The 72,089-nt window shown below is 37.3% G+C and overlaps 1 protein-coding gene across 1 annotated transcript; it reads right to left on the reverse strand.

The window, feature by feature from the left end:
- Positions 1 to 22,229: 22,229 nt before the first annotated feature.
- YTHDF3 (YTH N6-methyladenosine RNA binding protein F3) lies at positions 22,230 to 47,806 on the reverse strand. Its single transcript, XM_085313541.1, has 5 exons — positions 47,480 to 47,806; positions 45,386 to 45,410; positions 40,112 to 40,197; positions 37,122 to 38,714; positions 22,230 to 26,550 (listed from the first exon to the last, which is right to left on the reverse strand). The coding sequence occupies exons 1-5, from the start codon at positions 47,501 to 47,503 to the stop codon at positions 26,527 to 26,529; spliced, it is 1,752 nt and encodes a 583-aa protein (XP_085169667.1). The 5' UTR covers positions 47,504 to 47,806; the 3' UTR covers positions 22,230 to 26,526.
- Positions 47,807 to 72,089: the final 24,283 nt, after the last annotated feature.

The following is a 72,089-nucleotide window of genomic DNA, read 5'->3' on the forward strand; positions in this document are numbered from 1 at the left end:
GTTACCAGCACTCACTCCCTGTGCCCCAACAGTCAACATCCTTCATGTCTCTAGAAATGGTTAATTTTTTTCACAGAAGAAAAAAGTGAGGTTTTGGATAAAATAGAAAAAAAAAGTTATCAATATTATCAACAAAGATAGATTTGGGGGCTTTCTTTTGGGGTAGAAAAATATAATGTAATTTACTAAGTTTTCAGGATTTTAAATAGAAGAAATATACTCAGTCTGAATCTATAAACTGACACAGCTACATTATTGGCGTTATGACAGCGCATAGGAGATTTGGTCATGGACCAGGACTCCTTTATGCAATAAGGCACTGTACAGACCAAAAGAAGGAAAGAAAAAAAGGAAAAAAAAAAAAGAAAACAAAAGACTATCCTTGCCTTACTATGACAATTTTGTAATGTAACAGAAGAAATACCACAAAATCACACAGGAGTTCATCAGTCAAAGTGCCAGAAAATCATCCTTTATAGCTATGGCAAGAAACTTATCTCAGCTGTCTCAGGTTCACATCACAGACAGGAACGAGTCAGTACCATACCTTCCTGGTCACAGCATCTACCAAGCTTTTATCAAGGCATAATGAAGATGGAGAGTTTGAAGGAGGTTGTGGAGACAGGCTGGTAGCAAGAAAATGTATAGTGATATTTTCTGAAAAATTAAATGAATTATACGAACTGGCTTTTTAGATTACTTCAGAGGAAGCAGCTGACATATTCACAGTGAAAAAGATAAGTTGGGTAGGCTGGCAGGAACTGTAAAATGCAGATTGCATTTAGTGTGCTAAAGAAGTGATAGTGTCTAAGCGATAGCCTGAGAAAAATCTTTTTCCTGCACCTTGGAGTGAAAAAAGACTACAACTCCCATTGCTATGATGACTCCYCTGATGACATAGAAATATCAGAAGAACCTTAGCTGTATGAATGGATTGAAAAGACCATTTCTCTTAGAAATAACAGAAAAATTTGCAACAGTTAGCATGCTTCTCTTCAACGTGGGAGACAATGATAATATCCAGAGATAAATGGTTATAAGTCTGAATTAAATAAGAAAGCAAAGTTGCATTCAGAGATGAAAAATAAGATGCAAATGTGTAAGCATATAAAGGAAAGGAAGGACTGTCATCTTTTTTAGAGTTTATGATTTATAAATTTGTATATATATTACATATATATATATAATTTATGAATATAAAGACTATATTTATAGCCCATTTTGGAACCTAAATTAATGGTTGGACATTTATGAAGAGGTAGCACTAAAATGGAACAGATTTTTGAGTGTGAGCAGGGAGAGAAAAGAGTGCTTGACAATGGAGAACAGACTTTCAGGTGCAGAAATAACAGTAATCCCTGACAATTCAACTAAGAGACCATTCATAAAGAAAGAGAAGGGAAGAAAAAATTACAAAAATAATGAGATGAAATCAAAGCATACAATGAGGAAGAGAACCAGCAGCAGACATATRTACAAGAGGTAAAAACAGACTGAATTTCTGAAAGAAATGTTGTCAAAGTTGGTCTTACCACCTCTGAAAAGAGAACTAGGAAGAAGTCATTAGGAAGTCATAGCAAGAGTCGCTTTCAAGAAGCATGAGGGAGAGGAGCAGGATAGGAAATGGCCTAGCACAGAATTGGAAAAGAAAAGCAAGAATGATTGTGGARAGGATATGCAATGATTTTTGGAGAAGCCAATGTGGGAATGGCAGGAAAGAATGCAAGAGAGCAGGAGAGAAAATCAAAACTGATAAATAGACAATCAAAGAGTGAGCAGGGGAGGTATATTCAATAAGCAGTGCTGAAGATTTGGTCTTGGCTGAAAGGAAGGAATGAAGCAGAGGAAAGAGAGGGTACAGCTTGCTGAAGGCTTAAATGATCTTTTGAGGAAATAAGAAGTTCAAAACAAGATTGTTGAGCAACCAAAATGTAAGAGAAAGGAAGTAGGCAGCTATAATAAATACTTGATATTGAAGTTAAATATGAAGAACTAATTCCCAATTAAGTCAAAAGAAAACATATCTGTCTCAGTTTTTCAACCTATGATCCATGCTGTCTTGAGAGATCAAGCCTTGTCTTTGCCCAGGAGCCCAGCTTCCATGATCAAATATTAAAGCATGTATGTTATGGAACATAACTAGATAAATGGAGCATCACAGAGAAGTAAACAAGCAATATGGCACTGAACAAAGATCTTGCAAATGAGGGAGGAAAAACATCAACATTCCCTTTCAGTTTGAGCCTTGAATCTGTCCTGCATTTGAATTAAGTGTCAAGATCAAACGTGAATATGGTTAATTATTTAAGCATATGATGCTTTGGGGGAAGGCTTGTTTTTGATAATTTGTGACTAACTTATAATCTATATTTTTTATTACAGTTTCTTTTGAATAATATTTTTAATGTTGCATCCTCAGAAGTTCCCATGAGTTCCAATTTGAGTGTGGTAAATAACATGTTTTAGAATTCAGAAGTCATTTTTCACATTCCAAATATTATAAACTTGAAAAGACTTTAACGCATAGCTTTCGTCCATTGTGCAGACTTTTTCTTCTTATAACCTTCAGGGACTCTTTTGGATGCARTGGAAAATACTGCATCTGACTTGTCCATTCATGCCCCTCAGTTCTATACCCAATAGTACAAGTATAAAACTACACCCTGTAATTTTACGAGTTTTTGAAAGTTTAATAAATGCTTATTTAGACTTAAYACTCTTTTTTTCCCTTAATTCTCTTATCATTGTCAAAGCAAATTTGGATTTTTGATCATTTCTAATACTGTTCATTCARAGGCATTAGCTCACTCCCCAAACTGTGAAGCATTGCCATTTCCACTGAAAGAGTGGCTAAGCTAAGACCTAAAAAGGTTAAGTAATAACACAACGGCACATTTAATGTAGGAAACCGCATCTCCTAAGTCTTCAATTTCCACCCTGTTCATTAGACCTTACAACCTACTCTCCAGTGCAATTCAACTGACTGCAGCTCTTTCATCCCACCTTCCAAAGGCAGTGCTTTATTATTCTACTAAAAGACCCCAGGACTAAACATTTAGAAAGCAGATATCCCGACTATATATCATGTATMATTTTTTAAGTGACATCAAGTTTCTATTACAAGAAGTATGATAGCAACAAGTAATATCAGATGCATGATAAACTCTGAGATAAMAACTGGCTTTGATCCATTATTTGAAGTAAACCAGAGAAAGCAAAGTAATTTCTGGAGGCAAAAAATCTAATACTGTGCTTGGCTGATTGTAAAATCCTCTTCCTAACCTAAATGAAAACATTATTCCTAGATGTTGTTTCCACATCTAGAGATATTATTACTAATCATAAAATTATCCAGTTTCTAAAAACCCAGAATCCTCTGAAGACACCAACCTTTGCCAAATGCTGATCAAACAACACTACTGGACAAATTTGACTATAACCAAACATTTCAATAATACCCAAACTAGTAACAGCCTCGTGGAGAGGTTCACACACACAAACTTCATACAACATCACATCTRGAACTGACGCAGCATTCAGCCATGTAAGACATGAAGATCTAACTGAAACAACTAACAGTAAACACCAGCCAAGTATCTGCAGTAGGGAACCTTCGTATACRGACTGCAGTTGACTTCCATTAGGGGCTAGACTAAGAGTGTCAGAGTGGACTGACACTTTTTTGGTGCTTAACRCCAGTCAACACTATTTTGAATAGTACCAATATACAGCAAGAAGTTGGGGTAGGGGATTTTTTGTTTCTGTTTTGTTTTAATGCTTTGCTAATAAGCAGCAAAACTGTTAAAGCTCATAGAGAACCTTCCAATCTGATGATCTCATGAGTGTGTGTCTGTCTGCTGGAATAAAAATGCCATCACGATGAGTTGTTTATCAYGGGGACCCAATGGCACGATACGGCTATGAAGGTCAGACATTACATTTGCAAGAAGTGACAGAGTTTCAGCAACAACTTTGTAGTTTTGAGAACAGTAACTGAAAAATATCCAGGAAGGACGATAATACATGGGAAGATCAAGGTCATTGCAGTGTATATAGTACTACGTTATAGTGTATATTACTACATGACAGCTGGAACTTGACAAGGTGAATCTGTTACCAAAAAAAAAAAAAAAAAAAAAAAAAAAAAAAAAAAAACTATCTCAAGAAAGTAATTATAACGGACAGACATGCCAGAGTGTCAGAGCTGTCATTTGATATTCAGGCAAGGAATTAAGAATGACATGATTACTTTACAGAAACAAAAGAATAATAGTAACAAAACAAAACTGAAGTCAAATTCAAAGTTAATTCTAACGTTATATACTGTAAATCTGTGATAAATTAGTGCAATTATTAACCCATGTGTGTCTTTAAAAAACCATCAAAATTCCTTATGGTTCAACCTCCATTTCTCCTCATTTATGATTACCTGGAAACTTTTTTAAGCTATGTAGTTTAAAATTAATTGTAAGCTCTTAAAAGGTCATTGGATTTCTGCATTTTCAACTACGGAGTGAATGATGACAACACAGCCAACCGATCACCAGCAAATAGGTAACCTGAATGAATGTCTGACTGGGAGCAAGACTGAAAATAAATCACAAAGGTGGTATGAAAAACAATTTGAYTTTCTTGAGAGCATTTGTTCATGCTGTAAACACATACATGAGCATTAGATGAAAAAATAAGATGTCTTCTTCTACAGACCTCACTTTATTAATGCTAGTAAAATTCAAGATAAACACTTTAAGGAGGTTATGAGTATCTGCAACTTGACTTGTAAAAGGTCTAGGCTACCCTCTGAAATACAAAACACACTTCCTAAATGATACTCTGACATCAGGCATCATACTTTTAAGTAAGTAAAACATCAATAACCTCAATGAAAGCATTAGCTGATATAACAGGCTTTGAAATGTAATTACTATACAGAAGGTACATTTTAATTTTGTTTCAAACAAGGAGCTTAGTTTAGAGTTAAAAAATATGGTATTTTTGGCCTGAAAACTAAAATCTCAAGACATCTGTACATCTTTTTAAGTGGACAGCAGTGGAAAAATCTGTTAAGACAGATAAGTTGTTGTCATTAGAGTCCAGGAGGAGCAGTCTTTTAAAGGAGAGAAGCAGCTCTCTTCTTGCTGCTGTACACAAAGTTCCATCATACCGCAGCTATGGCAGAGCTTTTGAATTACAGAATGAAGACACTCATTTTCCTCATCTCTAGATTTTGATAAGCCTAAATCTTAGGAGGTTAGATGTTAATTCAATCTTTCAAAAAATTCAAAAGCAAAAATAAGTCTGATTTTGGTGCTTGGAATATGAAAAAATCTCCAAATACTCAAATCAGGCAAAAAATAATATTTAGCTTTTATTTTGAAGTCTGTGTGGATATTTATACTGACCTAAGACTATGAATGCCTAGAATCTTGATTTTATTGGCCTGCCTTTATCTCTCTCTCTCTCTTTTTTTTTTTTTTTTTTTTACAGTGCTCTGTGTGTGTGGATTTCTTCCTAGAAACACATACACACAAACACACACACAAAAATATACATGCACACACACAAGCCTACCTCAGGGTATAGACACTGATCGGGAGTGTGTTTGGTATCTTATGTATTCAGTTATGCCTTTCATTATTAAAGAAATATTTAATAATTTTCATAGTATCACAGAATGGCTGAGGTTGGAAGGGACTTCTGGAGATCATCTAGCCCAACCCTCCCTACTCAAACAGGATCACCTACACATGTTGCACAGGATCTCGTCCAGGCATGTTTTGAGTATCTCCAGAGAAGGAGACTCCACAACCACTCTGGGCAACCTGTTCCAGTGCTCTGTCACCCTCACAGTGAAGAAGTTTTTTCCTTATATTCAGGTGGAACTTCCCATATTTCAGTTTGTGCCTGTTCTCTCTTGCCCTGTTGCTTGGCACCACTGAAAAGAATCCAGTCCCATCCTCTTGGCATCATCCTTGAAGATATTTATAGACACTGATAAGATCCACTCTCACTCTTCTGTTCTCCAGGCTAGACAAACCCAGCTCTTTCACCCTTTCCTCATAAAGGAGATGCTCCAGTCCACCCGTCTTCATAGCCCTTCACCGACTCTCTCCAATAGCTCCATGTCTCTCTTGTAGTGGGGAGCCCACAACTGGACAAAATACTCCAGATGTGGCCCCACCAGGGCTGAGTAGAGGGGCAGGATCGCCTCCCTCAACCTGCTGGCAACACTCTTCCTAATGCACCCCAGGATATCATCGCTRCAAGGGCACATCGCTGGCTCATAGTCAACTTGTCGTCCACCAGCACTCCCAGGTCCTTCTCTGCAGAGCTGCTCTCCAGCAGGTCAGCTCCCAGCCTATACTGGTGCTCGGGGTTATTTCTCCCTAGGTGCAGGAYCTTTATTGAACTTCATGACGTCTCTTCATCCAGGTCATTGATGAAGAAGTTGAACAGGATGGGACCCAGTACTGACCCCTGTAGGACACCACTAGCCACGGGCCTACAACTAGCCTCTGCACCACTGATCACAACCCTCTGAACTCTGCTCTTCAGCTAGTTCTCAATCCATCTCACTGTCCACTCCTCTAACCCACACTTCATGAGCTTGTCTGTGAGGCTGTTATAGGAGACAGTGTCAAAAACTTTGCTGAAGTCAAGCTAGACAACACCTACTGCTCTTCCCTCACCTACCCARCCAGTCACGCCATCAGAGAAGGCAGTCAGATTGGTTAAGCAGGATTTCCCTTTGATGAATCCACACTGACTACTCCCAATCACCTTCTTTTCCTCCCTAAGCTTAGAGATGAGATCCAGCTGTTCCATCCAGCTGTTCCAGGGATGGAGGTGAGGCTGAYYRGCCTRKAGTTGCCTGGGTCCTCCTTCTTGCCCTTTCTGAAGACTGGAGTGACACTGGCTTTCTTCCAGTCCTCAGGCACCTCTCCAGTTCTCCATGACTTTCCAAGAGGATGGAGAATGGCCTTGCATTCGCCAGCTTCCTCAGAACTCGTGGGTGYATCCAGTCAGATTCCTGGATCTGTGGATGTCAAGTTTGCCTAGAAGATCTCTAACCTGATCCTCCTCTGCCAAGGGAAAGTCTTCCTTTCTCTCTTGTCTCTGAGGTCAGGGATTCCTGAGGGCTGCCCTGAACAGTCAGGACTGAAGCAAAGAAGGCATTCAGTAACTCTGCCTTCCTGGCATCCTTCATCACCAGGGCACCCATTCCATTCTGCAGCAGACCCACGTTTTCCCTAGTCTTCCTTTTTCTACTGATATATTTGAAGAATCCCTTCTTGCTGTCCTTGATATCTCTTGCCAGATTTAATTCCAAATGAGCCTTAGCCTTCTTCATCCCAGCATACTCTGACAACATTCTTATATTTCTCCCAAGTGGCCTGTCCCTTTTTCCACATTCTCTATATTTCCTTCTTCTGTTTAAGTTTTGCCGGGAACTCCTTGCACATCCATGCAGGTCTCCTGCCCCCTTTGCTGGACTTCTTACTCATAGAGGTGCATCACTTTTGCTCTTGGAGTAAGTGATGCTTGAATATTAACCTGCTCTCTTGGAACCCCCCCCCTCCTTCTAAGGCCCTAACCTATGGGATTCCTCCAAGCAGCTCCCTGAAGAGGCCAAAGTTTGCTCTCCTGAAGTCCAGGATTGGCCTGCTTCCTCCATGCTAGGTCCTGAACTCCATCATCTCATGGTTACTGCAGCCAAGGCTGCCCCCCAATCTTCATATCTCCAACCAGTCCTTTGTCGGTACAAGGTCCAGCAGCACACACCTCATCACTGGCTCTTTCTCCACCTGCGTGCAGAGAATTAGAATATGAGTATAAACCACCCTTTAAGGGTGTTACCAATCTTCACATCCAAACACTGAAAATCTTCAGTGTCCTTTGATAATAAAGATCTGGGCACAGTCTGCCCACAAATGAAAATGTTAAAAAACAAAAAAAAAAAAAATTGTCAGGGTTCCTCCCCAAATCCAGTGAGAATTGCAGTCAATCATTTGGTAGCTCCAGAAACCAGCCAAGAAAAATTGTAATGATGTAAGGCATGGATGGCAAGAAAAACATGAAATGAGAGTCCCGCTCTCACAAAAACATGTTTAGTGTTGAAACATCAAATCAGCATTATATCCTAAGTGTTTTAACCCCCCCMAAAAAAATCACCTGGGAAATGAGAAAGAATACCTGCTTTTTGATACTGATGTGCATTCAGGGTATAAGTAAACAGGAATCATCATGAAAAATGTACATGATACACTTATTACTTATATTCAAAGCTAGAGGTTATGTATTCTGTGATAAAGGAGTTCGGCAAAAGAAATGCAATAAATATGTAATATTCTACATTATAATCTATTTCTAGTTTATAGGAATTTGTATTTCTGGAATAAAATCTCAACTCTGGACTGCTAACTTTATCTTCCCATAGCCATTTTCTCCTGATTCACAGAGTATCTGCCTCAGTAGGCTTGTGAATACAATGTGTAGCATTATGAGCTGACACTTTTAGTTGTGGTTTCTAGTAGGTAATAAGAATTATTAAATGCCTTTTCCTTCTTACCCATTTACTGTAGCCTATCTGTTAAAAAGTTTTTGAAAGCATAGAAAAGTGTGTTGCTTTCCCAAACATGCAGCTTGTTTTGGACACTTCTGTTATCGTTCTTGCAAAGCCCACGCAGCTCTGGGCATTGTGCAGACCTCAGGGAAAGTATGGACTGCAGTAGTTAGACAACACTGGTAAATATAAAAACAAAGCCTCTAATTAATGGAGGTTAAAAATAACACAACTTTATAGATTTTTTTAAAAAAAGAAAAAATTATACATTCCAATAGAGAGTGCATGCATGCAATGAATTAATATCAGTTGTTCCACAAAATTCTTAGTATTTATTTAGAAAGGTGACCAGAGCACTCATATGATTATAAATACCTGAAACATCTTAATATCACAAGTAATACTAGTATAAAATGCATTACAATTACCATGGTTTTTTTTTTTTTTTTTTTTTTTTTTTTTTTTTTTTTTTGTTTCTTTTTCCTCCCCATACTCCTACCTGTTTGCTCAACCCTCAGTTAAATGTGAAGGGGAAAAAAAAAGAAGTCTCAAAAACTTAAAATCTTTTTTTTCCTTTTCCTCCTCCCTCTCACTGCAGAACCAAAAGCAAACAAATCAAATCTCAATGGCTCCCTCTGCTGTCATGTCTTAGTAGTTTCATTGTTTATAAAACTTTCCAGACAGTGAATATCTAACATTTTCACATATCATTCGGAGCTCCAGCTCTGAAGAGTCAAAGACACCTTATCTAACCTTTATTTACCCAAAATGCAGGTAAATGCCTGCTCCTCAAGGCTGGAACAGTATCTTCCTTTATGTTTGCACAGCAATTATAGGTAGCATCGGTACTCCAGGAAACAACGTTTATGAAGAGTTTATCATCGGCTTTGGGGCTGGCTTGGACTTAGCTGCTGACACAGATACGATTTTGCCACTAATTAAGCCAGACTGCTTTGCATAAGCAAAAAAGCAGCTCCAAAGAGTAACTAAAATATTTCCAAGCTAAGGGAAGAGTCCTAAAGATATATATTTATATATATATACACATAATATATTTATCTTCAAACAGAAGTCCACAGTCAGTTAAATAAGCTGGAGAGCTACAGTAAATCTGGCAAGTGTTTTATCTCACTCTTTGCCAAACCCAGGAGATAAATGACGAAAGTGATTTAAAAATATCACACAGGTGAGTAAAGTAAATATATCAAAATGTCTTGCAAAACAGCTTACAATGACTTCTCTGCCTTTCAGCATCATTATAAGAAGCTTAGCTGCAAATGCAACATTGGGTACCTAACTCCAACCCACAAATGTCAATAGGTCTCTCCAAAAAACCAGAACACCACCTAAAATCTGCCCTTCATCTTAAAAGGAATAGAGAATTCTTAAAAAGAGCTAAAAGACACCATTTATTTCCAGGAACTTACAAAATGTGATAAAACCAGTTTTCTGCAATGCTTAGTCAAAATGTGGAAGTGTAAGGTTAAGAGGAAATCAAAATGCTTGAATACTTCACCTACAAGAATGCCTCAGAGGACTTTCCCAGGCATGTTACGTACATCTGGAGACAGCAGAGAAAGGACTCATTTAGAGAACACAGCATTTCTTCCACAAGCTGCTCTCCCATGGTCTTGACATCGCTACAGGAAAATATATTACTTAATGACACATGCTGTTAATGCTTCTCCAAAGTATGTTTGGTTCATGAGGTGAACAGAATGACTATACTGAATATTTCCACACTAGTCATAGAATTTGCCTCAATTACTTTTGTCTTCCTTTCACTCAGAATCTAGTATGTCCAAGCATGGAAACAGCACTTACCCAGGCACACTGTAATGTTTCATGGTCTCATGGTTCCAAATTAAGCAGCTTCTGTCATGCCAAAATCAATCTCCTAGTGAAATTAAGATCACTGCATGTTCCTCATTGTGGTTATTACACTTTTTATTTAGTAAGCATTTAAACCAGTGGTTCTCCCCCTCACCCCCACCCCCATTGCCAGGGTAGCACTAGCACAGCTACAATCTAATTTTGCCTAAAGATTGTGCTCAGCTGTATCTTTCCAAATCACCTTCTTCAAGAAGCATGCTAAAAATAATCATGATTCCACTCTTCCCACATCCTTGGCAAAGCAAAAAGTTTCCTCTAAGTTTCTTCCTTTTTTTCTTTTCTTTTTTTTTTCTTCTTCTCTCTAGTAGATCTTGCCATCATGATTCAATTTCTATCACATGGAGCCCTGAGTTACTCTCTAAAAGAGCAAGTCATTTTTCCTTATTCCATCACTGACAAATAGAGATAAAATTTATCAATATACAAAGGCTATTTAACATATAGGAAGTAAATCTAGTTTATTTTTTGTAAAGAAGCACTAAAAACTGCTTCATATGAAATGGTTCTATTCTAGTTTTAAAAGGCCAGGCTTAGGCATTAAATTCTACACACTCAAATTCAGGTATTTCTAATATCCCAACTTTATCTGAGGATGGATCTTCCTAATCTGACAAGAACAATCTGAAAGAACTTTTGGAATAGTTTTAAGTGAAGGCTGTCCAAATAATATTAAGATAGCCCCATATTTAAAATTAAAAAAAGGGTGAGGGAAGGCTTTTCAGGGATTTCCTGGTCTCCTAAATGCCCTCAGTTTACAATCGTGGTTCTTCATCATAGAAACCCATATTGAGCAAATTTGAGTCCTGTTTACTGAAATAACAAGTACAAATGTTTTTGTCAGCTCATAGACAAACATACCTATTTACAGAAGTAAATACTGCAAAAAGGCAGCAGGCAAAAAGGCTAACCTGGAACGTTCAAAGAAGTTTAAAAAACCTCTTCATAAGGCATCTTGTAGTGGCTACCATGCAACACAGCACATATACAAAGTAGTCTACACATTTACTTACCCTCACAATTACATTATTTGATATTCAGGTTTGTAAGAAGTTTTATCTTCATTTCTTCCAGTTGGGTTTGACTGCTGCATGTTTCTGGCTTACTGTTATACTTTCCTGACTTACAGGGTTTGAAGAAGCAATTTCACTGTTGCCTAAAAGAACAGTTGATACTACAAAGCCAAAAAATGTTTGGCACATTTATACCTGCTCCTTCAACATACTTAACAGCTCCCATGATGGAAAGAAAAGGGGTAGAAGAGGAATATGTTTAGCTGGTGCAAAGAGTTAGCAAGCTCATCTTCCAGGGTTTTTGGACAGAAGGGAGAAGATAGCTTTCAAAAAGCTATTCTTTATTCTATTCCAAACGGTGCCTTCAGAGTTTAATTAATTTTTATGATTAGGGATCAGCTGAGTGTGGGAAAGACTCAAACAGCGGAATTTTGTGAAACTAACCTATACAGGTTTTGCATGCTTGATTAATTTATTCTCAAACTCTTGCTAGGTCAAGAAGTTTCCACATTACTGACACGACACTAAGGCATGAAAACTAAAGCATATGCTTCAACAGAAGGTCTGAGGCACAGAAAAGACAACCCACTCCTCTCTTTTTCTGTAATGCTGCTGYTGTTAGCCATTTCTCTCCTTCAGCCAGAAGGGTGAGAATACAAAGTCTTTTCACTTCACCACACTGCTGATGCACCTGCTGACCTGCGCAGAGGAGGTGGTTATTTTGTTTCCTTACGTGGTGAAGGTAGGCCTACACGTTTGAACTGTCCGTGCTCTAACTTGCCAGATGTGATCCAGTTGTGATGTAGAAGAAGTATAAGTGTGTAGTAGGGTGGGAGTGTTGCTCAGTTAATCAATCTTGCTGAGCYGCAAAGCGTGTTATTTTGGCCCCAAACTGTGCTAATACTGCTCCACAGCATCTGTAWAACAGGTAACTTCCCTCAGGCCAGCTTCTGGCTGAGAAAAGCAGGTGAGCATGCAGCAGAGGTGTGTAAGGAAGTTTACAACYGGCTGCGCATTTGCATACACAATAACCTATGACCACAATGTATAAAAATGACTTAAATTCTAGCTCTCATTTTTCCTTAAATAACATTCTTGGATGAAGATATCTTTCTACCAGTATTGAAATAATCTAAGTTTTGGATAAAAACTGGTATAGATATCTCTTTAAATTCACAATGTCTTACGAAAAAACCTATACCTCTGTAAAGAAGGCTGAATATTGAGATAAAGATCTATGGAAGAYATAGACATAACATTCAATACTACCTGGCTCTACTACTCACCCCTGTTCTGGAAATAGAAAAGTTTCTGTAAGGAAATATGTATTTCTAAGCACTATTTCTTTATTCCAGGAAACAGTTCCTCCAACAGCTACAATTCAGCTACATCCAGCTTCACCTGGGAACAGTCTTCTGCTGCTAATTTCCATGTGCGTTGACATGAGCACAGTAGAAGAAATCAATAGGAAGAAAAAGAAAAAAAACAATAACTAATCCAACTTAAAGCACATTTTGTCTTTGTACAGGGACAGAAGCACTTGATTCAGTGGGAGTACAGCACCTGCCTCCATGTAACTACTATATTTAGTTCTCCTGTAGGTTGCTTTAGTGTGCTGCTTCTGGTATACCAAACACATTTAAATATGAAAAGTTTGACTAAATTCTCTCCAGAAGTATTTAGTTTCTGAATCTCTAAGGTATATTTCAAAGGGAAAAGACAGTGCAGAAAGTCTTGGATYGTCTTTTCAGACACACCTATTAATGGAAGCTTTCCCACTGAACCTCTGTCGTGTACCGTACTGGCTTGCAAAGTTGCATTTGTTTTGTACATGGAATAACATGTCATTTATCATCTTGATACTTTTCACATTTGCTTAAAATTTCTTTTAATGGAAAAAAAATCCATGCTTAACTTACTTCTTTGGAGAAAGTTCTCAATTGACTCTTTTGTTCTTAGCTGTCAAATGAGTCATGYTTCTACCTGCAGATGTAATAATAATAAAAAAAGTTTTGCTATAGAATTTTCCTCCTTTTAAAGACTTTCTGAACCTATCCAAGTTGCAAATCATAAAGGAACTGAACAAATTCTTTGAGGTAAAAATCCAGAAAGGGTCCTGATTTTAAAAGCCTTAGAATGCTGGAAGCATGCAAGAAGTAGGCAATTCTTGTTTTCTTCATTCTTCTCTTATTAACTTTAAGTATTCAAAACTGGTTTCAGTTAGAGGCAGGATATTGCATTTGCTGGACCTAACTGGTATATCCATTCTTATTTGAGGCAATTTGTGGGAAGAGTTTCATTGTAAAGTATCTGCAAAAAGGGTTGGGTTGATGTTTGAAAAAAATTTTGCATTGAACTTGAACTTATTAAAAGTTAGGACTAAGAAGCGTCTTTTCCTACTTTCTCAATCTCAGTTCAGGCAATAGAATAATGAATTTCAGTTTTATTTACATACTTTATCTATTTACTTTTAGGATCTTTTCAGAGCACGATGTTATGGATACTAGGAAAAGTTAAAGCATTTCAGGAACCTTAAATTTCTTTCAGTGAACTTTTTAAATGATTTTTATATTTTTATAAAATCAATGTTTTCTGCACACTACATTTTGGTTCATATTAGTTAGTGGAATAGATGAAGCATGATTTATTAGGATTACATCGTGATAACATTTTATTTGATGTGTCCTGAATATTAGCGTTAGTGACACAACTGACCAAGGACTTTAAGCTAGAATTAAGTGTATGAAGATTTTTGCTTAAAAAGAATGTATGCCTGAGACTGCTGCTATCAGAGCTTCCAATACAGACCATGAAGAGAATTACAAAATTGGATCCAACTCAGCCCCAACAGCAAGCCTTTTATTAAGGATGAGGGTGAGATGACAGAGCTGAAAAGGGGGTCTTAAATCTCTTCTGCAAGTTTTCATACCAAGAGCTGTAGTCCCTCTTAAGAGCCAGCACTTATGTTTTTGTGTTTATAAAGATGCACAGAATTCATCCCTATTTAAAAGGAGGTTGCTAGCAGATTAGTGGGCAAAGACTTACCACGAGGTAAGGATTCTGTGTGGAGGAAGGAAGGCAATAAGCAAGATTGCAACCCTGGACTTCAGGAGAGCGGATTTTGGCCTCTTCAGGGAGCTACTTGGAGGAATCCCATGGGTTAAGGCCCTAGAAAGAAGGGGAGTCCAGGAGAGCTGGCTAGCATTCAAGCATCTCTTCCTTCAAGCTCAAGAGCAGTGCATCCCTATGAGTAAGAAGTCCAGCAAAGGGGGCAGGAGACCTGCATGGGTGAGCAAGGAGCTCCTGGCAAAACTCCAACAGAAGAAGAAAATACACAGAATATGGAAGAGGGGACAGGCTACTTGGGAGGATTATGAGAATGTTGTTGGAGTATGTAGAGATGCTGCGAGGAAGGCTAAGGCCCAGTTGGAATTGAGTCTGGCAAGGGATGTTAAGGACAATAGGAAGGGCTTCTTCAAATATGTCAGTGGAGGACTAGGGAAAATGTGGGCCCGATGCTGAATGGGGCAGGGGGGCTGGTGACAAGGGATACAGAGAAGGCAGAATTACTGAATGCCTTCTTTGCTTCAGTCTTCACTGCTAAGGGCAGCCCTCCAGAATCCCAGAGCCTGGAGACAAGAGAGAAAGTCTGGAGAAAGGAAGATTTTCCCTTGGTAGAAGAAGATGGGATTAGAGACCTTCTGGGCAAGCTCGACATCCACAAATCCATGGGCCTGGATGGGATGCACCCACGGGTAGTGAGGGAGCTGGCGRATGTTGTTGCCAGGTCGCTCTCCATCATCTTTGAAAAGTCATGGAGAACTGGAGAGGTGCCTGAGGACTGGAAGAAAGCCAGTGTCACTCCAGTCTTCRGAARGGGCRAGAAGGAGGACCCAGGCAACTACAGGCCAATCAGCCTCACCTCCATCCCTGGAACAGCTGGATGGAACAGCTGGATCTCATCTCTAAGCTTAGGGAGGAAAAGAAGGTGATTGGGAGTAGTCAGTGTGGATTCATCAAAGGGAAATCCTGCTTAACCAATCTGACTGCCTTCTCTGATGGCGTGACTGGYTGGGTAGGTGAGGGAAGAGCAGTAGGTGTTGTCTAGCTTGACTTCAGCAAAGTTTTTGACACTGTCTCCTATAACAGCCTCACAGACAAGCTCATGAAGTGTGGGTTAGAGGAGTGGACAGTGAGATGGATTGAGAACTAGCTGAAGAGCAGAGTTCAGAGGGTTGTGATCAGTGGTGCAGAGGCTAGTTGTAGGCCTGTGGCTAGTGGTGTCCTACAGGGGTCAGTACTGGGTCCCAGCCTGTTCAACTTCTTCATCAATGACCTGGACCTTAGCAAGTTTGCTGATGAAAGCAAGCTGAGAGGAGTAGCTGATACACCTGAGGGCTGTGCTGCCATTCAGAGAGACCTGGGCAGGATGGAGAGCTGGGCCGAGAGGAACCTCGTGAGGTTCAACAAGGGCAAGTGCAGGGTCCTGCATCTGGGGAGAAATAACCCCAGGCACCAGTACAGGCTGGGGGCTGACCTGCTGGAGAGCAGCTCTGCAGAGAAGGACCTGGGAGTGCCGGTGGATGACAAGTTGACTACGAGCCAGCGATGTGCCCTTGTGACCAGGAAGGCCAATGGTCTCCTGGGGTGCATTGGGAAGAGTGTTGCCAGCAGATCAAGGGAGATGATCCTGCCCCTCTACTCAGCCCTGGAGAGGCTTCATCTCGGATACTGTGTACTAGTAAGATTCTGTTTAGAAGAACCTAACTCTTTCCAGCACTAATTTGTTAAGTTAAGAGACTGGATATTACTTCTGTTCTGGGATGCATATTTATTACCCTGTGTATCATGCTCCATACAAGACTGGTGAGGCCTCATCTCAAGTACTGTGCCCAGTTCTGGGCTCCCCAGGACAAGAGAGACATGGAGCTACTGGAGAGAGTCCAGTGCAGAGCTACAAAGATGATCAGAGGGCTGGAGCACCTGCCCTATGAGGAACGGCTGCGAGAGCTGGGCCTCTTCAGCCTGGGGAAGAGAAGACTGAGGGGGGATCTGATCAATGTGTACAAGTACCTGAAGGGACGGTGTCAGGGGGAYGGGCCTGAACTCTTTCCAGTAGTGCCATGCAACAGGACAAGAGGCAATTGGCAGAAACTAAAACACAGGAAGTCTCACCTGAATATGAGGAGGAATTTCTTTCCTGTGAGAGATACAGGGCACTGGAACAGGTTGCCCAGAGAGGATGTGGAGTCTCCTTCTCTGGAGATATTCAAAATCCACTTGGATGTGATCCTGAGCAACATGCTCTAGGTGACCGTGCTTGAGCAGGGAGGTTGGACTAGATGATCTCCAGAGGTCCCTTCCAACCTTACCCATTCCATGATTTTGTGAAGAGCGAAACATCTAGGTTTGCTTTCCTCCTCAGACAAAAAAGTTTCCAGTCCAAGCTCTTACCTTTGTGCAGAGTGCCTCAGGGTGCCTGTAATCCTAGGAGTGGAGATTCATACCTTCAAATCTTCCCTCCTGGCTGCATGATGAAATACCTCAGCCATAGTTCTTTTCTCCTAGCTGAATCAATCTTAGGACTGCAAAATCCTCATTACCAAGTTGAATTCAAGAATCCTTTGCATCAATTTCTGCAGCCTCCTTATCCCTTGTTTGCCTCAATAACTCTTCTCACATCCCTATTACTCTTGTACTGTGTCCCYACTCCTTTCCATGTTCCATGGACTTTTCCAATGTATTCCTCTACTGATTCCTATTTACCCCTTTTGCCACCCCACAGAAAAGTAGAGCAATATATTTGCTGCTAGCATGTCCTTCCCTCAGTTATATCAGTTTCCTCAGTCTGTCTTAATTGCAAACTTTGAAGTGTAGATATCCACTTCTGAAGGTCGAGTGTCTATCCTTTGCTTGTCCTTCCACTCTACTCTAATAAATGTGATTTATTATAAATGGATCATTACATTATCATTTAAATAATTTGGTTAATGCATGCTGATGTTTGACTAAGCATAAATGCAAAAAATCCTGCATTACATTTGCATCTTCTAGTTAGAGATCCATTTTCTGTAAAAACGCAAACAGAAGAAATTTGTCTACACTAATGTTTCCAGAAAGAAATGATTCAAACATCAGCTTCAAGATTGGCTTTTGAATGCCAAATGAATAACAATTTATCTTTCTCCAAGGTATTTAAAATGATGGTTTAAAAAAAATAATAATTCAGCTAGCTTATTTAAATAACTGCACCTTGAATGACTTAAAACTAAAGCACAATGAGCATTTAATCTGCTCTGTCCATCTCATTATGCTGTATGTCAGTGCTTTCCCAGGACATTTTCAAATCAAACACAGGCTAAAATTTTGGTTTAGATTATATAGCATTTGTCTATAGTTCACTGTGTTAGGAGACCAGTTTAACATTCCTAAGCAGCTGCAAACAGACTCAGTTCTCTCAAAAGAAGTCTCCTGCTTTTGTTTGGTAACAAGTATTAGCAGACTATCTTCACTGATACAAGAGTAACAGAACACTGAAGAGAATGTTCTGCAATCAGTATAAAAAGAAACCTGGTGCCTAGCTGAGAGAAACTGCGGAAAGGGTAAGGTAATAAAGCAAAACTCAGAAGCCAATTTTGATTTTTGCCTCTTACACCTATGCAAAGGCTCCAATTAGGTCAGGTACATTAATTCCCAATCCAAAGGTAGGATATTGTTTTGTCTGCTGCTCATGTATCATTTGAAAGGCAAATACTCTACAGCAGGGATTATCTCATTTTAGGTCTCTGATATGTCTCCAAGAAGCACAGAATTATACATATATATGTATACACACAGACACACACACACACACGTATAAAAAACAAACTACCTCATTTGATCTGAGGTTGAATATAGCTGCAAGTTCTGTCTGAGGTCTCACTTTAAATACAATTTGAAGAGTCTGCTGCATAATTTCTTTCAAGTAGCAACATCTCAGACTGACGCTCTTCTCTGAATGTTCTTCCATGGACTGGTAGATGGGCCCTAACTTCTTAAGCTACAAAGTTTTGTTTAAATGTGTGTTATACAAACTTTTTACTGCATGCCTTGCAGTTTTTTTCTGGAGTGGGATAGATACTAAGAAGGAATATCTTTTATTTTTAAAAAACACTTTCAATTTTGCCCAGCTTAACAGATTTCTCTTCTGTGTAATAATCAGAGCTGTAGATTTCTGAACAAAAGCTCCTACAATAATAAACAACTTGGCTCCGTACTGAACCATCCTATAACTGCAGAGTGAAACATACCTGGACAGTTTTTCCTCAGTTTCCTTCTACCTTAAGACTTTGTTGGTGTATTTGCTCCCTGCAGGTGCAAGTATCACACAGTTCCATCCGTTTCTGGGTTTTTTGAAAGATTTCTCATTATCCCTCCCACTAGTTTCAACTGAATAAACCAGCAGCTCATTGTTCTTTTACATAGTGTAGGTACAATTAATGTAATTGCACGGAACGGGAGGAAAACATCAAAAGAAAGACAGTACAAAGCCGAAGTGTCCTTTCAAGTGAATAAAAGGTGTTGCAGAGAAAGCTGGTAAGCTCAGAAACATGACTTAAGTTACTCAAAAACAGTTACAATCTGATCTAAAGACAGTAAGTGACAAATTGCATCATGTTGCAGTGCAGAAAAGCTGTGTTTAAACACCGACTTTTTCAGTCTGCTAGAGAAAGTTCTGAACATAATTAAGACATATTTGGGACAAAGCTAATCAAAACCTGCAGGAGAGTTAAGCAGTGAGTGTTCAAAACACAGCCTGTTTGGGAGCCTTTGTTTTTTTTCTTAGTAATACTAACRTAAAAGTTAAATGTATTTCCTTATCTTGTCATTTGATCAGTATGAGGCTAAGATGTGGTTTATCAATATAACCTGTTCTAAAGACTAGTTATTGATAGAAATAATCTAGTAACCAAACAGCTTCTTCAGATAAGCAACTTAATACAAGCAAGAGATTTTAGACCAGAAAAATCATTGACCCTGAAGTCTAGAAAATTGCAAGCACTACATTTTGTGAACATGGTCTATGCTGAACACCATGAATCTTCAAAATCTCGGTTAAAAAAGAAGTAAGGCTTATTTCAAGAAAATGTTAAGTAGGGAACCCTACTGTATCAGACAGCAAGTTAATGCTGATGTTGTAAACTCATCTAAACCCAAGGACAAAGTCACATTAACAGAAAAGTTGGAGAGATGTAAAAGGTAAGTGAAACATGAAGCAGGYCAAATTAGGAGTTCAGCTGAAATAAGTCACTCTAACCACACATCCTTATTTTAATTTTTTGCTCGAAAGATTTTTCCGGCATCTGAAAAGTGATAGCGAGCAAGGGACCAACCTCAAAATAATAGTTTGGTTCTAACCTCTCATATACTTTTAGTTCTCTTTGATATTCTGGTATTTCATCCACTTCTCCTGTSTCTTATCTTTGACTAAGTTTTCCAAGAAATCATCAATACTCACTAGCAACCCAAAAGGCAGATATAGTAGTTATTTATTAACATTTAAAATAAGCATAAATTTCAAGAACTAAAAACTTCTTGGAATTATTCTGCATGTGGTATTCTCAAAATTAAAGATCAATACAACTGAAAGACCAAGCATTACTATAAAATATGAAGTTGAAGGAAATACAGCTCAAGTTAATAGCAATTAAGTTACATTAACTTGAAGAAATTAAATACAGTTTTACACATTTTCTAATGAAGCACCACACTCACAAGACCCAACGAAGCATCTCATGAGAAACAAGCTGCAAACCAGTTAAGCAGTTATAAAACAAACTGGCAGCCAACTTAAGTAAAAAAATGGTAAGAATTTAGTAGCAACATTTTCCAGAGGACTAGCAGAAGAGGGATAAATTTAACATTCAATGTATTCCAGTCACAGCACAAACATCTGAAATTTAATTGATTTAACAATTCCATATCCTTGGAAGAAGAGACCTCAATTCTTTCACCTCTATTTTACATAGCTGCTATTATGAATTGATGCAAGCACATGTAAAATTCTTGGATAATATTGAACAGCAGCTGCATACATTAATGTCTACAAAATAATGTTTTGATTTTTTTTTACAGTAGATATACAATTACAGTAGATAATTACAACCTTTTATCCTTTTGCTGAAATGTAATAGCTTAACTCAAACTAATGCTAAACCTCCTTTAAGCTTGTCCATACACTTAGTTTGGAAATTTTTATTCCTGTACTAAGCATAAAGCAAGGATGATGGGATGGTTTTCTTTATTTTTAACACCTGAGGTTCTTCTAGATGTTTAAAGAACATGAAAGAAAAGATGCATACATTCATAGGTCAGTTTTAAAATGTAATGCTTCACATACAAGGGCACAAATAGAGACAATTTGTTCATCTGAAAGCCTACAAGCTCAACTTAAAATACAGTCGTCAATCTGGAATACCTTATTTCATATTACATGAACATCCTTTTTTTTCCTCAAGATGTACATAAATTTCTGCAGGCAGATACAATGGTAAAGTATCTCTGACTGAATGAAATTCAAAACTAAAAATTTAAGTTTTCCCAGTCTTACAAGCTAAACTTATAGAAAAGAAAGTTAAGAATTCAATATTAAAATGACAAGTGTGAATGCACAGAAGTGCAAACAGCTTATATACCCTTACTCTTCATGCATCATTTATAACCACAACTAAAATTCAGAGGAACAGCTAGACTGGATCTTTGTATTTAAATAACTGTATGCTCTTTAAAATTTCAAGGAGATGATGTCCCTTTCTACCTTCAGAAACAAAGCACTGCATAGTTTGGTTAAAAAGATTGGTGTGCACCTTGCAGAAGACTGAAACCAAGTCAAAGCAATTCTTCTGTATTTGTATTGCCAACCAGTGTGGCAAACTGACTGATACAGACTGAGACAAAGTAAACTCTGCCAGGAAACTTTCTATAATCACAGAAGGAAATAAATGAAGTCAGGAACTTTTCTGTGGACTGTGAAAACAGCATCCAATGTCAGGCTTCCCTCAGTGGCATCCAGAGGAAGAAGCAGACAGACACAGCACTGGAGTCCTTTCAAGGGCAAAGGGGGAAGAAATGCTTACTTAGATGGGAGAAAGAAAGAAGAAATCCCCACTCTTGAATATCTGATTAAGAGCAGACACCCATCTTTTAGGCAACTTCTGGAGGAAGATGCTTAAAGACTTGTCCATTTGCACTTGCTTTCAATGTGGCACAAGAGCTTCTTGTGAAGTACCTAAGGAAGTTTGTTAGAGGGGGCATCCAATTGGTGTTTGATTTCTATTTGTAGGGAAGGAAGGCCAAACTCAATAGAGCAAGTATTGGAAACTTTAAGCATTCATTATATTACCATTAGAATTAATATTGGATTTAAATATCCCTGGGCACTAAGTAAATCATTAATGAAGAATGCTTCAGGATTATTATGAGAACAGAAATACTCTCAAAAGCATGAACTGGGTAGAAATTTAACTTGGTGAACTGAAAGGTCCATATTTATCATATTAAAATACACTTTCTTGAAATATATAAAGGAAAATAGTATAGAACAGCTGTTTTTATAAAGGCATACAGGCTTCCCACTAATATTGTAATGTTAAGTGAAGACAAATTTATATATTTAAAATTCTTCTGACTCACAAAAAGTTCTTGTCTCTCATGCTAACCATTGATAGATATGTCATGCTGAAAACAGAGTACATAATGAACACATCACACTAAGTCTAAAAAAGTTCAAGTAGGTAAGAATGTGAAGAAGTTATTTTTATTGAAACTCTCCAAAGGATTAARAAGGACCAAAGGATGAACTTTCATGCCAAAATAATTTGCACTGAATTAATCAATTCACATAAAACAGCAAACAATTTAAACCAGGTTATGCCGCAAATGAATGGATTTTCTCTTTTAATCTCTCCCTTAATTTATCAGTAAATATGGATCTTTACATGGCAAAAGAATAAACAAAAGACTTCAAAAACAGGTGCGCATTTCCTCAACATAAGCGTCAGCAAAAGAGTTCAAATGGCTTGCATATTTTGAAAAGAAACAATGTAAAATCCATTCCTTCATAAACAGTGGTTTGTATATGAATGCCTCAAAGTATCCATTTAAAAATCTGTGCTGCAGAAAATCCATTAAAGACAATCCACACTAAATTTTCACACAGTGCTAGAAACATAATTGAAATACCAAATAATTTACCAACAATTTTGAAAGTTTAGCTGTGGGAGGGCCAAAAATAAGGTTACTATTTATACAATTCAAAATACTTACTGCAAATCAGTTTCATCTAGGAAAGACTTGCTAGCATCTGCTTTTTTTTTTTTTTAATATATTTCAAGTATGAAAACTATGAAAACTCCCCTACTAAAAAGAAAGCGGCTTCAAAAGGGAACTTTGACTGAAAGGTGAAAATATTTAAGACATCTCTTTAATGTTTAGCTATTTGCACTTGATCATGAGATCAACATGATCTGCTCTTCGTTGCCACAGATTTGTCTKGGATGAGGATTACTTTGGCAGTGAGCTTTTGCATCTAAATATTGCAGACACTGATGTTATAAAAGTGATTGAGTATCCATAAAGAAGAAAAACACTGGTGTAAAAAGAGTAGGTTTGTACAGAAATATTTGATAAATCAAATCTAAAAACAGAAGACAAAGCTCTGAAATTTCTCTAGTTGTGAACATCRAGTTTTTTCCCAATCCAAGTCCCTCGAAGAAAAAGTAGCACCCATGTTTTGCTTAAGCCAGGAATTTGAGCATTCAACTAACAAGACTCGCTTCTCATCGCATACCAAAAAGCCTCCACTCTGTTAAAGATGTTGATGTTACAAAAATCACGATACACTCAAAGGTTAGGAAATGCTCATAACTTTAATTTGTCCCACTGTGTAGGTTAGACTAAGCCTTTCAGCAACCAGTTTGCTATACAACTTCAAGTCTGTTTAAAGTGGAGAAAGTATTTAAAATGGAAAATACTCAGCATTTCCTCTCCTGCTGCCATCACTGAACGTGTGCAATAGCATCTTATTTACTGCACACTACCCTTAACTTAAACTGAAAACAGAATTAAACTTTTGTCCTTGTGGAGTTTCCCAGTTTATAAGAGTATAGCTTTACAGTGCAGCTAAGTCTATTCAATTGTGGTTACCTGCTGCTGGAAAGAAAAACCTCCTCCCTATCCATCTGCCATYTTAACCTCAGAGTTGCCCTGACAGATAAACCAGCAGAAAACTTCTTGAACTGGTTCAGTATAGATCAGAGGAGAACAAATGCTGACACAAAGAAGGAGGCAACAGGGACAGCAGCAGGAATACCAACTGCCAACCCCTTCATTAGCAGCCATTACAACCACCTCACTCTACTGGGGAAGGGGGGAGAAAAATCAAACAATCAACAAGTATTTCTACGGTTATCTGAAATATTAAGTATCACTTCATTTCCTTCTGGAAGAAAGAACTCATGTATAAGGAAGCTGAAGGCTAGAACTATCACATGTCCATTAAGTTATAAAGCACTTCATAACTGATTTTACAAATGTATATACTATTTTTACAGCACTTTATATGCACATAAAACTCCTCTTAATTTCAGCTGCACCTGCTAAACTCTGCAAATCAGTCAAAACATGGCTAACACCATCAGCAATAAAACTCTTCCATTTGTAGATTTGCTAACAATCCTGGAACAGCATAAAAACTGTCAACAGCTCTCTAAATGTGATCACTTCCTCTTACAATCTTGTCTTGTTTTCCAGGCTTCCAAGATCTGCAACAAATGAGGCATCCATTTTATACTAAATCTGATTCAGAGGGCAATGCTCATGCTGTACAGTAGAAGAGGCAACAGGGTCAGACAGGAAACATGTTAACAAACTCTCCAAAAATATGTATACTGCGACGGAACCAAACTAAGGTTGCATATGCAGTGAATTCCTGAATGCTTGACTCTAACATTAGCTTTCTTTCAGTTGGAAACATCTGCATATTTGCTTATATCTTGTAGAAGCAATAAAGGTAGACGTATTCTGATCCCTTGAAGAATCGTCAGTAAGACTGCAGTCTTTGGACTCACAGCATTGATCTTTGCCCCTTCAGCTGATCAGCGACAGTCGCAACTAACAAGCAGTAATCCATGGCCAGCCAGAGGGAAGCAAACAGCTACAAAATCAGAGAAGTGTGTGGAAGCAGGCATCTTTGGGCTCAAGCCAAGTTTCAGAGGAAAGTACACCTGGAGTTTGAAAACTCTCTCTCTTTGTGTCTCCTCATACTACACATACATATTTTCTCTCTCTGTTGCCCCACCTAGTCCCTGCTCCCCTGCACTATGTTGCCCATCAGCRTTTAAGAAAGATTGTTTCTTTTCTCCAAAATATGGAAGTCACTTCCCTTTTGAACTTCTAGAAAATCAGCAGCAAAATTAAGATTCATATCTGCTACTACTTTTTTTACAAGCAATATTTTAAATAACGGGTAAAAATAGTGTGTATAGAACATTTTGTGTATGCAAAGGGCTTAAGGGAGAAAAAGTAAAATATAGCAATAGTTTATATTCAAAACAAAGCTATGCCAATACCTAAGCTTCAGAACTCTGATTGGCAGACTCTGTAAATGAAAGACTCCAAACACAATGTAAACATCTGTGTTGGACAGTAAGACACGAAACGCATTCAAATAATACGCAGTATTGCTATTTTCAGCTATAAGATATCTGCCTTCTACACTGCCATTCTAAAAAGAGAAAGCTATCCCTGGAGTTTGGTACAGGCTGTTCAGTATTTTGTGCAGTCAATATACCTGCTTGACATATTTAATAGTCTCTTCCAGTAGATAGAATGTGTGTTGCTACAAAAAAAATGAAACAAAAGATATAGTTTTCACAAGTTAAAACTAGCATATAATTATCTAGTTTAATATGCATCCTAAAATCCTTGTTGCATGGTTCTAATCAAAAAATTGCAAACATGGCTACAAACATCATGTCCATGGATCAAAGTACTTTCCTGGAAATATTTTAGATAGGGAAAAAAACATCTGAATATGGGACAGTGAAACAAAAAATTTGAGAACCAGAGTATATGCTTGCTAAACAAGAATTATATTTATTTAGCTAGTGAATCACCTAGAGGAGTAAATTTTCACTTCCATGATAGCAATCTTGTCAGGCTTGCAAACACCCAGAAATAGGAATTAAAGATTATTTTAAATGTAGTTATAAAGGTCATAAAAAGTCTGATTTAGACTGAGGTACATTTACTCAAAACTGAGATTCATTGAGTGGTAGCAAACAAACAGTTCCTCAGACAAATGCACTTTTTCAGTATACATGTTACAGAAAAAAAAATAAAGAAATGTGCATTAACTGGTGGTATCCACCAAGCTGCATATTAATATTCTCTTACACCAAACAGTTTGAAACAAGGGAAATGTCACTCTAATATAATTTTATGTTATGTTTCATTTGGCTAAACTGCATCTTAAAGTTGCTTTGCCATATTAAAAGATTACTACAATAATTTTCACATGAACATTTAGACTTGAGTTTTACTCCAGGACTAAATATGGCATGATTTGCTTTTAATCTGTTGAATAGCTAAAAACTGACAATTAAAAAAAAACTACAACAAGGAAAAAAATAAGTTGAAGCAATGTGAATCTCACATCATTGAACCACTTCTAATGGTTAATTGTTAGTATTTAACAAATTCAAGAGTTAATGAATCCTTGCATTCGTTCGGTCTCCCGTGCCTTAGCTAGGATGCATAAATACAAAAGACAGCAGATACTGGTAAAAGCTTCAGGACAGAAAGTGCTTGACGAAGGTACAGTTCTCAAGTGTGTTTGGTGAGAGAGTATAAGGGCAGATGCACTGATGAGAACCATTACAAGAAGAGTCAATTTTGTGTTAAAGTGTTCAAAGATGTCACCTTAAGCAGAAAAAAGCTTTAATAACGTCTTCTTAGACATATTAGGCATTTCCAGAGTCTACATCATTAGTGTTGTAATTCTAGCAGGACATCTCCATATAGTTATTGTTTGTTTCTATTTCTCTCCTGGAAAAAAAAAACAAAAACAAAAAGGGAAATCATGTTAATACACACATTGCAATATTATCTTCTTTCCCGTAGAGTAGTAACATTGCTTATCATTAGACAGTAACATTGCTTATTATAAGGTATGCCTTTCTCTAAAGCAAGCAGCAAGCTTTCAAGGAAATAGCTTCAGAATTCTTTTTCAAGGATGTTCAAGCCAACTTTTAAAAAATAATATAACCAAGAAACACAGAAGTATAGGTATTAATGGTAGGCATTAAAATAGCATACAGAGGTAAAAGTATAAAAGGCAAATATGTTCAAATGACATCCAGCTATCAAAACAAAGTTTTCTGCCATTGATTTAAATCACTTCCAATAAAATACATTGCACAAAGTGAACTGAGTAAGGAGACCAGGAAAACTACAAAGAGCAAGGAATCTAAAACCTAACTTGTCAATAAAAGATGTCCTATACAAATTTAAACACTTTACCCTCTACTCATTAGATACCTGAACAACTGAAGTACATATTCCCAGGTATCTTGTTCAAAGCCCACCAAATGTATTAGTGCTTTTAGCATGATTAAAAGGTGAAGGAGCAAGTTGGGTCAGTATCTCCTCCATATAAACACATCTCTCAAATGGTAGGCAAAGCTTACAGAATAAAACCCATCCATACATTTTAGAAGTTATTTTTTATAATGAAAATGTAAAAACAATGAGGTAGGAATGGCAGGGAGGAAAAAAAAAAAAAAAGAAAAAAAAAGAAAAAAGACCTGCCTGAGTGCAAGCCTGAATTGCAGTCAAGCTCATATTCATTACAAAGCTTTTATAGCATTGTGAGACTTAACATGTAAAGAAAAAAAAAATGCACAAACTTCATCTGTGTAATACAAACACTGATAAACGTATTTGCTTGTRACCTAAAGAACAGAACAAAAAAATTAAACCGAAAATATATTCCCAAAAGGTTAGGGGCTAAATTACTAAATGCACTGCATCTCTGCTACAGACCAACAAACTCTCCCTCTATATTACGAGACTAACAGACAAGTAACTTTTCTAATGCTTTAACAGTGCTTCTTCTAGAGCTGTTTTCTCTACTTTGTTACAGATAAACATTCAGTTACACATTAAGACTACCTCTTGGGGAGGTGGGAAAAAAAAAAAAAAAAAAAAAAAAAAAAAAAAAAAAACAACTCCCCCCCCAACCCCCTCCCCAGATTAATAAACTCTCTCTTCTCATCTTCATTACATATCTTCTAATTAGATTGTAAGGAGACACTGAGGTCAACTTTAAGAAATGAAGAAATTGACAATTTCCTTTCTTAATATGTACACCTRTTGTATAAATGTATTAAAATACCTTCTTGGAAAAGACAGGTTCCCTTCCATACTTAATATAACACCCATTTCCAATACTTTTTATTATTACATTACATAGTATGCTATAAATAGAACATAAGCATAGCAAAGGAAACCAAAATAAACAAGGAGACATTTGAAGAATGATTCCAAAGCCCCTATCATATTTTTCTGAAACTTTGTCTAGAAATTACTTAGAAAAGTTACAAATTAGCACATGATTCCAAATAAATTCTGCCAAAAAGCCAGTATAATGAAAGAAGAGGGTACATAACACTTCTACTTGTTATGAGAGTTAAGCTGATTTCCAGATACACCTTTGAGTTGCTTCAAGATTAACACCAAAAACGTAAGGCTTGCACAGAGTTTTTGTTCATTATAATCATCTCCACTGTCCTGGAAACTGTACAACTAAGACTGTACATTCTCTAGGGCAGAACTTCATATGTTCAAAGTGGGAACATTCCTTGCATTATTCCACTAGAAATCAATTTTTCCTATTACAAAAATAGATAACCATTATTTGCATAGTAAGATACTGGTTCAGTAATGTGAAACTGATACTATTRGTCATTAATACAAACCGATACATTAATAGCACACCCCTAAGCTGAAAACACATGATCATTGGCCTCATGCCTCACTATGCATGTAAGGCATGCAAAAATAGCCTGCTTAGAGAGCAATAAGCTAAGATGTGTCTATTTCTTCAACTGAAAGAACTGCATAAAATACTGAAGCACATTATTACAGTATTAAGTGGAAGCCTATGAAACTTCTATCTTACCGAAATACCATATTTTAACTGTTTTTAAATACTCTCTCTATATTAGTAATATCATTAGGTCCTGTCTATCTGCAAGTATGACACGCACAACCACAGAGAGAAGCTATCTGCAAAGCTTTTCTCTGCATCCCACACCGCAGCACAGTAAACAGTAACCAACTCTGTGTTTTGTGTGATCCCCAAACTCAAAATACATTTAATTTCATAGAAACTCAAAGTAGAAAGGGAATGATATCCTGTTTACCTGTTCCCCATGGATGAAATAAAGAAGGACTTCAAGTCCACTTTGAATTCTTGAGGAAAAAAGGCAAAAAAAGAGGTGGGCATGGGGGCAAAAAGACCCCTTTTGTGTCTTTTCAGAGTTCTGCATTACTACATGCATATTTAAACAGTCAATCAGGCATAAATCTGATATCTTTCATCAGGGGCAAACAATATGTTCTTCAGCTATATTGGTATCAATGGTATTTACCATTCTGTACAACAAGATGGAAGAGATAAAACTCAATTTCCTCAAAATGCCGGAAGCAATATTATGCTCAAAAACAAACAAAACCACCCACAGACCTCATTCACTACCACTGTCTTTTCCCATCTCAAAAAGGATGGGGCAACCAAAAGCAGAACACACACACACAGAGCATTTTGGTTCTGAGAGTGGACAGAACACATTTGTCCTAGGCCTATCTGGGTTCTACCACATTTTCCTTTCACCCAACATCTCTTATTTACTTCTTGCATTCAGATGAGCAAAATCTTTGCCAAATATCTTCCAACACTCTAGGATAAAAAGCATCTTCAGTCAATTCAAGTTCTCTGCCAAAGGCCATTGCGACCTGTGTCGCTTCAGAATTTGCCATGAACAGTGAGCTTTCCCAGCTTTAAGGGGAGTTTATGACCAGAACATAGAGAGTAATTAGCATTTGACTTACAGCTATGTGGGAATGCAACAGCTGGTTAACAGTAACTGCTAACTATACACCATGTGGTGAGCAGATTTCACAGATGCCAACAACTTTCTACACAAACAAAATCAAATGAAGAAGCAGCTAAAAACACTTGGGCTTTGGAAGCATGCATCAATCTAGAATAAACAAAGATATGGAACTAACAATGTAACAACTGGGTCTGAATTCCCAGGCTGACTTACTTTAAAGTTTGTGATTCTGTGATTCTGCTCTCTAAATTCGAAGCATTAACTGAATGATCTCGTGCTGAAAAGTAGCTAAGATATAATTTATCTTATAAATTAAGAAAATCTCTACAAGGTTTCAAAACAGATGTTTTCGTTATAAGGCACTAAGATAACATAACACAATGTTTTACATAATTCTTTTGACAAAAAGGAAAATGAAAAGAGGATGATTTTTAGTAGCGAAAATATATTTACATTAGATTGGTGGCCTACTAAAAAAGCTACTGCAGTCCTCAGCTGTATTTTTTCCCCTCAACACCCCACAAACCAGATCATGGCTGGGGCGTGGCAGGGGTAGATCAGTTTTTTGTTTTTTTTTTAAAAAAAAAAAAGTAAGAAGGATTTTAGGACTTTCACTTTTCTCTCTTTTTTTAAATAACAGTTGGAAATGCAAGCATTTCAGGACGTCTACTTTAAAGGTTATCCAGCATTGCTAGCTTACACAACCAAATTGCAGAGTTTCCCCACAACCATTCCAGCAAAATGAGCTATATGTACAAACCCCAGAATTTTGCCAACTTTTGGCATCTTGCTGCAAAGTTTAAAATATTCGTGCCTGTCTGCTCCCCTCTACCAAGGGGTTACAGTCTTAAAGCAGCATCAGAAGGAAATATATAGCATTATCTTAGTTGTTTCAGCGCAGACCTGGATTTAATCTTCACCTTAAAAGCCATGTTCATCTGCAGTGTAAGCTAACATGTCAGACTGCATTCAGTGACGAGAGGTACAGGCACACATTCCCTCCACCAACTCTGCTACATGGAGAGAAACAGCTGGCAGAAGCAGAATAGACAGCAGTAGAGGTGGGGAGAAGAAACAACAGTAAAGTTCATGAAGTCTCATTAACTAATGACATCAGCCATAATCTGCAGTTTGTTGCATCCCAGTGCATCGTTACAAACGACACAAACTTTAGAACTAGAAAACCACAATGAAGAATAGATTGAGAAAACTGACAAAATACTAGAGATAATTTACTCCATGGCAAGAATCTCATTGGCTCTTAATCTAGAGTATACATGATTTTAAAATTTCAGTAATAAAGTGAGGGTCCTTTTTAACTTCACACTCAAATTCCATAAGATAGAGGGTAAATCTGCTGAAGATACCGATTACTTCCAAGCCAAATAAAAATATTCAAATACATTTTTTCTGAACAGCAACTCTGGTGAATTCCTGGAAGACAAAAGATGGAAAGGATCTCTAGAAGCCTACAACAGATCTGGGCAACTTCTCCCATGGTAGATGTCATCTTCTCCTTAAACATTCATTATTCTTCCATTCCTTATCTCGAGATAAAAATGAAAAGACACAGATTAAGAACGAACAAATTAAACGTAGGAAGTCTAGAAAGAGGTCTTACAAGTCCAGACAGTTCCTTTGCCTGGTAAGCCTTGTGAATTAATACTCAAAGTTCCTGCTGTTGTAGCTATTTGAACTGTAGATAGTAAATGAGACTTTCTAGCATAAATAAAATCTAAAAAAACTACAAGACCTAGACTAGTTTATTTATCCTTCACATTAATTTTGATGACATTTTACTTAATTCAGCCTCTGACACATACTTAGAAACAATGAAACAGTAAACAAATTACAATAAAAACAGTAAATAAAGTTTGAGCAGATGTATGCATTGTTAGCAAAACATAGACCCTATCATTTTATTCTGGTAATGATAAAGACAAGAACTTAATTCATTTCTGAACTCACCGCTCAGTAAGTTAACAGGCTATGAGCATTCAGAAGGCATAGACGGGGAAGAAACCTGAGTAGTTTGAAGATATTGTGTGATTAAACACCTCTCAAACAGCAGGGCTCTGTGGAAATCAAGAACTAAACTCTATGATCCAGAAAACACCCTTCCGGTTTTGTGTTCCTAAATACTTTCAGCCACAGATTATCCAATTCTAACTAAAGGTAGTATTTTCCTGCAGTGCTGTACACTGTTACACATTCCAGATACAAGTCAGTCAATCCAGCAAGGTGACTTGGGGGAGGGAGGGGTAATCAAGCTTCTAGTTCTTCATCACTGCTGTTAACTATGCAAATGTTAATAGCATACTGACTTTTATAAGCTGTCTGTTGCCAGTCTTTAATAATTGCCTTAACTGATGGTCACTGTCAAAAGGAGCAGAAAGATGACTGACACCTTTCTAACTTCTACTCATAAGCCTAAGGGCAAAACAATAAAATCTTTAGTTGCCCTGCTATGGAATCTAGAGTAGCCTTGACAGTGAATAACATTCCTTGCAGGGCCAACAAAATATGCTGAAGAAGAGTTTCTCAGACAATTTAAACCTTATCACTTATATATGTTGCAATTTGAATTCAAATTACAATCTGCCATGGAGAAACATGAATGTATTTTACCTTGATTTCATATCATATTCCATAAGAAAGCAGAATAACCATAAACTTTGTTTATATTTTCACAGTAGACCCTAAGTACAAAAGCATAACAATAATACTGATATGCAATTGTAAAATAAAGTATACCACCAGACCTCTAAAGAGGGCCACACATAGAACTGGGCTAAAAGAATTCAGGTCATCATCTAACAAGAACCCTTGTAATACATCATTTGAACTACTTTGAAGCAAGTCTGAAGTCCAGACTGAAGAAAGTCATATAGGCTGTGATTTCCCCATGCAGACAAATTTCTTCTCACTTCCTACTAACTGCAAGAAAAGCACTAGCATTCTAGTCTATTTGTTCTTCACAGAATACTATTATCTGATGACATGTAGCAGGAAGGAGAAAGCATACTAACATTGCTGTGCAATTCATGTATATTCAAGGTTTTTCTACTGCTCTATAAAAGAGAGATCTGGAATTGTTCCTTTATATTAACTACAACTTAACAATGCAGTATTTAGAAAAGGCGCAGATATCAAAGACCCTGATTAATTCAAGCATCATGTCTTGTTTTAGAGATCTACCTTCATGTTTAAGAACACTCAAGAATTAGATTCCAGCGACTGGTCTCTGAGCACTAAGGTGAATCATTTGGGTGATATTCCTAATTTTTCTGTTGGGGTCCCTATTTTACAGGACAAATTAGTCATTCTAATCTCAGATTGACATAAGACAATTTAATTCCACTCAGAGGGTGAAAAAAAAAAGACTCTAAATGTTTGTTGTTTTGATTCTTCAGGCAAGAAGTTCAAACCAAAAAGAAAGAGAACAATTAGTTACGGCTACTTTTAAAAGAAAAGTGCAACAAGATCCAAGCAAGTCCTTCTAAACTACTAAGACCACCTGTGAGTTCAATTACATTCCATCTCTCATTCAGCAGTCCAATGCTGGACTTTCTTTTGCATCATCTTTTTTCCTCACTACAGAAAGAAGGGTACCACCACTTCTCAAGTCCTTATATAATGATCCAATACAATACTGACAGCTTCTTTTAATACCTATACCTCTCAACATTATCCCCATCCTTCAATTTTTTTTTATTTTTGTGAACAAAAACAGCTCTCAAGCCAAACGCACAGAAAACATGCACATCTGAAATCCATATATATATAGAGACAGAGAGTGCGAGCGTGCACAAAGGAACATACAGATCATTTTTAAGTGTTTCCAAATAACTAAGGAGAACATATTAGCAAATGAAGATATGGTAACTTAGCAAGCCATCACAGAACGAAAATTTTGGATCAATGTCTAAAAGTACTTTGTCCAATTCTCTCCTCCCAAGACTAGGGGCACATACTCATCCTATGAACATCAAGGAAGCCAAAATGTGTTTTCTGGTTGTACTTTTTGACTTTAATGGCCCTTGAAACCTCATCAAAAACATATAAGTAATGCACAAGTTTAAGATACTAGCTAACCTGTTTTATTTACTGTTTTGAGACCCTTTAAGATATAACTACCCAACCCTGAAAAACTGTCTGACATAACTAGCATTTAGCTACATGCAAAATGCTGGTCAGCAACCTGGTTTGACTTGTCCTTTGGTGCTGTGAGTATGTCTGTATCTGACTGACATGGTAACATAGTAGTTGCAAGATTTGGGAAAGAAGGAAAAGAAGAAGAAGGGAAAAAAAAAGAGTTCACAGTTCTCTTAAAAAGTGTTTCTTGACTTTATTTAAAAGATATTTATAATAGACAGCAAATCATGCACCAAGAGAGAAATGTTCTGCAGTGGAAAGGAGTTATATTGTTAAACACAGCAGTCTGATGTTACCCTATTATCAGAGAAATTGAAATTACACTAACGTCAGACTGTGGAAAAAAATTAAATGTCTCCTTTTGGGAATTCGGAATTCTTGTACAGTTAAAACTTTCTATTACAAGATATGTAGTACAATAAGAGGAAGCTAACATTTTAAGCTGTTATTTACCTGCCATTTAAAGACTTCCTGAAAAAGTACAAACTTCAAATCAGAAACACGCAGATATATGCTGATTTTTTTTCCTACTTCCACTAAGATGAAAAGTGATTATTTTTGTGAACCACTTCATTCTACTGCTATTGTTAGTATTTTAAAATTCTACAGTTACTTGGAACCATTATCTTTTTTCTATTATATGGTACAAAAAAAAGGTAGAATTCCACACTAGAAAGTGCCAAAAAGGTCCAAGAAGATCCTAACATAATAGATGACCACAAGCTAACAAGCCACCAAATCAAACAGTGGTAGAGAAATCAAATGCCCAGTATACCAACTAATTCTGAAATGGAGTTATCAAATTTGAGTATGATTATCTTTAAAGATAAACAGAAGTCATTTTGAAAGTTTCCAGTTACCATGCTTTTATTAAAATTGCATTTCATTTTGACCCATGTATTTACTGAAGACCAGTACATAACTGCTAATCCGTAAGATTTATAACTTCTATTCCTTTCCTAATGTAATTAAGTGTTCTTAAAAGTCGCGTTAAGACTTCTGTTCCATTTGTGTAGATCTCATTGCTAACACTTTCTGTTGAAAGACTATTCAACACTTTTTTTTGAATAATCCACACACAATTGTGAAGATTTCCACTAAGTAGTAATTCAAACTAAAGACTTTCCATTTCAGATTTCTTCAACATACTACCGATAGAACACATGAGAAACATGGCCAATATCTTTGCTGCATTGATGAAAAACTACAGCTCCTGCACATTTAAAATAGGACATTCAAACTTCAGATCTGAGAAAACAAAAAGAATGATTACTGAACAAATTTCTTTCCGAAATTAACTTTACATACCTTACCCATAACATCAAATAATGGTAAACAAAAGTTTTACTATTCATGCTTGAAAAGATTAACAGTAATTTGCAACTAACCTTTATAGAAAAGCACAAGCTACTGAAGTTCCATGTTAATCACAGCCTACACACCAGTTTTACAAGTATTTAGCCATATTTTAAATAAAATACAATGCTAAGTCATATTTAAAATTAATTATTGATCATCCTGAGTTGTTAAAATTAAACTTTTACAGTGAATTATTTTAAATAAGTTACTTGAAATGATGAATAGTTAAATTAAATTAATAAACCACACACTGTTMTGTTTAGATCATTGGCTTTAAGAAAGTTTGCTGTCACCTATGCAACAACAAAATACTAATTGAACTTTAAGGAACATGTAAGTGACTACTACCATTCAATGTAGTTAGTACTTTATTAACAGCAATAACCACATTTTTCATGACAAACATTGGAAGCAAGAGGATCACTACAGTTGCCACAGACAATAGGCATGAACTTAATTTACGTAGCATACACAGTTCTACTGGTGGTAAGTAGTGCACCAATTTAAACACAACTCCAAAAAAACCTCCCTGACACTAGGTAATAAAAGAGTACTTAATTAACTATAAACTAGAGTTTATGATACTAATTATCACATTCCAAACTATTTTCGAATCATAAATGAGTCAACAATTGTACATTTACAAAGACTGTGTGACAGCTGTGTGACAATACGACAAGAAGAAACTTATTTAAAATCAACATTCAAATGTACAAGAATGATAAAGATGACCTCTCAGTAGTTGGCATTACAATTTAACTTGGACTTCCTGTATTTTAAGCTCACATTAAATTGCTTAAGGCATATTTCAAATGCACCTACAATGAAAAGACCTCACACCTACAAATGCAGCTCTACACTAATATTTTACAATTTGTCAAAAAAAGCAATTTGTACAGTACTATAGAAGAATCAGTGCACACTACATAAGTATTGTAACAAATAGGCTATCTCAGCAGTACTGAGAAAGGTAGCTGTCAAATAAGACAAATGTGGATTTCAATACTTGAGTCACGGATACTGTATGATTCCCTGAGGATATTAAAGGCAATAGCAACATTCTTTATTACACAAAATATGCATAATTACAATAATCTACACCAAATCCTACATTAAATGTTGAATTTAGTACTTTGATTTTTAAGTTTAGCATGCATAAACACAAACAATCCATGCTCTCTCTAGTATAATTTACATTTTATTCCTACTATAGTGGGAAGAAAACCACAAAACACTATTCCCCTGAGTTATTAATGTATGTCTGAGTTATGATTCCTTCTCTAACTTCTTTCACAAAAGCATCGATTTTGGAAATTAGAAGTGACTAAAAGCCCTGAAAATGGAAAAAAGTTCTGAGAAACATGAAGACTATAGATAAATATGGTAATCTTACTCCTTCTGAAACATTACCAAAAAAGTTGTACTAGAAGCCTGAAAATGTCAAGATATTTCTCTTACACTAAATATCAGTTAAGAATGTGCCTTCCGCCATCATCAAGATAGCCTGAAAGTAACAATATTGAGGGCACATTAATTTTTTTGGGAAAGGAAGGAAGAAGACATTCAGAAGGCACTACACATCCACTGATCTGAGACATTATTTTAAATAACGTTTGTTTCTCCTGTAACTTCATGTCCTTTTCTGTGACATTCAGTAACTCTAAAAATCCCAACTAGATGACTTCAGTTATGGATAATACACTTAATTCAGCTTTTGTTTAGTCCTTTAAAGCAAAAGATTTCAGAAGTCAGCTTACACATGCATATGTCAGTATTGTGGTTAAACACATATCAACATTAACAAAACAGTCACAAGAACTTAAATCTTTTCATTAAAAGCCAGTTATATCAAGTACAGACATCGTGGTGAAAAGGTATGACTTTTTGATTCAACATTTACATACCAAAGACTGCTGTATGAAACAATAAGGTTACCAAGAACAGAAGAACAGAAGGAAAGCTACTATAACGATATTGATTCCTTACCCTACGCATGGCTTCCTCCTCCTCTTGACGCTTTTCATAATGTGCAAAGTCATCGAAGATTGAGGTGGTATGCTTGAAAGTAGCAATTATTTTAAGCACTTGCTTGGCTTTTTCTAGGGGTACCTCTTGAGTGTCCCTCGAATTGGTAACTGGTTTGTTGTCATTGTTTTCCAAGCGAATATGCCGCAGTTGGTTATTGGGAACGTCTTTGACAAAGATCCATTTGACATCAAACTTCCCCTTCCACTTATCCTGAGACCAGACTCCAGCATATGCATTGTAGTCCACAACAGACTTCATCTCAGCCACTCCACAAAAGTGTCCACTGCCATTCACACTGAAGAGTAAATAGAGCGGGCCTTTTCCATTCAGCGAACGGTAAGCAGCATCCAAACGTTTATTACCATGTTCAGTACTACACCAGATAGAGTATTTAATGGAGCGATGAATATCGTCCTCTGAATAACTTTTGATTATAAACACGCGTCCATTCTTCAGATTCCAATCGAAGTCTTTGGGATTATAGTTGTTTATGGCCTTTAGTTTCTCCAGCACTGGGTGCACTTCCACACCAGAAGGTGAGGAGCTGACAGATACAACACCTAAAGCAAAGTTTTCAYTACCAGCTCCATTGTTCTGGCTAAAGCCCACACCTCTATTACGTGGAGCTACCCAGCGGTTTTGCAGCTGTTGCTGCTGCAATTGGTGAGGCTGGGCCTGCTGCTGAGGTCCTTGTTGCTGCTGTGGTTGCTGTGGCTGAGGCTGCTGTTGAGGCAGTTGGCTTTGCACCAGTGGTGGTGGTTGAATTAATGGCTGAGGCTGCTGGATTATAGTCTGAGGAGGCAGTACTGGTTGGGCTGGGGGTGCTTTTACCACTGACCCTTTGTCATCCCAAGTTCCAATATTCATGTTGTGTTTTATAGGTGGTGGTGGCACAGCAGGGCCCCCAATGCCCACATTACCTTTAGGCTTGAGTTTCGGCTGAGGTTTAGCAGGCTTCCTTGCAATGGCAGCCCATGAGGTTGGTTTAGGTGCTGAACTGCTAACTGCGGGCACACTGTTTGCTGCAATGCTTGTCATACCTGTACTGCTCAGAGCTGAACCTACAGTTTTTGTTACAGCAGCTGTCATATCTCCACCAATTTTCAGTCCAGTCATGCCTTGCTCAATGCTGCTAATCCCAGGCACCTTGCTCAGAGTATCACTGCCAAATCCAGCCTGTCCATCTGCTATAGCTCTCCCAAGAGAACTAGGTGGATAGCCATAGCTGCTGCTGTAAGCAGAGCTTTGTGTTGATTGTCCCTGAGATCCACTTGTCCCCCATGTAGAGAAGTCAGCATTCCCAGGAAAAAAGTTAAATCCATGCTGCCCAAGAAATGGAGGGGTATTTCCTAATGCCCCAGGTTGACTAAACACACCATCAGGTATATAATGGTGTTCACCATTACTCATCTGTCCATAAGTTGTCAAGTATGGCATTGGAGGGTCACCTGCAGTTGACCATGCTGCTTCGCCTAAAGAGTATGGAAATCCAATGGATGGAGCATAATAACTAGGCATGTATGGGTCTGACATTGGTGGATAGCTGTTACTCTGCAAGAAAATAAAACRAAAAATCAGCACTATAAACAAATCTGCTCAAGACAGCAATTGCGCAACATGGCCCAAAATATTTTTAAGGATTAGATGAGTGAATTAAGTTCCACTACTCTTCCCAAGGCAACAAAGATGAACAAAGTATCTTTTAGATGCAGCGATTACTTCTCAAGGGACCTTCTGAAAGCACTGAAGAGCTCCAATCTTAATGAATTATCTTTATATTCAGTTAGTCAACTAGGTTTAAAATGTCTGTCAACAGTATAAAGAAAATACCGAGCTTTTTTTTTTTTTTTTTAAAAAAAAAAAAAAAAAAAAACTACTACTGCAGTTTTATAAGTATAAAACATAGCTGCAACAGTGATTTTAGATTTGGTATTCTTGTTTTTATTTTTTTTTTAATCAAGTCTCTCATTTGTAATAGGAGACAACTACCAGAACACTTTGGCAAAGATGACATGAGGATGTCTATTTGTTTCAGGAGGAAAACATTTAAACTATAACACTTTCATACTATTCAAGAATGGACATTAAGTACAACCTGTGGTCTAGCAGTATGATATCTGCTTGCTAAAATCATTTTCCACTCCCAAGACTCCTGGGAAAGCAAAGCATTTACTTCTTTGGAAGATAAAGCTTCAGGACACTTGAAAGGCTACCCACATATGACTTCTGGTATTATTTTGAAAAAATATTGCACATTATCATCCTCTAGCTCATGCTTCCCTAATGTTGTACTACTTCAATAAATAAAAAGGCAGAAAAAAAATCTCAAATCCTTTTAATAATTTGTACTTTCCTCCTCTCTCAAGACCAGCATGACTTAGAAATTTAACTTATAGAATATTCAACTTCTGACTACAGAGACAATTCACAGCTCTGAAAATAAGTCATTAACTTTCTGGCAGAAGAGTTATACTAAGTTTTAGCAATATAAAGCTTCTATTCAATCTATTATACCATTTACTGTGAGTACTACTCCTACCAACTTCAAAGGAAATGATGTCCAGGCACTTAATATTTTCTCAGAGCCAGCGAAACTGTTGTTTTGAACTACATTCAATACATGATGAATTCATTGTAAATTTAAGATGTGTGGTTTTGGTTCCCCCCCCCCCCCCCCCAAAAAAAAAACTTCTTGTAACTAAATCTTTCTGAAATCAGAGCACAAGCACAAGAGCAACAGACACATCATCATGCTTTTTAACTCTTTTCCTAAGATCAACAAAAAAAAGTCTTTACCAGTTTAAAATATGATATACTACTGAATTAGTATATTTCAATGGGTACTCAGGCAAATAAACAACAAGTAAGAAAAAACATGCAAAAATTAAAGTCTGGAAGTCAACTGAACTCTGAAATTAACTTTGAGATAGTAAACAATGTTCACTTACCTGATTTGTCTGGCTACTTAGATATGGCTCAAAATCATCATCATTTACTGCATCCTTTTGATGAATCGAACCGTTTTGTACTGAAACTAGAAGTAAATCTGTATTAGGTATACTATTCAAAATCTCTATGACATAGTTTCAATTTAGCTCAGAGTTTCTGATCACTTGTACATTGAAATACTTGTGCTTTCTTGAGACCAAACATTTTATTACTAAGTATCACCTTGTTAAATTTAAACAAAATAGCTCATCCTGTCTGTAAGTCCTCCAATTAGATCTCAGAAGAGATCTGGAAAGAGAGCAGATGGAATTCTGGACTATTCTTTCTCAGACTAAACAGATGAATAAAAGCTACRGGCACACCTTCTTTGGAGGGCAGTATATCCAGCATTTCCAGAAGTACCAGACTAAGCTCAAGCATAGATATCAACTAGATTATACACATTCAATAGGTTCAGGGAAAGTTGCAACACATACCTTTCTCCTGACAGTGGAGGAGACCACCAAAATAGCCAGGAGGCACCACTATTCTGGCTATCTTCATTCCCTATTTCCTATATAATTATTATACTGCACTGCATTAGTGACATCTTTGACGCTCACAGGGAACAGCAAGACAAAAGTAAGAGTTCAAGTCCCCAAGGGTGAATACACTCCTTTCTCCACACATATGTCATTATACATTGGAACCTCTTCCCATCTATTACCTTTGATTTCAACCAAGGCATCACACATACCTGGGATTTTCTGGCTGCCCAAATTACTTGAAGTATCTCCCCATCCCCATTCAACTATTACTCAAAGCCAAACTGCACAAATTTCCACCAAGCTCCATTGTTTCCCATGAGGAAAGTAGAAGCAGGACTTCAATTATCAGGCAGGTGATTTGAAATTATACAACTGAGAAGTAGAGGTTTGCTTCTCAAGAATAAATGACTGCTTTTTCTGAACACATTTTTTTGATTACTTATCAGTAGATTGGCTGAAAGAACATGTTTTAGAGTGATAAACAAGATGCACCAAGAAACTAAGAAAGCAGAAGTTCCCACAAAACAGTGTTTTACTCTGACAGCTAGAGCTGCTTTCAGCTGACAGTTTTCTCTTTTTTGTCTAAAGTTTCTAAAATTACACACAGCCATGTAACTAAACTTTCCACTTTATTAGAGTTAGTGTTAAAGTGTATTTTTTGTTTGTTTTTCTTAAGCACACAAAATTCACACTGCAAACTAGCTGGTGCCTAGACCAAGTCACTTCAAAATCTATTCACAATTTGATTTTAAACAACTCTAGAACAATCTGTCTTCAGGGAATGTAACTAACTGAAAAAATGACAACGGAGTAGATATAATTAGAAGAAATAACCAACATTCTGGAAAAAGAAAAATTAATTTCAGACAATAGTAAGAAGAGCTGAAAATTCATAATTTAACACAGAACAAGAGAAGATTCATTCCAAAATAAATATCTGGTGAGGAGGAAAGCACGTTTTATTTTATACCTTCCTGGAGTTTTGAAGGTCAGAACACTGACATTTCAACTTTCATACAAAAGTACAGTGTATTTGCATTATTAGCAATAGCCAAATATGATCAGAAGAAAATGATGAAGGCAACAAGTTTTAAAATGTGACATAAAAACACTTTTAAATTAAATAATAAATTTAAATTACTATTASTTTTCCCCCATAAATAAAATGGTGTATTTACAGTCTTAAATGGTTTTAAATTTGCACACAACAGGAATGTTTTAACAAGCTGGAATGCTACATTCCTTTTTGTTTGGCTCAGTCACACAGGAGGATGATCCACAAAGTCTATTGTCCATGCCACTTAAAAATAATACCACTTAAGACTTAATCAAATAGTACAGACAGAAAAATCCTCAGATACAATTCCATGGTAATAAAGAAAGTACATGAAGGAACACAAGTTCCTTAAAAGCATGCAACCACAAATAAAGGAATAAACAGCTGCATGTCAAGACTAGAATGCTATCAGAATTAATCTCTTCATACTGACAACTAATATTCACAAAATGTGCAATCTTTACTGTTTCAGARTCATTTAAATGTTAAATTAAATTACTTAGAATATTTTTGTAAATTTGTTTGCTTTTTTTATTCTGTATTCAGATTYGTCAGTGATACCAAAATAGTTCTGCACTGCTATATCTTTCCTAGTAAATATATATATATTTCTGAGTGAAAATAGCATCAGGGAAAGCATGTTGCTTCGGTTTTTCATTCTAACTTTACCTAATGTGTTAATAATGAAGAATGTAGCCCACTCATACATTTAACAAGAGCAAACAGATTAAGATGCATGCCTCATGCCCAAAAAACTCACATTAAGTGTTCCAGTTGAACAGGGCAGTGATGAAGAATACTAATTAAAACTAATCTACAACTAAAAATATCTATATAAATCCAAACTTGAAAATACTGTACACTTCTGTAAATACTTTGAAAACATACAGTTAATTARATATTGGGAAAACACAAACCATCAAATACAGGAACTTATAGCTTATGTTTTTTAATAGCTACTATCCTTAGAATAATCACATGCAAAATGCACAAATGATGGCCAAAGGCAAAAGAATAAAGTTTTCATTAGAAGATGCCATTATGTCTTGATTAATTTTGAAGATAAATATTAGAAGAAACCCATGACATCTCATTCTTGTTTTAAACCTAACGCTTATGTTTAAACCTCCTACAGAAAAGAAAAAATTTGTATGTATGAAATTTTTCCTTCACACACACATATACACAAATGAAAGACAAACAAGACAGTAGTTTCCTATCATACATGTGACATGCAAACACCAAGCTAAAGAAGTTTAGCGGCAGGGAAGTGTTTGGGAATGCCTGTTTTTTCACCACAAGACATCATTTTGATTCATACCAGTTCTGACATCTTCTGTCAACTTCTATACACTTGACATAATAAGAAAACCTTCAAGATGGGATAATTTACTCATTCAAGTCTCTGAAATACTGAAATTAGTATCTGGCACACAGAATTACAGTACCATTCTACATCCTAGAACTTCAATACCGTAAATTCTGGTCAGGGAAAACAATGTTTTACAGCAATTTTTAATTGGAATAAAGCACCAGGACTATTGTACTAGACAATAAAATTCATGTTTGCCTATTTCACTTTTTCCCCAACATGAAAAATACAACCCTTCTTGCATACAGCCTCACGCTGCTCACTCACGTTCACTCATATGCTCTCCCAGACACGTGAACACTCTTTTACCATCCTCTTACATATTATCACCGTCACGCACAGAATGAACTTCTTAGATTAGTCTGTCAACTCAGTATATCTTCTTTCAAAGCCCTTTTAAGCTAGGACAATATCATGATGCCCAAAAAAGATACTGTCTGCTAACAYGTGGGCAGTAAGGATTGCCGATACTGACTTAATTTATACTCTTGAACAAGTCTCCAACCCAAAGCCTAACTGCAATAAAGTGTTACAATCTTCAGACTCCTTTGATCTAAAACTAAATCATAAACCAATTTAACACAATATCTGTATAATGTCTATTTCGGTAGAATTGAGCAGATAATTGTATTGTTTCATTACAGTTTCTTTCGAGGTCCTATTCTCCCTAGTATCCTAGTAAACAGTCGTTATTTAACAGGATGCACCCTACGAAAAATTCAAGTTCAGTAATGCAGAAAACTCTTTAATAAGTAAATCCTAAGAACTGTGTTTTTGTTTAAACATTCAGCAGAATTTACAAATTATAGCATGCAAAAAATCTGTTAACATAAATGTGTTAAAAGTAAAGCTAATGTGTTTTCCTTCTTAAACAGACTGCAACAATGCCCAAAATATTTAATACTTCTGTTCCACTTCAAATATATGGAGTATAGTTCAAAAGCAACTTGTATGATTCTCAAACAGGTACACCTCAATATCATCAAAATCTTCAAAATGATAAAATACAAAGAACATGAAGCCACAAATCACTTACTCAAATGGATCTGATTCTTTGTTCTCACTTAAGAGCAATGTGGAAGGTATAAACACAAGCAACTTTAAAGACACAAATAGTTAAAAACTTCATTCTGAGAAAAATATAGAACTATTAGAGAATGAAAGAACAAGTATTTAAGAAACAATGATCAAGTAGAGGGCAGTTGAGGAAATAAACACAAGTACATATTTCTCCAAATGCCTACTGGAATGACAAAGAAACAGGCTGAATCCAGCAAGACTTAGGAACCACATACAATAGTATAAGTGATATATGTAATTAGAAGCAGAAAATCTGCACAGAGCAAGAGTAAGCAAGTTGTGGATAAAATTAGTGCCAGTTCATGGAGAACAGATTAATTCAGATAGAGAACTATTGGTGCAAAGAATACATAAATTCCAAATAAAAAAAAGATCTTATTCGTATGAAGAAATAATAAGTATATTGAACACAAAACAGATAGCTGTGTGCACACTACTTTATAGATCAGCTTGCTGAACACCTAGAAAATAAATGGCCACAAGCATATTGAATTGGCAAAAGGAATTCCCCCAATAAAATGTTATTTTTTTATACAAGAGAAATTCCAGACAAATTGCAAGATATAATCTGAGATGCTATTTAGAACTGATTTGCTAAGTATTTTAGAGGGAGGAATATTAATTTGTTCAGTACTTCTGTGGGAGAGAAGAAACCCATGAGCACAGTATTTAAAAACTAAGAAAGGTGTTGACAGAAAACTGAAAAAGAAGAAAAGCAAAGGGTCTAAGAGAGATGTTCTATACTGAAACTAGAATAAATAGAAAAGCCAACAAAATTTCTGAGAATAAATAGGGTGATGTGTTCTGCTCACAGATATGAGCAACTGAACAGTCATGTGGTTGTTGTCTTTCAAGCTAAGGAAGCTGTTCAAAAGATTCTTCCTGATGATTCTAGTACACTGATCCTATTCATTGTACAGAATGGCTCAAGGTGTACTTAAAGACATCATGCAAACATATCACTGAAAGCCAGATGAAAAGAAATAGCTATGTTATCTTCTCACTTGTTTTATTTCGCAGGTTAAAATTAATGTAATGAGAGATCATTTTAAACTGATGTACCCTTGTGCCATAGAAAAAAAGCTGGAAAATAATAATCTAGTATACAATTTCCTGTCATCTTGCTCAGAAAGAAGAGACATCCTATAGCTACATCTTCTTCATGTTATTGAGGACACATTAACCTCCATAAGCAGCAGGATCAAGGATTTATACAAAATAAAAGGAATCAACTTACCTTTATTTCCCTGTCCTTTAGGTCTCTGTATATAGGAAAGTGAAAAAAAAGCAAAACAGAAAAGTACAGTTAGAACTCTCTAACACTTACTTCAGGATAATTCCACTTATTTGTCAGCTCTGTTCTTTTCAACTTAAGTATCAATTTAAAATATTATCAAACCATGCTTATGTAAAAATCCAGCAAAATTATTTCAAAATGCAATGAATTTCACTGAAAACTTTTGAAATAATCTACAGTATTTTATGGTATGCAAAGGTTAACTGGTGATGAAAGCCTGAACAACAAATTAATTCTGATCCCCCCCCCGAGAAATAAGCAATAAACACTGTATAAAGTAACTGAACAAAGAAAGTTTAGCAGTTTAAGATTATTGTCAATGCTAGAACTTTATTATCATGTCATCTTTTAAACTGACTGATGAGTACTTATCACTGAATAACCCAAAGTGTCTTGCTTTTCAGATATACAAAGAAACATAGTTCAACTTGCAATATTACTGTATGAGTTATGCATTCCTCATCTAGATGATTATACTGAGAAAATGATACAGTCTCTGAAGCTTTCACAGAAGAAAATAATACCTTAAGGAGGGTGGGTTTTTCTTTTTCTAGGATTAGTCATTACAAAACACTGTTAATCTGCCATGCACTAAGAAATATTGCAACAGTACAAGTTACAGTATCCTTAAATCCTCCATAGCAAAACAAAATAGCTTAGAAAAAGAAATAAACAACAGCTAGCCCATGAGAAGCAAACTCATCTTCTCACATACAATTGACTAAGCACAAGTGCATCTCACGGCTTCATCACTAACAATTTTTAGTCTTGAAAATTCCAGATTAAGCGATCTGAAGGTTTAGGGTAGATAAGAAACATCCACCACCATCTTGTTTCTACATGCATCTACCTGAGTTATCACGTGTCTGGTTTAATACATCCCCATCTAAAGCTGCACTGGTTAGTCACTTCCCTCCCCCTTCAAGAGAAAAAAAACTCCATAACCTTTAAAAACAAACAACCACCTCACCTCTCGAGATATATTTCACCCAGAAACAAAAGCATGCAGAGACCAACAAGAGACATGAAACTGGGCAAGCTAGGAAGAAACAGCCCCCATGTAAGACAGAAGAGCAATGAAAAGCAGAAAGACCACTGAACTAGAAATAAGTGCATACACGGAAACTGGAGAGTAGTATGCAAAGAGACAAAAGAAACAAAACATCAAAGGCACAGAGTGGAAAATAAAAAGGGGAAGGAGGCTACAGGGGCAAAACTTTTTGGGAGTGTCAGCAGTCCAACGAGTAAGCGAAAAAATCAAGACAGAATAGCATCTGGCAGTTAAAGAAGGATAACAGAGACCCTATCAAGATAAACAAAAAAAAAATCCTAAGCCCTAGGTGAACCAACAGGGGTATACACTGCTCTGTGTGTGGCACAGAACATGGAAAGAAACATAAGATGACAGCTGGAAGAAGCAGAGGCCGCAGGTTAGGGCAAGGAACAGAAATGAGAGACCCAGCGAGGGAAAAGGGCGAAGAAACGGGCGCGAAGGCAAAAAAATAAAAAATAAAGGAAAAGTCAGGAGGRAAAAAAAAGTGCTCAAAGGAGATGGGACTGGCAGCAGGGGACCGCGGGAGCTCGGCACGAAACCGCTCCCGCAGCGTGGAGCCCCAGAGCGCTCGGCCGGGCGGGCTGGCTTGCGGGCCGAAGGGACACAAAGCGGCAGAGCCGCGGGGCTGAGCCGGCAGGAGCAGCGGGCCGGGAGGCGAGGGCGCGCGGGGAGGCGCGGAGCCGGGCCCCGCGGGCGGGGAGGCGGAGCGGCTCTGGCGCGGAGCAGCGGTTATAAATAGGGGCCGCCAGGGCCGGGAAAGGAGCCCGGCAGCCCGGGCGCCGCCGGCTGCGGCTGGTCGCCGCTCCCCGCGGCGGCAGGGCGCCAGGGAGGAGGCCGCGAAGCCGCGCCGCCCCGGCGGCGAGCGAAGGTGCAGGTGGCCGCCGCCGCGGCGCCCCCTCCCCCCCGCCAGGGCTAGCGACGAGGCAGGCAGGAGGGAAGGGCGGGGAGCGCGGCGGGCGCTCGGCCCGCCCCGGCGGTACCTGGTCGACGCTGGTGGCTGACATTCTTCACGGGGAGCCGCGATCCCCTCGCTCCGCTCCCGCTCCGCCTGGGCCTCGAGTGATTCCGCACACAGGGACCGCTCGCCCGCCCGCCGCGCCGCTCCGCTCCCCTCCGCCTCCTCCCCGCCGCCGCCGCCTGATTGTCGCCGCCGCCTGGGCTCGCCGCCGCCGCCGCCGATCGGGGTCCCGCTGGAAGGAGCCGGCCGGCCGGACGCAGCGCCGCTTCCCCCCCTGCTCCGGGCTCCGCTTCCCCACAATGGCGGACGGGCTCCGGCTCCCACTTCCGCTCCGCGGCGCCCTGACCTTCCGCTCCCCCTCCGCCGGCGTCGCCACTGACCTTTCCCTTCCCGTCCCCGCCTCCATGTCACGTGGGGATGGAAACAGCCCCGCGCGCGCCCGCTACCAGGGACTCAAGTTGGGGGGGGGAAGGGGCGGAGTGGCGCCGGAGGCAATTGCGCATGCGCGCGATTCGGCTCAGGCGGAAGGAGCCCGCACGCTGGCTCCCTCCCCCTCCAGCGAGCAAAGACTGCGCATGCTCCGAGGGCACGGCTGACGAAACCTCGGGGGGGGAGGTGAATAACGTGATTGCACTGCGCATGCGCTGAGTGGAAGCGGTGGGGTGGGTCGCGGCTGCGCATGCGCGCGGTGGCTGGCTGGGGCGTCGGTGAGCCGGAGAACCGTTTGCAGGGGCGGCGGCCGTGGAGGCGSTTGTGTCCGAGCTGCACTCTGCCCAGGGCGCTTCCCTCGTCTCCTGCGCAGGGAGCTGGCTTGGAAGCTTTTTAACCCACGCACTCCGCTGGGCGGAACGGCCAGCTGCCCGGTCCCGGCGGCACTGGGGGTGGCGCCCGCCCAACGGCGCTGCCGTTGGTGGCCGTTAGCGCCTGCGGTGGCGGGCTCCTGTCTCCGCCCTGCCGCCGCCGCGGCCTGCGCGCGGGGGGCAGTTAGCSGCCGGCGGCACCGCTCTTCGGGGCTGTACGCAAGGACCTGGAGGGAGTTGCTGTCGCTCTACTCCAGCTAAGATAGGCGAACCTGCAGCCTCCACCCGGCTGTGCTTGTGAATGGGGGTGTTACGTGCTCGTAATCTACTTTGTTTGGTGGGGTGTTTGCATGAAATTTGAACTAGCCTGTATTTGTCCTTTGATACAGGTTGGGTGAATGACTAAAGGGTCAAAGTCAAATCCATTTGTATATATATATACACACAYATGTAGCTACTTTCATCTCCATCATCAATAAAGCAYGGAGGCCTTAATCAGTGTGAACAAGTTCAGCATGAGCTGTGAAAGACAGCCCTAATTCTGCAGCTCTGTAGTTAAAAAGCAAGTGGACCGTTCAGTCTTTAAAATCACATCTGTTTCCTTTTCATAGGCTGCTGTAATGTGAGATAATTCACATTTCTCGTGAAGGTATTCTAGCTTACATACAAGAAATAAAGGTTCAGTAGAAAGAAGAAAAACAGAAGTAACTCAAATAACAGACGGTAAGGCTCTGTATATCAACATGAAGTGATATTCTGTATTTCGATCCCTKCTCAGTAGGCTATTAAGTGAAACAAATGGATGGAATGGAAATCAAACATAGAAATTTATCATTTGTTAGACAGTCTTTCTACTAGTMGGCTAGAGATTAACTTTTAATTTTTGCTTTTTTTTTTTTATCTCTGGCATCATCTATCTTCATTTAACCACAGAGAAATAACTTGAATGCCAGAAAACTTTCTGACATGGTGATTAGAAATGTGGGTTCTCATCTCTTCTCACTGAGGACACAGGTCTCACCATTTCTGACCATGAGTGAATCCTACAAAGTTAGATGTTGGACATGGCATTGAAAATTACAGTTTTGATCTTAGAGACCTAAATTTGAAATGAAGTATACCTGATACGAATCTGCTGCATAAGTCCCTCAGGGAATCTGTGCCACTGAAACAAGTTTTGAACCATCTGGTTCACAGCACCTTGCCAGTTCTCAATGATTATATCCTGAGACTTGGGAAGTATGTTTTTGTAAACATCTGTCGTTGGAATCAAAAATTAAATTAAAAAAATGCATTAAAAGATCATTTTTCTAAATGGTTTTAGCCCTTTAATAAAGGAAAAAGAATATAAGCAGCGAAGAACTTCAAAAACAGGTGTCAGGAAAGGAGAGCTAACTTTTTTTTAACTCAATTAGTTCATTATTTTTGATTCAATGTCATTAATTTTGTGGGGCTGATGGATTTTTTTTGAATGTGTGATGTTTAAAAATTGCTCCTTTTACACAAATAATATATTGCATTTTAGAAAGTGTTGCCCTTTAGTGACTTAGTGCTACCTATTCAGTTGAAGATGCAATGTAATGAATAAATAAAAATAGTAGGAATTTTGATTTTAGTTTATAATGGTTGTTRTGGTTTTTGTGACAAAAATCAAATGTATTGCAAATATTTTCAGTTTTGGTGAGGCTGATACCTGGACTGGGAAGTGTTTCTACATTGTTCCTCCTTTTCTATACCATTAGGAAGGTGGTAGAGTGAAAAATACCCTTTAAAAAAGTGGAAGTTCAGCAGGATTCCAGTCTGCGTTGCAAGCTTTACAAAGTCTTAGGCTCAGTTGAGCCTTTTTGCTGGGGAATACAAGCCTCTGAGAATGCTCTGTGGCAATTAGTGCTGTAATAGCATAGTTCAAGTTCCGGCATTACATGGCTGTGGAAGCTTTGGAAACATATGGTTCATTTTTCAAAATGCTCTTAGACATCTTTTTCACTCTAATTTTCCATCTTCTAATTATTATGTTTAGGAAAATCACTTATGCTATGAACTATGACAGTTTGATTCCAATGCTTCTTGCCATCAGATTATCATWTCTAAGTTTTGCATAATACATATATATGACTTGCAAAGTTGGTGCACATAAGCCACTATATGGACAATTCTCTAACTTTAATTGGATGAGGAGTGCCAAACAACAGTAACAGTCACTTGAGAACTGATTCCCCATGGGTTTTTTTGACATGTATACCAAACATATATGTGCTTATGGTCTTATGACCTTCTAGAAATACAGCTCTAGACTACTAAGGAGCTCAGGAAAAGACAGTTCTCTTTGTTTAACTGGGAAATCAGGAGGTCCTTGCCAAAGTCTTCCCTGTGACTCTCAACAAAACCTTTTGAATTTTTCCATTRCTGCTCTCAGAGTAATGCTTATGCCAACTTACTGGCAAACTTAAAGGGCAAAAGGATGAGTTTACCCTTCTGAAATATATTTTTGTCTTCAGCTTTACTGGGCACAACCAGGAGAAGAATATATTTCAGAAATTAGCAAAACTTGATGTCAGTACCTTCTTTGAAAATGAGTGAGATTTAAGATATAAATTCTTAAGTTCTTAGAAAATGTAACAAAGATTCTTTTCTTAGCCAGCCAAATGTAGAAAAAGACCAAGTCCAAATAATCACTGCTTTCTGATACTTCTGAGAGGCTCCCACAGGATTATAAAATAGGTGCTATATAAAGTCTTGGCTACAGATAGTGGCCCAAAGAATCTTGTAAACTAGTAATAGATAACAGGCAATCTGCAGATAGCATGATGCCTGTGTTTCTTAGTGTAGCTTAGCATCACAGAAAAGATTATGAAAATGCTCATAAAATAACTAGAAAATAGAGGCAACCGGTGTTCTTCTGTTTCTTCTGCCTCAAAATATGGAAAAGAAAAATCAGTGGATTATTATCTAGTGTTGGTAAAGACTTTTTCCAAGCAGTAGGCAGGACCTGCAGATATCCTACTAACCAACATTTCTATGATTCTGCGTGATTGAGAAAGTCTGTGGACAATTCASGTAACCAAGCTAAAGCTCAGGGGTAGGTCGCTGCTGAGGAACCWGCCTTCCAGAGTTTCCTTGTCACTGGCATAGCTCCAGCTCCACCTTGGCACTGCAGCTCTGTTCTTGGGTCTGTGGTCTTCATCTGGCGGGGAGAATCAAAGTGTAGGCGAAAGTCCTCRTAACAGTGCTGCAAGTGGAAAACAGACCTTACTAAGGAGTTTTCTTCTGTGCATGAGAATTCATAGTTATGAGCTGTTAAAAATAAGAATTTACAGAGAATTTTTCAWGTATCATTTATTAAAAAGGAGGAAGTGGTAACTAAACAGCTATATGCTCTGTTCCCTTTATGAAATTCATTASTCTGCTGAAAGCCAGATTCTACCAAGCACTGTTTTCTAAGGTTTGAATAGTGCATTAAACATGCGTGGAAAGGTGAATTTCAAAATGTGGAACAGGCATTCTAGAAAGTATACTGACTGCAGAAGAGCATTAATGTTGTAATATGTCAGTGAAACTTTAATAGGAAGACTATGCCAGGAATTTTAGTATTCTTATTGATGTGCTTAGGAATGAAGACATAATCTTGCATTTATGAAAGAGTTTGGAAGAAAGCATTGAAAGGACTGCAAATATATAGTACAAATAAAATTATAACTGATGGAAAATTGAATAGAATTTAATGGCTAGTAGCTAATACCTGATACTAGAGAGTTCTGCAGCTAATTTAAAGTATCCTGACTTTAAAAAAAAGATTCTAGTGTTTAAACGTGGTTTCACCTCCTAAATACTTCAATTTTATATTTGGTTTGTTATCCAGTGTGTTATTTTTGGTGAGCTCCATTACATAGGAGCACAAGGTAAGATAGGAGCTTTCTACATTGACAATTTTTTTCCCAGATAAAATCCTAATGTAAAGCATTAATATGTATGCTAACAGTGCGCTGTTTGAATTGAGTGAGCATGTCCCACATCACAGTAAAGTGAGTCTAAGACAATGATTACTTGCTGACAGATCCGGCTTCTCTCAGTAGTTCTCCTTATGGAAGATGGTCTTTTTTTTTCTTTTCTTTTTTTTTTTTCAATTCCCCTCTGTTTCTTACAGTTTCTCCTTGTCTGAATCTCTCTCTGCCCATCAGTCTATTTTTGTAGAATTTCTCACACTTGTGTATAAAATGTTTGTTGTTCTCTGTTCCCAATCAGAGTGAGCTCTCTCTCTTTTGGTATAAAATGTTGCTCACCAAAACTGCGTATATACARCTTTGCTATGTGATCATTCTGACTCTATAGCCTAGAAGCTATAGGAACCGACAAAAACTGAGTAGAGGAGGCTAGCAGTAGGCATAGTGGTGTAATATACACACGCAATGTACTTTTGGCCCACACCTTAGAACTTTCAATACTACACTACCACCAGCTCGTCACCAAATTATGTAATATCTGGGAAAATCAACTTTTTGGGGGCAAAATTTCATGCATATGGCTTTAAAATACACATACCCATACACCTCTGCAAGTAGCAACCCTCTTTTCTAAAAGGGCAATGCAGACAGAAGGCCATGTCTTGTTCCCACACTGTTTTAATTCATTATATATAGCAGACCAGGAAAAAAAAGTGGAACTATTGAACAGGCATTGCTTACATACCTTACTGTTCATCCAAATGTTTTAGGTGACTTGTATTAAGAAATGCTTCTCTAGTTCYGTTTAGCCTGTGACTAACCTGTGTACTATTGCACAGCTGATTACAGTTTTATTCCTGTATCATAATTTGGCTTTGATGAACAATAAAGACAAGTAAATATAGACAAACCTATCGTTTTAGGTCCCGCTGCACCTATCTGCACTTCAGGCAGAACCTTTAGTTTTAGGTGCTAAGCCATACATGGTAACCCTGAGAAGATGTACTAAGATAATATTCTTTGCACAAAAATGTTAAGTTTATGATTTTGCTTATATGTAACAAAAAATGTTATGAACTGGATCCTATGATTATTTCAAAGGCAAACTATGCAATTCCCCACCTCTGACCTTAGATTCAGGAACATCCTTWTATTTTAAACAAAGTTTACTATATCAAAACAGACTTGATCGGCAYTTGCTGAGACAATCACCCATTCCAAAAGTTTACTTTGGTACTTATTTTAGAAAAAAAAAAGATTAAAAGGATTAGGGAAGAGATACACTATTCTACCATCTTATTAACATCTGTTCAGGCCAGTGGAAAATAACTATGAATATTTCATAAATCATGTTTTGAATGTGAAAGTAGCATTCTGTCTTCCACAGTCTTTGACTCTTTCATTAGATAAATAAAGTATTTTTACTGCTCAGTTGTCATGTCACAAAGCAACAGCATTTTTCTTCCCCTCCTCTCTAAAATTTTGTTAATTATTTTCAGAAATGTGTGAAGCAACTATCTTTTTCACAGGATGTGTTTTCCTTCCCTGCCTTTGAGGTCCTGCAAGCTTGCTCTTTGGTGGAATGATGGTTTTGGCTCTTYTCCCAACATCTATTCCACATCCCATTCCATTGAGCTGATTTCTRAACTTGGGAAAACTTTATAAGTTTTATAACCTTATAACCTTATAATACTTTCTAAAATCCTACTTTCAATTAGGCTTCCATTTTCCCCAGGTATTTTTTGCCAGGTAGTTTGTTAGTGATTWGACTGAAAGGACAAATAGCATACCACTTTATGAGATGTGCCATGTTAGCTGCTAACTAGAATAAAAGGAATTGGAAGGTTATATCCAATACTAGCTACAAGTTAGCTTGCTGTGACTGATACTTAGGAAGTTATAGTAATCCCTCAAGACCCTCCTATTTATACTGGTACRTATTCAAAATAGGTGCTCTGTTAATGTTCTTAAACCACTTATATATATAACTAGCTGTAACATTGTGTAGAACTAAGACTAATGTTATTAACATTCATTATGTAAGTAAGTGTTTAATACCTACAAAATTTRTGTAAAGCTTCATTGAGATTCATAAAGTTTACTGAAATTTAAAAATACTATCATACATTCACTACCAGGAGTAGTACTTTTCAGCAATACTTTTATATTTTGGTTTATTTATCTACATTTTTATCCAAGAAAGTGGACAAAACCCATCAAACACAATAAGTTAGTGACAAATAGTGTTCTTGAAAGATATTTTCCATAAAAATATCCACAAATACTTTCCCTTTTTCATTTTTATAATGTTCCTCTGTTACGTAAGGCTATACACTGATTTTGTATTTCTGTCATCACCTTATGCATTACAATGTGGACTATATAATCACCCTTGTTTAATTAAGAAACATTTTAATGCCCATAATCACAAAATTTTTTTACAACTGACTACAGTAAATTTCTATGTCCTTGGATGGCATACTGGACATTTCCACTTAAAAACATCTACTCTCTAGGATGCTGTTAATAAATCCTGATCTGGATAAAAGCCAGAGTTTCTGAGCCCTTGGAAGCACAATTCTTACCGAGCAGAAAGGCTGGTGTTTTTCTTCAGGTAGTTTGGGTGCTATGACCTGTCATTGAACAAAATAACAGAATAAAGACTGCTTTCCGTTAAAATGGGAAAGAGGTGTACATACCCCTGGGCAATACGAGAGGTTAAATTCAACCCCGCTATCAGTGGACAGTGTCAGTGGAATTGTGCCYATAGACATCAAGCTGAATTTGATCCTCAAATCATAGCAGCTTCAGAGCGACACTTTATGATTTATATTGCATATTAGTTCTGCATCGCTAAACTATCATTATATTTCACCATTGCAGGCAAAAAATCCACCTACCCACCCTTTTATCAGTATAATAATGAAAAGGATTAATCACCAATGGCTAATAGAATTTATTTATTTTCTGTTTGACTATTTCTTTGACCAAAGTATGTGGGAGAAAGACCTATGAATCAGAACATTTGATATTTTGTATTTGCGTCACTTTAAAACATTTAATTTAGGGAAGGAAGAAGTTTTGTTTTTGTTGAAAATATGCAAGTCTTACACATTTCTTCTTGCCAGCCCAGCCACACAGCATCCCCAATATGAAGATACTCATATTAGTAGGTATTAAATAAATAAATGTTATACTTTTGATATCAACATATTTGCAGAAGAATATCATGAGCAAATAGGCACCAAAGCATGACTTCCTGATTGCTATTTGTGGGAAGAGAGCAACTTAAATTCTATTTTAAAGTAAAGATGTCTTGTAATGTATCACATACAGACCAAATTAGATTTTGTTTTCAGTTCTTTCACTAATTTCTGTTGGCACTGTTATGTTTCAGCCATCACTAGCTTAAATTTTATGAAATTACACAGATTCAGGCATTACAGCATTTTCTGTATTATTTTCAAGTGACACTCCACAATATTCTGCTTATTTTATATTTTAGTTGCCTGATCACAACCACCTCCATTCCCTGATCTTAGTTACAATGTCTGTACTGGCTAATTAGACAAGACACAAGTATTCAGGTGTAGAAGGTCTGGTCTCAGTCCACAGAGTCAGGACAAACTCAGTTTACTGAGTTTACTCCAGATTGACAGTTTACTTTAGACTGACAACCCATCTCTTTAAAATCTCAGTATCTAACCATTTTAAATCAAATATTGGTTACTAGCCACAGTAACTCTGAAGCCTTGTTTAAAAATGCCATTGATACGTAATATTCAATATATGAGTGATCTACTCTATGAGGCAATGTTCAGATGAAACACAAAATTTAAAATAAATAACCATGTATCCATAAACAAACCACTAAAGCCAATAAAAATTTCAATAAACCTATTGCATTGATTTATGTTATATTATTTTTATAGTGTATTGTATTTTATATTATATTGCTAGAAAATCATTGAAATTATAAGCTTGTCAAGTTACTCYACTCATGTTATATAGCTGCATTTTACTTATTACTGAGCAGTACACAGGATTAAAAGTGCCTTCTTTCTATTTTCCATTCTTAAAGTCTTAACATCTCAATCTTTCTCTCTCACTCCCTTTCTTTTCAAAAGCAAAACCTTATTTCTCTTTTACTTCAGGAATTCTGATCATTAAATGACATATCTTTGTTAATGTTTTGAGCCTAATGAGTTGGGAAGAAAATACCATATTTTGAGGCCCAGTAAGAGCCAAATTTGGTGCATGGGCCATCTCAAGAAATTCTAATTGTTTTTTTTTCACCTTTATTAATTTTATGTGTTGTTCAGAGTTTATCATGATAGTTGTGATTAGCTATTAACAATAGCAATCAAACAGCAACATTTAGAAATGGGAAAGTCACAGCTGCTATTCCTGCATTCAAAAGCTAACGATAWTTTGCTAATAGCTATTTATTTTTTTTAATAGATCCACTAGGTGGTGCTTGAAATAAGCTACCCTAGTGTGACCTGCATAGCACTGCTGCCAGGCCCATCTCAGAAATCTAGGAACAACTGGATATTATTGTGACTATGAAATATTATACTATAATTCATTAGTCAAAGCTCCAATGGGAATATAACTGGCAACAGGAATAAATTTTCTCTCTAAAAGCTTGAGTTCTTTTCTTTTTCATAAACAAGTTTTCTACTTCAAAGTTATAACTAGTTGATGATGGTTACAGAGGTGTGCTGATCTTCATTATAAAAGTCAGTGTTATCTTTACCTCTAGTACCCTCAAAATAGATTATTTCCCCTTAGTATTTCTTACATTTAAAGAAGTTTCAAGAACTTCAAAAAAAAAAAAAAAGTAAAAATGAAGCTTGAAAATTATCATAGTGCTTCATCAGCCCTGAAATCACTTTAACTTCCAGAAAAGAAATGGAAGATGTTTGTTGTGATGTTACTGTGCAAGACTAGTGAGGAGAGGCAGGAAGACATGCAGAGCAGATTATGCAGCTGTGAATTAAAGACACTGTGCCAAATTCCTTGTGGAGATCAAGGCTTGTTTTCTTACATAATTCTTAGACATTTGCTGTGCAATCACTCTTCCCAATGTAAACTAACTTCTTTAGAGGTTTGCAAAAATCACAGCCGCTACAGACATCTCTATTTGCTGTGCACTGCTCAGTTGTTTCATAATTCCCTTACCTTTCTTCAATCTGACAGTAAAAGCTCCTGACATAGCTTCTCTATCAAAGAGGATTTCAGTTCTATCAAATATCTGTTCAGTGCCCCTTTGGACACTCCACAGCTCCTCCAGCTGCCAGGAGAAGCTGTCAACACCTTCAGCGCTTGAGCCACTCCAATTTCCTCCCAAACTTCCTTCAGGAAACTAAAGGTAAAATTCTAGAAATTCCAGCTTTTAGTCTGTGTATGACTTTGAAAGAAATGCTTCTCAAAGGGCATTTCTCAATCCTTTGCAGACTCCATAAGAAGGAAATGTGTTGCTGTGCTTTTTGTTGGACTGAGGTGGCAGAGGGCCATATGAGGAGTGGGAGATAGAAAGAGAAGAGGTAGAAAACAGGCCAAACATGTTGCTATGCTTTTTGTTGGACTGAGGTGAGGGAGCTGGAGAGCTAAAGTGGGCGAGCCCATGGGAAACTGAAGGTAATACTGAGGAATGAGGAGGAATCACTAGCAGTCCTGAGTATATAATGTGAAGGAGATTGGAAGTTACCATAGTGGAGAGGTTTCAAGAGACACAGGACATATCTAGAGTAAGCCAGGCTTCAGCTATTTAGAGAAAAAAGATGTTTAAAGTTGGTGTTGAGGCAGAATGTGAAGGAAAAGCGTTTGTGGATTGCCAGTGGAATAGACTCTAGATAGTCTATTATAAAATGCCATAAAAGATATATGAACACAGACAATTTAGATTTGTTTACTGATAAGTGCACTATGATCAAACAGAATGTGCCATTTAGGTATAACAAAAGTCTGTTTCGCTCGTGACCAAAGCACAAGATATGTAAATTAGGGTTATGTACATGAGAAACCAATCTTTCACTCTTAGAGTGCCTGTGTCATATAGAGTATTTTTCATATGTAAAACATCTCTTGGGAAGGATTGGCCTAAGAATATTGAGCAGAATATCACTCAAAAAAAGAAAAAGATTTAGGCCATTGGAAAGACACAAAGAAGAAATTAATCATAAACTCAGATGACATTGTGTGCAAAGGTAAWTTATAAGGCATGAAAAACAGACTCAATTATTATCTGTAATGACTCTTGGAATAATACTGATATGCAGGTTAGAAAAGTATTAAGACTATCCTCAATTAATGTTAATAGTTCAGAGTCTTCCATTCCTCCTTTTATTTTTCTTTTTCATTGTGCTTCTCAGAAGAATATAGAAGTTTAATATATACTATTATCTTTAGAGTGTGCTGTTGCTGCCAAAGTTTAATAGCAGCTTTAATTTTATATCTGAGGATCTTAATTTTTCAATACATTGTATACTGCCAAAGTTAAAGTCTTTTTAACCAAAAATAACATAWGGGCCTGATGGGATTAGTTTATATTAGTTTATTATTTAATTATTTAATGTATTTATTAATTAGTTTATTTAATGACCTAATTCTTATTTTACAGCTTCTATTTCACTTTCATGACTAAAGAGGACAAATATTTGTTCAGATCATGTTATTGGCACCAGAAAAACCACCTGCTGAAGATGTGAGTTTGACTCACAGGCAGGGCCAGAACTTTAGGCGATCATTTCAGTGGAGAGCTGGAGAAGAAGCCCTTAGATCCGTGAGTCCTAACAGAGGTGGGGAGCTCTMTTGGCCAGGCTTCTCCAAATTCAGATTAGGAAGAAACTTCCTCTGATCTCTGTGCTTTAACATCACACTTATTATTATCAGCTGTAATGTCATTTGAAGAGAGAGAATTCAAGTCTCTGCTCAAACTGAAAAAGCACTGAACAGGTCTTACCTGCCTTAGGAGGACCTCAGCTAGGCAAAATGAAAGAAGTTAATTTATATTTCAAAGATATAAGGCTAGGTAAGTTTTCACATGTTTAAACAAGTGATTTAATTAGTTTGTCATAATTTCTTGTAAAATAAACTAAGATAAATAAGCAAGATTCAAGATTAGAAGAAGAAACTGTGGCTTTTTTAGTATTTAATTCTAAGGTAGGACAAGAGGTGTTTACTTCAGCTTGTGAATTTTTCAATACAAGCTAACTAATAAATTGTGTAGTTTAAGTAATCATTTTTTCTTCCCTTGCAATGTGCTGGAATTGCTATTAGTTTTAAACTAGGCCAAATTAAGTCATTCACTCCAGACAACTAAGCAATACTAGTATTTTAGAAACATTTTCTGGGGAGATCTGAAAAGCAGGAATTGGAGACTTTGAAGAGCAGTCAGTCTGAAGACAACTGCAGAACTTGATAGAAAGCCAGACCAACACAAGCTTTGTAAAGAAAAATAAGTGCTTTTCATCCAGACTTGTGAAAAATTAATGAAATAGTCAGTAAAGATGACCTAAAATCATAGTTTATGTAGCTTTTCAACAGGCTTTCTCACACAGTGAAGATCATTAAGGAAGATGAATAATCATGAGTCTTGCTATGAATTAAACACTGAGTATGTGATACAAAGAACRTGCCTGCAGGGAATGGCTGCTTCTCCAAATAGAAGGTGATTAGGAGCAGGCCATCCTAGGGATCTGCATTAAAACCATATTATTTTTGTTTGGAAGCAAAACCTTTTACCCACTTATTCTAAAAATAGGCTTATATGAGATGGAAAGAACCCTGCTGGAATTCGAAAATGCAACACCTTGCACCTTTGCAACAGGATAGAGTGTCTGTTTTGTCGTTATATTGGCTTCTCAGATATATTACAAATATCATTTCTCTGCAATTGCTTACATCCATTGTTAGGATTGTCACATCCACTTCTTTCTCCCAAACTTTTCTTACTGGAAACTAAAATACAAATTTGTCTTCCTGCCTTCCTTTCATGGATGATTAGCCAGCAATCCCACCCCCTTCCTGGCCTCCTCTTCAATGCCATCACTCTGCCTGTCATTTTGGCTGTACCTGAATATCTATCAGACTCTTCTCTATCTTCATGCCTAATTCATAACTTTGTTTTATTAATTTTCCCTGCACAACATGTCTAAGGTAGAATTATTACTGTCTGTTCACAAAGCTGAAGTTCTCATTCATGTTCTAGTGATGTCATGCACCGAGACCTTTTTCTGGTCTTGTCAAATTCAGCCTTGCCCTACTCACATCTATCCACAAAGCTCCTGTAAAGATCATTTTCTGTTCACCTCTGAAAGTGTTATCTCTCTGTGTGCCTCCTTGTACTCCCATTTCTGTCACATCAAACCTAAGCTGCTTACCTTCACATCAAAGAATTTTCTACTGCTACTCGCTAACCTGTGGTGCCAGGTTTCCTTCACAAATGAGTTAGGATTATGTGCAGGCCCCTTTGTGCCCTTGCTCTCAGGAAAACCTCTATGTAAGCATAAATGACCTCAGTTTTCTTCTTTCAGTCCCTCCTTAAAAATCCTGTCTGGGACATTTCCAGGCTTCTCAAAAACTATGTAGCTGACACGCAAGAATTCAGGCCTGTTGTTTTGACCAGGGTAGTCTCACTGTTTTCTTATCCTCTGTCTGCTTCCATCTTTTTGTCTCTTTCTTATATGCAGATGCAGACTGTTTGGGACAGAGGCCATCTTTATGTTCTATGTGTGCACAGAACCTAGCAGACTAGGATAATAGAGGAACATCAATAATAGCAATAATACTGCCAATGCAGATATAACATCATTCATCTTACATTTTTAGTAGAATCACAAACACTTTTTTGGCTCAACCACTTCATAAAATGACCTTCTCTTTTCTCCTATACCCATCCCTTTCATTTTATTTCACTGATTTCATACTAAGTTCCCCTTCTCAGATAGCAGAAAGTACATCACCAGGAAGGATTACTTCAGTAGGGTAGAAAGGTCATTCTGTCCTCTGGCTACCTAWCTAAAAGAAAGTAAAATGTTGATAGAAGATAAAAATGGAAATAAATTATTTGATGGTTTAACCTGTCTCCTGGAACGGTGCTGCTATAAAAACCCTGAATAGGATTATTATAGGCAATATAGACAGCATCATCATTGTTTTTTTTTTAAGTTGAATTCACTGAAGGAATGGTAGAGAAAATCAAGAATAAAAAAGTCTAATTTTATTAACTCAGTTAAGTCAGCAATTAAATACCCAGCAATTGCCATCTTAGATTAAAATTTGTGTGTCATTCATGAACTCAAATATTGTTTAACCTGGCAGGCAAGTGTCTAAGTAAATATATTTTCTCTGAAGGTAGTAGGGGAAGATGATGCAATGTGGTTATTTATTAGCTTTGGTTTTACTATTTGGAGGATGAGCAAATACAATATGTAAACATGCTAAAAATTTAAATGGGTCAAACTATTTGCAGWGCTTAGTCCCTGTCCGGTGATATTAGCCATAAGTGATTGCTAAGCCTGATTGATTTGTTTCCTGATGATCTACTAAAAACAAATGATGTAATAACCACTGCTAGAATCTAATGATCTATAAGACATGAAGTCAATTTATCTCTGCAAGCAAACAGCTGTTCTGTAATAAATTGTTTTCTATGTTTCAGTATAAGAGTAATTCAAATGAATTTAAAGGTAAATTAACATAACACCTTCAACAACTTTTTAATAACTTCCTAGAGATGAGCTTCTCAATAAACATTCTAATTACAGAAGTGCTTTATTCACTTTTGCACTTTAAGCACTTCTGAAAATAAGGCCATTCATTTAGGTTTTGTAATAAAACTAACCAGAACCATTTCTTTGCAGAAGATATTCCTTAATAAAACTCAAAGGCTTTTGTTTTCACAGAGATCTGCCAGCTTGGATTGAGTTTTTTTTCCTGGAATGTCTGATGTTGACTATCTAGTCACATCGAGTGTGATATCTTCATATAAATCTGATACTTTAAAATAAAACCCAAACATTTTGACACAATGTCATCTCACACTTTTTTTGCTTACAGTATAAAATGAAAATAAATTTTGTAGTCTCAGAATGCGGTAAATGTGTGGGTGTCCTCTGGAAAGATTTATTTACAATTCTATCAAGTTTTATATACTAAGAAGTATATAAACAATCCCTTGTTCTCAGTTTTAAAATAATAAATATTTAGTCTTTAAGCAACTTAACTGGAAAATTTTAAATATTGAGGATGAAATGTTGGTCCTATTGATGTAATCTGCTGTGACTAGGAAAAATTAATTGTTATACTAGTGCATATCAATCTGGTTTTCAAGACACCCTAGACACAGGAATCAGATCTACACTTTTAGTCACTCAGCCCACTTTCGTCTGCAGTCTCTTTTTTGCAACATTATTATCAGTCTGAGTTTGCTCACAGGTTTTGACAGCCTCTCTATCATTGCATATGTTTTTTGTTGAACATGTAGAAGTAATGCACACCAAATAAACACTTGCCTTGACTGTGCCTTTGCAACATTTCACTGGTTTTCTTCTCTGCTATCCACTATATTTTAACTGGCTATAGAAAATGAGAGGTCTCTTATCATATATKTCTATTATTTGTTTGGATCAAACTAAAAACTTGTAGGAATATTGCTTCAGTGTTGAACATTTGGCATTAATCTAAGCCTCTGTTTTCTGAATATTATTTTACCATTACCACAATGCATGTCAACTAAGATATCTGATGTGAAAACTTTATAATTTTCTAGCTTTGCAGATATTATCTTTGCTTTTATGTAAGCTTTATAAAGTGATAGACTATTTTAAGTCAGTGGCAGAACTATTGTCTACCATTTTAAACACAGCAAGAGAGATTAAGACTACTCGAGTGATACAGCAAATCCTATTAAAAGTCATTTAGAACAGGATTTTTAAAATTACTTAAGCATCTAATTCTCCCTCTTTTTTTTTCTCTGAGTTTAGATGAGATGTATAAATGAACACTGGGTCTTAGGAGCTTTTAAAAAACCTACCTGCCAAKGTACTACTCACATTCTCACATATGACTTTTAGATCTGATTTCCCAAGGAAATAAATGAGCTTTATGTGATCACATTGCCTACCCATCTGTTTATCAATCAGTCAGGCTCTGATCACTCCCTCTCCCTCATTACTTCTGAACCTAGCAGCTGATGTTGACATTTGGCATAAGGTAAGAGCCCAAAGGTATTAAGTTCTTACGAAGCATAAGGTTTGGAGACAGAACAGAGACCACATTCTTCCTTCCCTCGAGGGCTGCAGGGTGAGCTCGGCTGTTCTCGGTTCTCTTTTGTCTGCTCAGGTTAACCAGTCGGCACATGTGTAGCTCAAAACCACCAGAGCACCACTGCCCCTGCCACACYGGAGGTGCGACCTCTGAGGGAGCTGATCCTGTTCTGCTGAGGGCGGTGTAGGAGCTTGAAACACTAGTCCACAGACCTCATTAGTTTCACTAATCTAAAAGCAATAATTCYAGTACAAACTACAAACTTAGAAACTTGATTCAAGAGCAGTGAGAAGTCTAAGGAAATGAGCCATTTAAAGCTATAAATTGGCATGCAATYTCACACCTTTTAGAGTATTCAGCAGTCAGACTGCTTCCCGTAGCCGGTACTGAATAGCAGCTTCTCAATATGCTTTCTGAAAAATACTCYTGAAAACTGCACATTTCCTCTGAAATTGCATCAACAGAATTTCTTTATAGATAGTTATTCTCTGGACCTCCCCAAGTTTGCCCTCCTGCGAAGGGAAAATAATCCCTAGGGCTGCAACTGTACTGAAAAGTTGACTTCAGTGACTATCCTGTACCAGGTGCCCCATGCTAAATTGCTTCGGTGACACGCCACCGACAGGAGGTGCATTGTCACCTAGTCTATACTCACACTGGATAATATTTCTCAGCCTCCAGGTTTAGATGCGTCATCTTGATCTCATATTATCAGCCAGCAGGGCAGATATCATACCAGGAAGAAGGACTCCACAGGTCTTGGCTCTAACTTAGCACTCAGGCTCTTCCGTAAACACAATAATAATGCTCAGRCACATGAAGCTTTATGCCAGGAAGGCAGTGAACAATTTATTATATGCATAACCAAAGAGCTTTACAAAACACATTAGATGTGACTGACTTTCAGCTGGAAAAAAGAGAACCTGATGTTAAATAAGACTGGACTATTAATTGCTTATCTGAAAGATTTCTTGCTTTATGTTAAAACAGTACCAACTGGAGACAGCATAAACCATTTTTTAATCAAGTGACTGGAAGGATAAATAGGGTAGAGGAGTAGCTTTTTGTCTTGCATACGTAATAGAGTATTTATAGAGAGCTGAAAACAATGCTCTATCTATTTGAAGTTAACCAATTTCTGCTTCAGAAAAGGTGCACCATGATTGATGCCTGATTTTTATCTATGTATCTAAATCATTACAAGGTAAATTTTACACAAGAAAAGTTATTTCTGCTTACCTAGAGTAAAAGGCAATGATGCAATCTTTTCTATCTTGCAAACCTATTCAGCAGTAAGGATGAGGACTGTRAAATACTTGTTATTTCCAGGCATGATGTAAACAATGCATAGATTCTACATAGAGCAGTTTGTTATGATGGCCTAATCCTGCTCATTGTGCTTATGTTTTAGCAGTGCAAATCTTGTCTAGGTAAGAAGATGCCAACTGCTCCAGATGGMTGGTGCATCTAATTGACCTGACATATCTTAGAACTGCTTATTTAAAATATCTGTTAACAGAATCCATTAACAGCATGATAAATAAATAAATAAATCTCGRTTTCACAAAAGAAAATCCTTTAACTATATTTTACAAGTTGCAATGCTGCACATTCTGTGTTGTAAAAGAATAGTTATAATTTTAGATGACCATTGTATCTGTTTATTATCAGAATAGATCTGTATAGGAATATTATTTTATGAAACTTCAACAATGTCAGTAGCAGCAAACTATAGTTTAATATATATCTCAGTGTTTTCCAGAAATAACKTAAGAAAAATAATACGGCCCTTGGCAATATGAAATTAAGCCTAGGTTCCTCAGTTCATCTGTGGGATAACTAGGTAAAAAAAAGAGCARGCAGCATGCAGTATCTCTCTGAGAAATTGTTAAACCCTGAATTTCAAGTCAGTCTTACTTGGTGTGTGTTATAAAGCAGATTTTACTAGTACCTTCTTCTTTCCTTTCTCAGTCTCTCTCTCTGCCTCCTTCCTATGCTTAGGAAGAATGATTGCATTATGATTATGTGTCTCTGTAAATCATTTACAAAATGTAATACTGGATTGCCTCACATTTAGAATCAGAGGACAGCTGCATAAATTCATCAGGTTTATTTAAAGCACAAATAAAAACCTAAAACTTAATAAAATACCAGACCTAAAGAAGAGTTTTCATTTAATTTGCTGAGCTACATAGCATTATAATAGCAATAGCATAGCTTTATAATACAACTGAAGGATAGGAAAACGGTTCGATAATCTGATATGGAAGTCAGAGGATATGGAAGCATGCCTGCTTATCTTTTGTATTTCTGCATGCACAAAGGTGTTCCTGGTGCATCTGGATAAATTTTCGCAGTATTTGCAAGTGCCTTTTTCTTTGTTCAGGTTTTATTTTCAGGCTTGAGCATGTAAATGATTTTYCCAATCTCACAGAATCAATGGTATATCCAATCACGTGAAAAGCACCCAGTAGGTCTGTCTGGCTGTTTTACCCAGATTCTTTAAATGTCACATATTTCTGAGAGAGGTGAATGTCTCCAGAACTTCACAACCTCCACTGAACAAARTTTACCATGTACTAATTAATTCTGGAAATTACTGTTAGTAATCTTTGTAGTGCCATCTTACTTGCTGAATAACATTATTTTTTCACTGACTCCTCTGGTTTACAAATAGATCATAGCAATGAAAATCTCATCAATGTCAGCTTATCTCCAAAGCACTGGTAATCAGCAGTCTTCACTGATCACACGGGAAAATGCAGACATGACCTGGAGATATAGAAATAAACATTAATTTTGGTGGGGTCATTGAACTGAATAGTACTGAGGTTGATTTCTGTTTTAAGGATTAAATTTTACAGCAGTGGTTCTGAACKTTTTCCATTCCTTGAATCCTGTCACTCTTCATCTCCCAGTTCCCCTATTTATCTGGAATATAYCTTGGAYGCTTTGCCCATTTAGCAATGCACCCAACAGAGGGTGGGTTTGTGTTGACAAGATGAGGAAAATAAAATTCTGATTAAGAACATTTCAAAGCGGATGAATGGTAGAGTGCAATGTTCGTCTAACAGTTGGCTTGTTTCCTGTCCCAGCTGATTCAATGTGAGAATAACTAAACCCTACTGTTTGAGAATTACGTGCAGGTGCAGTTTTTTAGGACCATATCAGTAAAGGATATCAAGTGCCTTAGATAAGAATTAGGTGGATGCTAGGTATTTATATCCCAATAGCTGATTCTTGTAGCCTCACACGGGAACTGCTCTAAGTCAGCATGTACCTCACATATAAACCCTTCTTCCATCTGTAAACGAGTTCAAAATCTGCTTTTTGTCAGGAGTCTCATCTGGAATGGGGTCTGGAAAGAAAACAARATAAAAGGAAACCCCCAAAACTTCTGGGGCAAACCTTGCCTTTTTTTTTTTTTTRATTTCTTTTCTATTCTTTATAAGGTCTGATTTAGAAAAGGTAAAAATTCCAGAAGCTTTTATGTGAAGTATCTTCTCTCAGAATGAACAGCAGAGAAAAGAATAGTAACTTATAGTTTAATATATTAAAATTATGGTTTAATTTCAATTCTCAAAATGCTTTCTATAACTAATGAGTATTTTAGCTGAAGTTACAACATTTAGAATCTTCTGAATTTAGGCAGTTTGAGTTCTTGCATATCCTCTTTTATATCCTCTGTGTTTATATAACTCATTGAGGCTGCTTCTAATATATAGAGATTGTGCTCATTTTCTAAGCTTTTAYTCTAGAAAAAGCTTACTTAGAACTAGAATAACTTAAGTTTATTTAGTATCTGTAGTATTACACTGAATCTCTAGTTATAAATCACTGCTGAGCTTCATTGCTTGTAATCTCCATCTGTTTACTGTCAACAGCCTTGATGTTCTCTTATTTTTATTTTCTTCCTATTTTAGAGATCCATTCAGAGACAAAAATAGACGCATACCTTTGTGGGAGGTACARCTCTGTCTCTAGATAGGATTCAGTATCATTATTCAAAAGTAAATATTTTATACCTATTTACTACATATGTCTCATATTACTTTCTGTGTTAAATTACATTTCATAGTTTTCTTGTTCCTAAAGTAATATTTTTCCAACAATTGCTTCAAATAATTCCTGTAAATGTTTTATTTTTCTCCAAATATTCCCATTTTCAAAAGACTTAAATAATGACATTTTTCTATRCCTTTGAAATTTCTATGCCTACTTCAGGCTTACTTGGCTACTGTAATAACTTACAAGTCAGCAGCAAATTTATTTGATAACAAGGAAACTACTCTGCAATCCCCTCTTCTGGATGTGCCCATATATTTCTTGTAAAATATATAAACAATTCTTGGAGCACTATCCTGAACCAAAATTCCTACTTTTATATACTATTTGATTGCTGTGCTACCTTGTCAGATTCATTTTCTCATGCAGTAGGATCCAAAGGGTCCTAATGAGAGATAAACRTTGTAGCTAAGATGCTGAGTGTTCTTGCAGTATTTTTATTAGCATTTAAAACATGTTTTGTGCAGATGAGAATTTACAGGGAGAAGGGAAAATCAAACCTGGGATTTTCACAGTCCTGGGAATTGTTCTAACGATTACATGTGCACTAATATGAAACAACACCTTCACCATCTCCTATGGTGACTATGTTTTAATGACTCTCTCTCTCTCTTCTTCTTCTTCTTCTTCTTCTTTTCTTTTCTTTTTTTTGACATATTTTATTGCAAAATTCCTACATAGGACTCTGGGCTCTGAGTTTCGCACGGAAATAAGCATTTCTAGATTTTACAGCTGCCTCATCTTTTTCTTCAGTATGTTCTATCCACAGTCTTCAATAACTCCCTGGCTAGTAAGATTCTGTTTGGAAGAACCTAACTCTTTCCAGCACTAATTTGTTAAGTTAAGAGACTGGATATTACTTCTGTGCTGGGATGCATATTTATTACCCTGTGTATCATGCTCCATACAAGACTGGTGAGGCCTCCTCTCGAGTACTGTGCCCAGTACAAGAGAGACATGGAGCTACTGGAGAGAGTCCAGCATAGGGCTACAAAGATGATCCGAGGGCTGGAGCACCTGCCCTATGAGGAACGGCTGYGAGAGCTGGGCCTGTTCAGCCTGGGGAAGAGAAGACTGAGGGGGGATCTGATCAATGTGTACAAGTACCTGAAGGGAGGGTGTCAAGGGGAYGGGGACAAACTCTTTTCAGTTGTCCCATGTGACAGGACAAGAGGCAATGGGCAGAAATTGAAGCACAGGAAGTTCCACCTGACCGTGAGGGGGAATTTCTTCACTGTGAGAATGACAGAGCACTGCAACAGGCTGCCCAGAGAGGTTGTGGAGTCTCCTTCTCTGGAGATCTTGAAGGCCTGCCTGGATGCAACCCTGTCTAACACGCTCTAGGTGACCGTGCTGAGCAGGGAGGTTGGACTAGATGATCTCCAGAGGTCCCTTCCAACCTTACTGATTCTRTGATTCTATGACTGAAAAGTCTACAGGACAAGTAAACGCAGAGTGCAATCAAGTGCAAAAAATATAGAAAATAAGGCAGCAAAGAACCACACCTTAAAGCAGCATGATTTATTGAGTATTTGGCATTAAAACTAAATTAAAGTGGAATTAGCTACAGCAACAAATCATAACTCATAGATGGCTGTTGCTGCAGCTATGCTGAAGGCAATGACTATATGCCTAAAATGCATGCAGAAAGAAAGACAAGGCCTGTGAATACACAAATATTCCCCCTATTGATTCTGGGGTTTTTTGTTGCTTATTTTGCTCTTGCTTTTTAATGGTTGCCAGCCCCAGTAAACCTGAGTTAGCATTTTTTATCACTCGTGTGCTTATACAGTGGATATCCTGACAATTTGCAAAAGCAAGAGAAAATCCTGACCATAGGTCCTAAGGACAGCCAGACCAAACACACGGCCATAAACAGAAGTTGTGAAACACACAGATGCAGGGAATAATGAGATATTTGCTGAAGAGCTGCTGTGTTTTGCCTTTTTGTGGGAGAGTTCTTCCTCACCACCCGTTACAGAAGCCCTCCAATGAAAACACAATGAAACTAGTTAGATAAATCTCAACCAAAATGAGTGATAGATGGAAAAATGTGAAAGGTGAAATTAGAGCCTGAAGTCTTCAATTATGTACGTAGCTGATGGGTAAATCCTTTCCCACATGTATAGGTAGATTACCTTGAAAGGAGGGAACAGCCAAGAGGATCAAGAGAACCTGCAGGGGCCTTTCCTCTCTCTTTAATCACTACAGCGTAGTGTATATTCTCCCAGCCATGTGGTTTGGCCCTTATTGCCTCATTAGCATGCCCAAACGTTGAGGAGGATGGAATTGCCAGCAGATCTATGGGAAAAATAAACTGATGAAGAATATCAGTTCTGCAAATGGTTTGCTATTGATGATTTATACTCTTGGAATACAGCAGGATCAAAGTCTTCCCCTTCATCACTATTCTTGAGCTATTGTGCCATGAATGCTCTTCATGATCTATTCACACTCAAGGATTGCAGTGTCCTAAAAGGCAGGACCATTAAATTAGATTTAATTTAACTAGAGGCTGTCTTTAGCACTTTTTTTTCATTTTTGTATCAAGATGGTTTTGCAAATAATCTTTTATGGTGAAAAATCAAGGCAAATTCTCTGCCATGTACCATCCACTATCASCTGAGATAGCCCAATTATATCACAGAATGAGATTTTTAAAGGCTATTGCCAAGTTGCTGAGTCACCTACCAGCTCCTACTCTAAGCTTTGTGGTCTAGTACAATAGGAAAAGGTTTGCTAGAGATTTGAATAATGCTACTAGCTCTGATGAGTAGACAGACAACAAGAAGGATGGATCATAGATATTCAGACAAATATCAGAAAATATTTACTGCAAAAACTAGAGCTGTTAAACCCTGGTATTTAAGTTGGATTGAAGTGCCGACATCTTCAGCACCATGTCCCTTAATGAAGTATTGAAGTCCCTTAATGAAGTCCCTACAGTATTGACTCAGAGAAGGATGACATCTATTGTATATTTTTTACTATATGAAATGGTCAGCCTTCAAACATAGTAATGAGCTCTTAATTCAGTTTTGCTTAGCTTGAATAAYTTATTTCTTCCTTCCTTATTTGAACAGCAATATTCCAAAGTGCTTTTTGTGCATAGACTCATGTGATAAACTGGGTATCCCACTGATTTGACTAACTGCTCAGGATTTTTACAGGCTGCTTGCATTTGTATAGGATTTTACTTATACAGGACTGGTGGTTTAACTGTAATAAGTACAGGATGATAAATAATATTTTTCCATGTAATATATGGTTTCATTTGTCTCTAGTTCATAAATGGTGATATAATTTTTACCAAATGTCTCTCCATCCTGGAAGATGTGAAGATGTACTTGAAGTACAGAAAATTGAAACTTTGATTTTTGGGGAGGAGAAAGGTTATTTTGTTTTAGCAGTGTATATTTCTTTAGGAAGAAAGACAAGSGGGAAAGCAAGCCATCTGGCACTCTCCAGCTCTCCAAGTTTTTGTCCTGATTTCTTGACTCAAAACTCTGGATTCATACTTTGAAATGTGTGAATTCTCAGTGAGAAATCAGAGATCTGAAAATTAAACATTCCATGATGGTCTTATCTACGTGAGTTTAAATAAGTTAACTAGAACTAAAAATTCAAGGTTGTGTGTTCCACATCTATGAAAGTTAAACACTTAATCTCATCCAAATGAAATGTGTGCGCTATGTRTATGCAGCTTAAATACAAGTATGTGAAAGACAAGGCCTCACATTTTCCTATTCTTCTATTTAATCATATGATTAAAAGAAAGAACATAAAACTACTGTATGGTTAAAACTCAAAAACTGTGTTAAGATTTTTGTAGCATTCTGTAAAAGGAAAAAGGAGCATGGACTCATGYTTCTTATGGAAAAGATCTCAATATTGATCTTTCCTTTCTTGGCTTCAGAAGCTTTGCTTTGGATGTACCACTAACTTTCACAGCTCCTGCTCCCCGACCTCTCTGAACTTTAGCCAGTATAATTATTAGGATTCCTTTGCACTAAGTACTGTGGAAATGCACAGTGAATTCCTTTCAATACTATCAGGATTTCACCTACAGACAGCATACTGTGGAAGYGGACTCCTGGGAACCTGTTCCCTGTTCTCAGTTTGCTCAATGAAAGGACTTGTTTTTAACTTATAGATACATTTTACGGTCTTAGAAACATCACATAATATAATAGTATGAATGTTGTAATACTAYATATATTCTTGTTATATACAGTGCAAGGGGAGGGGGATTACTGAGTTGGAAGGGAGAACCCAAAATCAAATAGTGTAGTTCAAAAAAGTAATTGACATTTGACAATACATATGTTGTAAAGTAYCTGTTAAGTCTCATCTTCTCATAATCTTTAAAAGTTTTTGAGGTAGCTGGTTACTTATTAAAGATACAGTATATGTAAAYGCTTTTTCCATGTTTTTGACTAAAAGAATACTTTTCAAGTAATATTCATGGAACCACTGGAACCACCTGAAATCAGCCTGCTGCATGTCTATGACTTCATTTCTGGGCCAAGTGCTCACTTATGCTATACATCCA

Source organism: Rhea americana, unplaced genomic scaffold, assembly GCF_003343005.1.
Source record: "Rhea americana isolate MKP2758 unplaced genomic scaffold, rheAme1 scaffold_39, whole genome shotgun sequence".
Taxonomy (NCBI): Eukaryota; Metazoa; Chordata; class Aves; order Rheiformes; family Rheidae; genus Rhea; species Rhea americana.